A 72089-nucleotide genomic window follows, 5' to 3' on the forward strand; every position below is an offset into this window, starting at 1 on the left:
GACAAATTATAAGTCTGAATATCCCTGTCATTTTTGCAGCTACAACAACAGGTCCTGGAACGAATCCTAACACTGAGACATCAACAACAGACGCATTGTTGCCAACTACATCATCAATCTTCACAAACACTTCAGGAACCACAAGCACTGTTACACCACCACCTACTGACATCCCCACTCAACCATTGACAGGTGAATCCACAACATCTACCACAATGGCTGTCAATTCCACAGCATCAGAATCTGGTGAGTATTGGGCAGTTTTACCAACAGCATTTTTACCTGATAGTATGTAAATTACGCCAGAATTTAAAACAGATTCAAGAAGCTCATTATATATATCAGCACAATAAACTCTGCTAAAGTGACATCACTTGGCAGCATCAGTACTTACAGGTTTTACGTTAGGTAATCACATTGACTTTAATTACTCACGGTGATTGCAAAGTTTGCTCTTTCACCATGGATCCCATATATTCCAAGCTTCTGGTCCAGCCTACCTTATGGGAGATATCAAAGACTATGCTAAGGGCCATGTGGACCATGTCCACAGTTCTGCTTTCATTAATCCTCATGGTGATCTCTTCAATTACCACAATATTATCGATTCCCAGAAACAAAGCCAGGCTGACAATCCCAAATTGGTCCTTGCCTTTCCAAATAGAAAAAAAACAGGTCCTGGAACGACCACAACTCCAACACCTACGACAATGACTGTCAATTCCACAGCATCTGGTGAGTGTTCAACAGTTTTGCCAACAAGGTTTTTACCTGTTACCAGCCAAGTATGTAAATTATGCCAGAATTCAAGGAATATTCAAGAAGCCCATTATATATATAAGCAGAATAAACTGCTAAAGTGACATGTCTTGTCAGCATCAGTACTTACAGGTTTTACATCAGGTAATCACATTGACTTCAATTACTCACGGTGATTGCACTGCCTACACCAATACAATTAATGTTTTTACACCTACTTCAACAACATGCAGCACAGCAGAGACATCTTCTACAAGAAGCACCAATGAAACCTCCACAAGCGACTGTATAGCTGTATCGTCAATGACAACAATCACCACAATGTCTGCAGCAAACATTACACAAATCTGTGCATTGCAGATTCATAGTTGTACAGCACAGAAACAGGCCCTTTGCCACACCTTGTCCAAACTGAACATAATACCTACCTCTGCTAACCCCATTTGCCTGCCAAAGCCTCATATCCCTCTGAAACTTGCCAATCCATGTAACTGTCCAAATATGTTTTAATCATTGTACTGACATCTGCCTCTACCACTTCGTTTAGCAACCCATTCCATAAACCCATCACACTCTGTGTGAAAACCCAACCCTTCAGATCCTCTTTAAATCATTCCCTCTCACTTTAAACCATTACCTTCTAGTTGGAGACCCCAGTACACGAGGGTACTGATGCTTCACATGACGTGACACATCTCAATAAAGTCAAACCTCAGCATGATTGGACCAGGGAGAGAAGGGCCCAGCCTATCCAATAACTCATCACATAAACCCTACCGAGAAGGCAATATACCTTTGAATCTTTTCTGTATCCTCCCCAGCTTAATCACACCTTCCAATCGTTTGGTGACCAGAATTGCACAGAATACTCCAAGTGTAGCCGAACCAACAAGTTGTACCATTGTGTCATGGTGTCTCAATTACTACACTCAATGGCTTGCCTGATGAAGGCCAACACACCGCGTGTTTTCTTCACAACTCTTGCTACCTGCTTTGCCTCTCACAGGGAACTATAGATGTCCCCTAATGTCCTGATGTTTAATAATACTCCCCAGGCTCCTCCATTCACTGTGCACAACCTGTCGTGGTTTATCTTCCCTAAATTCTTCACGTTACTTGCCTCTGAGCTAAATTTTGTATCTAATTTGCTCTTTCACCCTGGATCCCATATATTCCAAGCTTCTGGTCCAGCCTACATATGGGAAATGTCAAAGACTATGCGAAGGTCCATGTGGACCATGTCCACCGTTCTGCCTTCATCGATCCTCTTGGTGATCTCTTCAGTAGCCACAATAATGTCAATTCCCATAAACAAAGACAAGCTGAAAATCACAAGTTGTTCATTGCCATTCCAAATACAAAGAAATCCTATTCCTCTGAATCCCTTCCAGTAACATTGAGACCACTTGTGTACGGTCCATGTATGCTTCATATTCCTGCTTGTCAATTGTTTTAAAGTGAATAAGTAGATTATTTGTCAGGACACATTCCAAGACTGAATATCCCTGTCATTTTTGCAGCTACAACAACAGGTCCTGGAACGAATCCTAACACTGAGACATCAACAACAGACGCATTATTGCCAACTACATCATCAATCTTCACAAACACTTCAGGAACCACAAGCACTGTTGCACCTCCAGCTACTGACATCCCAACTCAACCATTGACAGGTGAATCCACTACATCTACCACAATGGCTGTCAATTCCACAGCATCAGAATCTGGTGAGTATTGGGCAGTTTTACCAACAGCATTTTTACCTGTTACCATCCAAGTATGAAAATTACGCCAGAATTTAAAACATATTCAAGCACAATAAACTCTGCTAAAGTGACATCACTTGGCAACATCAGTACTTACAGGTTTAACGTTAGGTAATCACATTGACTTTAATTACTCACAGTGATTGCAAAGTTTGCTCTTTCATCATGGATCCCATATATTCCAAGCGTCTGGTCTAGCCTACCTTATGGGAGATGTCAAAGACTATGCTAAGGTCCATGTGGACCATGCCCACAGTTCTGCTTTCATCAATCCTCTTGGTGATATCTTCAATTACCACAATATTATTATTTCCCAGAAACAAAAGCAAAATGATAATCCGAAATTGCTCCTTGCCTTTCCAAATACAAAAAAACTTTTCCTCAAAATCCCTTCCAGTACCTTTCAGACCTCTTGTGTACGGTCTGTCTTTACATCCAATTCCTGCTTGGCTTTTGTTAAAATGAATAAGGAGATTATTTGTCAGGACATATTTTAAGACTGAATATTCCTGTCATTTTTGCAGCTTCAACAACAGGTCCTGGAACGACAACAACTACAACATCTACGACAATGACTGTCAATTCCACAGCATCTGGTGAGTGTTCAACAGTTTTGCCAACAAGGTTTGTTTACCTGTTACCAGCCAAGTATGTAAATTATGCCAGAATGAAAGTAATATTCAAGAAGCCCATTATATATATAAGCAGAATGAACTGCTAAAGTGACATGTCTTGTCAGCATCAGTACTTACAGTTTTTACATCAGGTAATCACACTGACCAATTACTCACGGTGATTGCACTGCCTACACCCATACAAGTAATGTTTTTACATCTACTTCATCAACATGCAGCACAGCAGAGACATCTTCTACAAGAAGCACCAATGAAACCTCCACAAGCGACTGTCTAGCTGTATCGTCAATGACAACAATCACCACAATGTCTGCAGCAAACATTACACAAATCTGTGCATTGCAGATTCATAGTTGTACAGCACAGAAACAGGCCGTTTGCCACACCTTGTCCACACTGAACATAATACCTACCTTGCGACACCATGCGGATCATCACTGGCTGCCTACGCCCCACTCCGACGGATCTCCTGCCGGTGCTTGCAGGTATCGCACCCGCCAAGCTTTGCAGAGAGTTCTTCACTCATAGGCTGGTGTGCAAGGCCCCATCAGACTCCAAACATCGTCTGCACCACCTCGCCCTGGACTCACAGCAACTGGGACCTCAATGCCTGCCATCTCATCACCCCTTCTCCCGTCATGCAGCGACCCTCTGTGGCTCCGGTTTCAACATACTAGGAGCATGGAGAATCAGCTGGGAACAGACATCGCCACCTCCTCAATTCACTGTCGCACCGAACACCACAGCCCCACCTGGCTCGGACACGCCCCGCAAAGAGTGGGTCGCCCTGAACGGGCTCCACACAGGGGTCGGCCAGTTAAACGCCAACATGCATCGTTGGGGGTTGCGTCCATCAGCAGCCTGCATGTGGAGCAGACCAGCAAACAGCGCAGCACGGCATTCTCGACTGCGCTGTCCTCCGTCCCCCTGGTGGACGGGTATACCTCATGGCCCTTGACAACAGCACTTGGAGGCCGTTACATAACGTCTGCTGCCTCAAACGCAAGAAGAAGATACCTACCTATGCTAACCCCATTTGCCTGCCAAAGCCTCATATCCCTCTGAAACTTGCCGATCAATGTAACTGTCCAAATATGTTTTAATCGTTGAACTGACATCCACCTCCACCACCTCCTTTAGCAACTCGTTCCATAAACCCATCACGCTCTGTGTGAAAACCCAACCCTTCAGATCCTCTTTAAATCATTTCCTCTCACCTTAAACCGTTGCCTTCTAATTGGAGACCCCAATACACGAGGGTACTGCTGCTACACATGACGTGACACATCTCAATAAAGTCAATCCTCAGCAAGATTGGACCAGGGAGAGAAGGGCCCAGCCTATCCAATAACTCATCACATAAACCCTACCGAGAAGGCAATATTCCTTTGAATCTTTTCTGCATCCTCCCCAGCGTAATCACACCTTCCAATAGTTTGGTGACCAGAATTGTACAGAATACTCCAAGTGTAGCCGAACCAACAAGTTGTACCATTGTGTCATGGTGTCTCAATTACTACACTCAATGGCTTGCCTGATGAAGGCAAGCACACCGCGTGCTTTCATCACAACTCTTGCTACCTGTGTTGCCTCTCACAGGGAACTATAGATGTCCCCTAATGTCCTGATGTTTAATAATACTCCCCAGGCTCCTCCATTCAATGTGTACAACCTGTCGTGGTTTATGTTCCCTAAATGCTTCATGTTACTTGGCTCTGAGCTAAATTTTGTATCTAATTTGCTCTTTCACCCTGGATCCCATATATTCAGAGCCTCTGGTCCAGCCTACCTTGTGGGAAATGTGAAGGTCCATGTGGACCATGTCCACAGTTCTGCCTTCATCGATCCTCTTGGTGATCTCTTCAGTAGCCACAATAATGTCAATTCCCATAAACAAAGACAAGCTGACAATCACAAGTTGCTCATTGCCATTCCAAATACAAAATAAATCCGATTCCTCAGAATCCCTTCCAGTAACATTGAGACCACTTATGTATGGTCTACCTATGCTTCATATTCCTGCGTGTCATTTGTTTTAAAGTGAATAAGTAGATTATTTGTCAGAACACATTTCAAGACTGAATATCCCTGTCATTATTGCAGCTACAACAACAGGTCCTGGAACGAATCCTAACACTGAGACATCAACAACAGACGCATTATTGCCAACTACATCATCAATCTTCACAAACACTTCAGGAACCACAAGCACTGTTACACCACCACCTACTGACATCCCCACTCAACCATTGACAGGTGAATCCACAACATCTACCAAAATGGCTGTCAATTCCACAGCATCAGAAACTGGTGAGTATTGGGCAGTTTTACCAACAGCATTTTTTCCTGATAAGTATGTAAATTACGCCAGAATTTAAAATATATTCAAGAAGCTCATTATATATATCAGCACAATAAACTCTGCGAAAGTGACATCACTTGGCAGCATCAGTACTTACAGGTTTTACGTTAGGTAATCACATTGACTTTAATTACTCACGGTGATTGCAAAGTTTGCTCTTTCACCCTGGATCCCATATATTCCAAGCGTCTGGTCCAGCCTACCTTATGGGAGATGTCAAAGACTATGCTAAGTTCCACAGTTCTGCTTTCATCAATCCTTTTGGTGATCTCTTCAATTACCACAATATTATTATTTCCCAGAAACAAAGGCAAGCTGACAATTGCAAATTGGTCCTTGCCTTTCCAAATACAAAAAAACTATTCCTCAAAATCCCTTCCAGGACCTTTCAAACCTCTTGTGTACGGTCTATCTTTACGTCCTATTCCTGTTTGGCTTTTGTTAAAATGAATAAGGAGATTGTTTGTCAGGACACATTTTAAGACTGAATATTCCCGTCATTTTTGCAGCTCCAACTACAGGTCCTGGAACGACCACAACTACAACATCTACGACAATGACTGTCAATTCCACAGCATCTGGTGAGTGTTCAACAGGTTTGCCAACAAGGCTTTTACCTGTTACCAGCCAAGTATGTAAATTATGCCAGAATTAAAGGAATATTCAAGAAGCCCATTATATATATAAGCAGATTAAACTGCTAAAGTGACATGTCTTGTCAGCATCAGTACTTACAGGTTTTACATCAGGTAATCACATTGACTTCAATTACTCACGGTGATTGCACTGCCTACACACATACAATTAATGTTTTTACATCTACTTCAACAACATGCAGCACAGCAGAGACAACTTCTACAAGAAGCACTAATGGTCCCTCCACAAGCGACTGTCTAGCTGTATCATCAATGACAACAATCACCACAATGTCTGCAGCAAACATTACACAAATCTGTGCATTGCAGATTCATGGTTGTGCAGCACAGAAACAGGCCGTTTGCCACACCTTGTCCACACTGAACATAATACCTACCTTGCGACACCATGCGGATCATCACTGGCTGCCTACGCCCCACTCCGACGGATATCCTGCCGGTGCTCGCAGGTATCGCACCCGCCAAGCTTGCAGAGAGTTCTTCACTCATAGGCTGGTGTGCAAGGCCCCATCAGACTCCAAACATCCTCTGCACCACCTCGCCCAGGATTCAGAGCAACTGGGACCTCAACGCCTGCCATCTCATCACCCTTTCTCCCGTCATGCAGCGACCCTCTGTGGCTCCGGTTTCAACATACTAGGAGCATGGAGAACCAGCTGGGAACAGACATCGCCACCTCCTCAATTCACGGTCGCACCGAACACCACAGCCCAACCCGGCTCGGACACGCCCCGCAAAGAGTGGGTCGCCCTGAACCGGCTCCACACAGGGGTCGGCCGGTTCAACGCCAACATGCATCGTTGGGGGTTGCGTCCATCAGCAGCCTGCGTGTGTGGAGCAGACCAGCAAACAGCGCAGCACGGCATATTCGACTGCGCTGTCCTCCGTCCCCCTGGTGGAGGGGTACACCTCACGGCCCTTGACAACAACACATTGCACTGGCTACAGCGCCTGGAGTGCGTTACATAACTTCTGCTGCCTCAAACGCAAGAAGAAGATACCTACCTATGCTAACCCCATTTACCTGCCAAAGCCTCATATCCCTCTGAAACTTGCCGATCCATGTAACTGTCCAAATATGTTTTAATCTTTGTACTGACATCCACCTCCACCACCTTCTTTAGCAACTCATGCCATAAACCCATCACGCTCTGTGTGAAAACCCAACCCTTCAGATCCTCTTTAAATCATTCCCTCTCACCATAAACCATTGCCTTCTAGTTATAGACCCCAGTACACGAGGGTACTGCTGCTTCACATGATGTAACACATCTCAATAAAGTCAATCCTCAGCAAGATTGGACCAAGGTGAGAAGGGCCCAGCATATTCAATAACTCATCACATAAACCCTACCGAGAAGGGAATATTCCTTTGAATCTTTTCTGCATCCTCCCCAGCTTAATCACACCTTCCAATAGTTTGGTGACCAGAATTGCACAGAATACTCCAAGTGTAGCCAAACCAACAAGTTGTACCATTGTGTCATGGTGTCTCAATTACTACACTAAATGGCTTGCCTGATGAAGGCCAACACACCGCGTGCTTTCTTCACAACTCTTGCTACCTGCGTTGCCTCTCACAGGGAACTATAGATGTCCCCTAATGTCCTGATGTTTAATAATACTCCCCAGGCTCCTCCATTCACTGTGTACAACCTGTCGTGGTTTATCTTCCCTAAATGCTTCACGTTACTTGGCTCTGAGCTAAATTTTGTATCTAATTTGCTCTTTCACCCTGGATCCCATATATTCCAAGCTACTGGTCCAGCCTACATATGGGAAATGTCAAAGACTATGCGAAGGTCCATGTGGACCATGTCCACAGTTCTGCCTTCATCGATCCTCTTGGTGATCTCTTCAGTAGCCACAATAATGTCAATTCCCATAAACAAAGACAAGCTGAAAATCACAAGTTGTTCATTGCCATTCCAAATACAAAGAAATCCTATTCCTCAGAATCCCTTCCAGTAACATTGAGACCACTTGTGTACGGTCCATGTATGCTTCATATTCCTGCTTGTCAATTGTTTTAAAGTGAATAAGTAGATTATTTGTCAGGACAAATTATAAGTCTGAATATCCCTGTCATTTTTGCAGCTACAACAACAGGTCCTGGAACGAATCCTAACACTGAGACATCAACAACAGACGCATTGTTGCCAACTACATCATCAATCTTCACAAACACTTCAGGAACCACAAGCACTGTTACACCACCACCTACTGACATCCCCACTCAACCATTGACAGGTGAATCCACAACATCTACCACAATGGCTGTCAATTCCACAGCATCAGAATCTGGTGAGTATTGGGCAGTTTTACCAACAGCATTTTTACCTGATAGTATGTAAATTACGCCAGAATTTAAAACAGATTCAAGAAGCTCATTATATATATCAGCACAATAAACTCTGCTAAAGTGACATCACTTGGCAGCATCAGTACTTACAGGTTTTACGTTAGGTAATCACATTGACTTTAATTACTCACGGTGATTGCAAAGTTTGCTCTTTCACCATGGATCCCATATATTCCAAGCTTCTGGTCCAGCCTACCTTATGGGAGATATCAAAGACTATGCTAAGGGCCATGTGGACCATGTCCACAGTTCTGCTTTCATTAATCCTCATGGTGATCTCTTCAATTACCACAATATTATCGATTCCCAGAAACAAAGCCAGGCTGACAATCCCAAATTGGTCCTTGCCTTTCCAAATAGAAAAAAAACAGGTCCTGGAACGACCACAACTCCAACACCTACGACAATGACTGTCAATTCCACAGCATCTGGTGAGTGTTCAACAGTTTTGCCAACAAGGTTTTTACCTGTTACCAGCCAAGTATGTAAATTATGCCAGAATTCAAGGAATATTCAAGAAGCCCATTATATATATAAGCAGAATAAACTGCTAAAGTGACATGTCTTGTCAGCATCAGTACTTACAGGTTTTACATCAGGTAATCACATTGACTTCAATTACTCACGGTGATTGCACTGCCTACACCAATACAATTAATGTTTTTACACCTACTTCAACAACATGCAGCACAGCAGAGACATCTTCTACAAGAAGCACCAATGAAACCTCCACAAGCGACTGTATAGCTGTATCGTCAATGACAACAATCACCACAATGTCTGCAGCAAACATTACACAAATCTGTGCATTGCAGATTCATAGTTGTACAGCACAGAAACAGGCCCTTTGCCACACCTTGTCCACACTGAACATAATACCTACCTCTGCTAACCCCATTTGCCTGCCAAAGCCTCATATCCCTCTGAAACTTGCCGATCCATGTAACTGCCCAAATATGTTTTAATCATTGTACTGACATCTGCCTCTACCACTTCCTTTAGCAACCCATTCCATAAACCCATCACACTCTGTGTGAAAACCCAACCCTTCAGATCCTCTTTAAATCATTCCCTCTCACTTTAAACCATTACCTTCTAGTTGGAGACCCCAGTACACGAGGGTACTGATGCTTCACATGACGTGACACATCTCAATAAAGTCAATCCTCAGCAAGATTGGACCAGGGAGAGAAGGGCCCAGCCTATCCAATAACTCATCACATAAACCCTACCGAGAAGGGAATATACCTTTGAATCTTTTCTGCATCCTCCCCAGCTTAATCACACCTTCCAATCATTTGGTGACCAGAATTGCACAGAATACTCCTAGTGTAGCCGAACCAACAAGTTGTACCATTGTGTCATGGTGTCTCAATTACTACACTAAATGGCTTGCCTGATGAATGCCAACACACCGCATGTTTTCTTCACAACTCTTGCTATCTGCTTTACCTCTCACAGGGAACTATAGATGTCCCCTAATGTCCTGATGTTTAATAATACTCCCCAGGCTCCTCCATTCACTGTGTACAACCTGTCGTGGTTTATCTTCCCTAAATTCTTCACGTTCCTTGGCTCTGAGCTAAATTTTGTATCTAATTTGCTCTTTCACCCTGGATCCCATATATTCCAAGCTTCTGGTCCAGCCTACATATGGGAAATGTCAAAGACTATGCGAAGGTCCATGTGGACCATGTCCACCGTTCTGCCTTCATCGATCCTCTTGGTGATCTCTTCAGTAGCCACAATAATGTCAATTCCCATAAACAAAGACAAGCTGAAAATCACAAGTTGTTCATTGCCATTCCAAATACAAAGAAATCCTATTCCTCTGAATCCCTTCCAGTCACATTGAGACCACTTATGTACGGTCCATGTATGCTTCATATTCCTGCTTGTCAATTGTTTTAAAGTGAATAAGTAGATTATTTGTCAGGACACATTCCAAGACTGAATATCCCTGTCATTTTTGCAGCTACAACAGGTCCTGGAACGAATCCTAACACTGAGACATCAACAACAGACGCATTATTGCCAACTACATCATCAATCTTCACAAACACTTCAGGAACCACAAGCACTGTTGCACCTCCAGCTACTGACATCCCAAATCAACCATTGACAGGTGAATCCACTACATCTACCACAATGGCTGTCAATTCCACAGCATCAGAATCTGGTGAGTATTGGGCAGTTTTACCTACAGCATTTTTACCTGTTACCATCCAATTATGAAAATTACGCCAGAATTTAAAACATATTCAAGCACAATAAACTCTGCTAAAGTGACATCACTTGGCAACATCAGTACTTACAGGTTTTACGTTAGGTAATCACATTGACTTTAATTACTCACGGTGATTGCAAAGTTTGCTCTTTCACCATGGATCCCATATATTCCAAGCGTCTGGTCCAGCCTACCTTATGGGAGATGTCAAAGACTATGCTAAGGTCCATGTGGACCATGCCCACAGTTCTGCTTTCATCAATCCTCTTGGTGATATCTTCAATTACCACAATATTATTATTTCCCAGAAACAAAAGCAAAATGATAATCCCAAATTGCTCCTTGCCTTTCCAAATACAAAAAAACTTTTCCTCAAAATCCCTTCCAGTACCTTTCAGACCTCTTGTGTACGGTCTGTCTTTACATCCAATTACTGCTTGGCTTTTGTTAAAATGAATAAGGAGATTATTTGTCAGGACATATTTTAAGACTGAATATTCCTGTCATTTTTGCAGCTTCAACAACAGGTCCTGGAACGACAACAACTACAACATCTACGACAATGACTGTCAATTCCACAGCATCTGGTGAGTGTTCAACAGTTTTGCCAACAAGGTTTTTTTACCTGTTACCAGCCAAGTATGTAAATTATGCCAGAATGAAAGTAATATTCAAGAAGCCCATTATATATATAAGCAGAATGAACTGCAAAAGTGACATGTCTTGTCAGCATCAGTACTTACAGTTTTTACATCAGGTAATTACACTGACCAATTACTCACGGTGATTGCACTGCCTACACCCATACAATTAATGTTTTTACATCTACTTCAACAACATGCAGCACAGAGACATCTTCTACAAGAAGCACCAATGAAACCTCCACAAGCAACTGTCTAGCTGTATCATCAATGACAACAATCACCACAATGTCTGCAGCAAACATTACACAAATCTGTGCATTGCAGATTCATAGTTGTACAGCACAGAAACAGGCCGTTTGCCACACCTTGTCCACACTGAACATAATACCTATCTTGCGACACCATGCGGATCATCACCGGCTGCCTACGCCCCACTCCGATGGATCTCCTGACGGTGCTCGCAGGTATCGCACCCGCCAAGTTTCGCAGAGAGTTCTTCACTCATAAGCTGGTGTGCAAGGCCCCATCAGACGCCAAACATCCTCTACACCATCTCGCCCAGGATTCACAGCAACTGGGACCTCAACGCCTGCCATCTCGTCACCCCTTCTCCCGTCATGCAGCGACCCTCTGTGGCTCCGGTTTCGACATACTAGGAGCATGGAGAATCAGCTGGGAACAGACATTGCCACCTCCTCAATTCACTGTCGCACCGAACACCACAGCCCCACCCGGATCGGACATGCCCCGCAAAGAGTGGGTGGCCCTGAACCGGCTCCGCACAGGGGTCGGCCGGCTCAACGCCAACATGCATCGTTGGGGTTTGCGTCCATCAGCAGCCTGCGTGTGTGGAGCAGACCAGCAAACAGCGCAGCACGGCATTTTTCACTGCACAGTCCTCCGTCTCCCTGGTGGAGGGGTAGAACTCACGGCCCTTGACAACAGCACATTGCACTGGCTACAGTGCCTGGAGGGCGTTACATAACTTCTGCTGCCTCAAACGCGAGAAAAAGTAGATACCTACCTATGCTAACCTGCTTCTCATTTGTTTTAAAGTGAATAAGTAGATTATTTGTCAGGACACATTCTAAGACTGAATATCCCTGTCATTTTTGCAGCTACAACAACAGGTCCTAGAACGGATCCTAACGCTGAGACATCAACAACAGACCCATTGTTGCCAACTACATCATCAATCTTCACAAACACTTCAGGAACCACAAGCACTGTTACACCACCACTTAATGATATCCCCACTCAACCATTGACAGGTGAATCCACAACATCTACCACAATGGCTGTCAATTCCACAGCATCAGAATCTGGTGAGTATTGGGCAGTTTTACCAGCAGCATTTTTACCTGATAAATATGTAAATTACGCCAGAATTTAAAACATATCAAGTAACTCTGCTAAAGTGACATCACTTGGCAGCATCAGTACTTACAGGTTTTACGTTAGGTGATCACATTGACTTTAATTACTCACGGTGATTGCAAAGTTTGCTCTTTCACCATGGATCCCATATATTCCAAGCGTCTGGTCCAGCCTACCTTATGGGAGATGTCAAAGTCTATGCTAAGGGCCATGTGGACCATGCCCACAGTTCTGCTTTCATCAACCCTCATGGTGATCTCTTCAATTACCACAATATTATCGATTCCCAGAAACAAAGACAAGTTGACAATCCCAAATTGGTCCTTGCCTTTCCAAATACAAAAAAAACTATTCCTCAAAATCCCTTCCAGGACCTTTCAGACCTCTTGTGTACGGTCTATCTTTACGTCCTATACTAGCTTGGCTTTTGTTAAAATGAATAAGGAGATTATTTGTCAGGACACATTTTAAGACTGAATATTCCCGTCATTTTTGCAGTTTCAACAATACGTCCTGGAACGACGACAACTACAACATTTACGACAATGACTGTCAATTCCACAGCATCTGGTGAGTGTTCAACAGTTTTGCCAACAAGGTTTTTACCTGTTACCAGCCAAGTATGTAAATTATGCCAGAATTAAAGGAATATTCAAGAAGCCCATTATATATATAAGCAGAATAAACTGCTAAAGTGACATGTCTTGTCAGCATCAGTACTTACAGTTTTTACATCAGGTAATTACTGACCAATTACTCACGGTGATTGCACTGCCGACACACATACAATTAATGTTTTTACATCTACTTCAACAACATGCAGCACAGCAGAGACAACTTCTACATGAAGCACCAATGAAACCTCCACAAGCGACTGTCTAGCTGTATCGTCAATGACAACAATCACCACAATGTCTGCAGCAAACATTACACAAATCTCTGCATTGCAGATTCATAGTTGTACAGCACAGAAACAGGCCATTTGCCACACCTTGTCCACACTGAACATAATACCTACCTCTGCTAACCCCATTTGCCTGCCAATGCCTCATATCCCTCTGAAACTTGCCGATACATGTAACTGTCCAAATATGTTTTAATCTTTGTACTGACATCCGCCTCCACCACCTCCTTTAGCAACTCATTCCATAAACCCATCACGCTCTGTGTGAAAACCCAACCCTTCAGATCCTCTTTAAATCATTCCCTCTCACTTTAAACCATTGCCTTCTAGTTGGAGACCCCAGTACACGAGGGTACTGATGCTTCACATGACGTGACACATCTCAATAAAGTCAATCCTCAGCAAGATTGGACCAGGGAGAGAAGGGCCCAGCCTATCCAATAACTCATCACATAAACCCTACCGAGAAGGCAATATTCCTTTGAATCTTTTCTGCATCCTCCCCAGCTTAAACACACCTTCCAATAGTTTGGTGACCAGAATTGCACAGAATAGTCCAAGTGTAGCCGAACCAACAAGTTGTACAATTGTGTCATGGTGTCTCAATTACTACACTAAATGGCTTGCCTGATGAAAGCCAACACACCGCGTGCTTTGTTCACAACTCTTGCTACCTGCGTTGCCTCTCACAGTGAACTATAGATGTCCCCTAATGTCCTGATGGTTAATAATCCCCAGGCTCCTGCATTCAATGTGTACAACCTGTCGTGGTTTATGTTCCCTAAATGCTTCACGTTACTTGGCTCTGAGCTAAATTTTGTATCTAATTTGCTCTTTCACCCTGGATCCCATATATACCGAGCCTCTGGTCCAGCCTACCTTATGGGAAATGTGAAGGTCCATGTGGACCATGTCCACAGTTCTGCCTTCATCGATCCTCTTGGTGATCTCTTCAGTAGCCACAATAATGTCAATTCCCATAAACAAAGACAAGCTGACAATCACAAATTGTTCATTGCCATTCCAAATACAAAGAAATCCTATTCCTCAGAATCCCTTCCAGTAACATTGAGACCACTCATGTACGGTCCATGTGTGCTTCATATTCCTGCCTGTCAATTGTTTTAAAGTGAATAAGTAGATTATTTGTCAGGACACATTATAAGGCTGAATATCCCTGTCATTTTTGCAGCTACAACAACAGGTCCTGGAACGAATCCTAACACTGAGACATCAACAACAGACGCATTATTGCCAAGTACATCATCAATCTTCACAAACACTTCAGGAACCACAAGTACTGTTACACCACCACCTACTGACATCCCCACTCAACCATTGACAGGTGAATCCACAACATCTACCACAATGGCTGTCAATTCCACAGCATCAGAATCTGGTGAGTATTGGGCAGTTTTACCAACAGCATTTTTACCTGATAAGTATGTAAATTACGCCAGAATTTAAAACATATTCAAGTAGCTCATTATATATATCAGCACAATAAACTCTGCTAAAGTGACATCACTTGGCAGCATCAGTACTTACAGGTTTTACGTTAGGTAATCACATTGACTTTAATTACTCACGGTGATTGCAAAGTTTGCTCTTTCACCATGGATCCCATATATTCCAAGCTTCTGGTCCAGCCTACCTTATGGGAGATGTCAAAGACTATGCTAAGGGCCATGTGGACCATGCCCACAGTTCTGCTTTCATCAATCCTCATGGTGATCTCTTCAATTACCACAATATTATCGATTCCCAGAAACAAAGCCAGGCTGACAATCCCAAATTGGTCCTTGCCTTTCCAAATACAAAAAAAACATGTCCTGGAACGACGACAACTACAACATTTACGACAATGACTGTCAATTCCACAGCATCTGGTGAGTGTTCAACAGTTTTGCCAACAAGGTTTTTACCTGTTACCAGCCAAGTATGTAAATTATGCCAGAATTAAAGGAATATTCAAGAAGCCCATTATATATATAAGCAGAATAAACTGCTAAAGTGACATGTCTTGTCAGCATCAGTACTTACAGTTTTTACATCAGGTAATTACTGACCAATTACTCACAGTGATTGCACTGCCGACACACATACAATTAATGTTTTTACATCTACTTCAACAACATGCAGCACAGCAGAGACAACTTCTACATGAAGCACCAATGAAACCTCCACAAGCGACTGTCTAGCTGTATCGTCAATGACAACAATCACCACAATGTCTGCAGCAAACATTACACAAATCTCTGCATTGCAGATTCATAGTTGTCCAGCACAGAAACAGGCCATTTGCCACACCTTGTCCACACTGAACATAATACCTACCTCTGCTAACCCCATTTGCCTGCCAATGCCTCATATCCCTCTGAAACTTGCCGATCCATGTAACTGTCCAAATATGTTTTAATCTTTGCACTGACATCCGCCTCCACCACCTCCTTTAGCAACTCATTCCATAAACCCATCACGCTCTGTGTGAAAACCCAACCCTTCAGATCCTCTTTAAATCATTCCCTCTCACTTTAAACCATTGCCTTCTAGTTGGAGACCCCAGTACACGAGGGTACTGATGCTTCACATGACGTGACACATCTCAATAAAGTCAATCCTCAGCAAGATTGGACCAGGGAGAGAAGGGCCCAGCCTATCCAATAACTCATCACATAAACCCTACCGAGAAGGCAATATTCCTTTGAATCTTTTCTGCATCCTCCCCAGCTTAAACACACCTTCCAATAGTTTGGTGACCAGAATTGCACAGAATAGTCCAAGTGTAGCCGAACCAACAAGTTGTACAATTGTGTCATGGTGTCTCAATTACTACACTAAATGGCTTGCCTGATGAAGGCCAACACACCGCGTGCTTTCTTCACAACTCTTGCTACCTGCGTTGCCTCTCACAGTGAACTATAGATGTCCCCTAATGTCCTGATGGTTAATAATCCCCAGGCTCCTGCATTCAATGTGTAAAACCTGTCGTGGTTTATGTTCCCTAAATGCTTCACGTTACTTGGCTCTGAGCTAAATTTTGTATCTAATTTGCTCTTTCACCCTGGATCCCATATATACCGAGCCTCTGGTCCAGCCTACCTTATGGGAAATGTGAAGGTCCATGTGGACCATGTCCACAGTTCTGCCTTCATCGATCCTCTTGGTGATCTCTTCAGTAGCCACAATAATGTCAATTCCCATAAACAAAGACAAGCTGACAATCACATATTGTTCATTGCCATTCCAAATACAAAGAAATCCTATTCCTCAGAATCCCTTCCAGTAACATTGAGACCACTCATGTACGGTCCATGTGTGCTTCATATTCCTGCCTGTCAATTGTTTTAAAGTGAATAAGTAGATTATTTGTCAGGACACATTATAAGGCTGAATATCCCTGTCATTTTTGCAGCTACAACAACAGGTCCTGGAACGAATCCTAACACTGAGACATCAACAACAGACGCATTATTGCCAAGTATATCATCAATCTTCACAAACACTTCAGGAACCACAAGTACTGTTACACCACCACCTACTGACATCCCCACTCAACCATTGACAGGTGAATCCACAACATCTACCACAATGGCTGTCAATTCCACAGCATCAGAATCTGGTGAGTATTGGGCAGTTTTACCATCAGCATTTTTACCTGATAAGTATGTAAATTACGCCAGAATTTAAAACATATTCAAGTAGCTCATTATATATATCAGCACAATAAACTCTGCTAAAGTGACATCACTTGGCAGCATCAGTACTTACAGGTTTTACGTTAGGTAATCACATTGACTTTAATTACTCACGGTGATTGCAAAGTTTGCTCTTTCACCATGGATCCCACATATTCCAAGCTTCTGGTCCAGCCTACCTTATGGGAGATGTCAAAGACTATGCTAAGGGCCATGTGGACCATGCCCACAGTTCTGCTTTCATCAATCCTCATGGTGATCTCTTCAATTACCACAATATTATCGATTCCCAGAAACAAAGCCAGGCTGACAATCTCAAATTGGTCCTTGCCTTTCCAAATACAAAAAAAACATGTCCTGGAACGACGACAACTACAACATTTACGACAATGACTGTCAATTCCACAGCATCTGGTGAGTGTTCAACAGTTTTGCCAACAAGGTTTTTACCTGTTACCAGCCAAGTATGTAAATTATGCCAGAATTAAAGGAATATTCAAGAAGCCCATTATATATATAAGCAGAATAAACTGCTAAAGTGACATGTCTTGTCAGCATCAGTACTTACAGTTTTTACATCAGGTAATTACTGACCAATTACTCACGGTGATTGCACTGCCGACACACATACAATTAATGTTTTTACATCTACTTCAACAACATGCAGCACAGCAGAGACAACTTCTACATGAAGCACCAATGAAACCTCCACAAGCGACTGTCTAGCTGTATCGTCAATGACAACAATCACCACAATGTCTGCAGCAAACATTACACAAATCTCTGCATTGCAGATTCATAGTTGTACAGCACAGAAACAGGCCATTTGCCACACCTTGTCCACACTGAACATAATACCTACCTCTGCTAACCCCATTTGCCTGCCAATGCCTCATATCCCTCTGAAACTTGCCGATCCATGTAACTGTCCAAATATGTTTTAATCTTTGTACTGACATCCGCCTCCACCACCTCCTTTAGCAACTCATTCCATAAACCCATCACGCTCTGTGTGAAAACCCAACCCTTCAGATCCTCTTTAAATCATTCCCTCTCACTTTAAACCATTGCCTTCTAGTTGGAGACCCCAGTACACGAGGGTACTGATGCTTCACATGACGTGACACATCTCAATAAAGTCAATCCTCAGCAAGATTGGACCAGGGGGAGAAGGGCCCAGCCTATCCAATAACTCATCACATAAACCCTACCGAGAAGGCAATATTCCTTTGAATCTTTTCTGCATCCTCCCCAGCTTAAACACACCTTCCAATAGTTTGGTGACCAGAATTGCACAGAATAGTCCAAGTGTAGCCGAACCAACAAGTTGTACAATTGTGTCATGGTGTCTCAATTACTGCACTAAATGGCTTGCCTGATGAAGGCCAACACACCGCATGCTTTCTTCACAACTCTTGCTACCTGCGTTGCCTCTCACAGTGAACTATAGATGTCCCCTAATGTCCTGATGGTTAATAATCCCCAGGCTCCTGCATTCAATGTGTACAACCTGTCGTGGTTTATGTTCCCTAAATGCTTCACGTTACTTGGCTCTGAGCTAAATTTTGTATCTAATTTGCTCTTTCACCCTGGATCCCATATATACCGAGCCTCTGGTCCAGCCTACCTTATGGGAAATGTGAAGGTCCATGTGGACCATGTCCACAGTTCTGCCTTCATCGATCCTCTTGGTGATCTCTTCAGTAGCCACAATAATGTCAATTCCCATAAACAAAGACAAGCTGACAATCACATATTGTTCATTGCCATTCCAAATACAAAGAAATCCTATTCCTCAGAATCCCTTCCAGTAACATTGAGACCACTCATGTACGGTCCATGTGTGCTTCATATTCCTGCCTGTCAATTGTTTTAAAGTGAATAAGTAGATTATTTGTCAGGACACATTATAAGGCTGAATATCCCTGTCATTTTTGCAGCTACAACAACAGGTCCTGGAACGAATCCTAACACTGAGACATCAACAACAGACGCATTATTGCCAAGTATATCATCAATCTTCACAAACACTTCAGGAACCACAAGTACTGTTACACCACCACCTACTGACATCCCCACTCAACCATTGACAGGTGAATCCACAACATCTACCACAATGGCTGTCAATTCCACAGCATCAGAATCTGGTGAGTATTGGGCAGTTTTACCATCAGCATTTTTACCTGATAAGTATGTAAATTACGCCAGAATTTAAAACATATTCAAGTAGCTCATTATATATATCAGCACAATAAACTCTGCTAAAGTGACATCACTTGGCAGCATCAGTACTTACAGGTTTTACGTTAGGTAATCACATTGACTTTAATTACTCACGGTGATTGCAAAGTTTGCTCTTTCACCATGGATCCCACATATTCCAAGCTTCTGGTCCAGCCTACCTTATGGGAGATGTCAAAGACTATGCTAAGGGCCATGTGGACCATGCCCACAGTTCTGCTTTCATCAATCCTCATGGTGATCTCTTCAATTACCACAATATTATCGATTCCCAGAAACAAAGCCAGGCTGACAATCTCAAATTGGTCCTTGCCTTTCCAAATACAAAAAAAACATGTCCTGGAACGACGACAACTACAACATTTACGACAATGACTGTCAATTCCACAGCATCTGGTGAGTGTTCAACAGTTTTGCCAACAAGGTTTTTACCTGTTACCAGCCAAGTATGTAAATTATGCCAGAATTAAAGGAATATTCAAGAAGCCCATTATATATATAAGCAGAATAAACTGCTAAAGTGACATGTCTTGTCAGCATCAGTACTTACAGTTTTCACATCAGGTAATTACTGACCAATTACTCACGGTGATTGCACTGCCGACACACATACAATTAATGTTTTTACATCTACTTCAACAACATGCAGCACAGCAGAGACAACTTCTACATGAAGCACCAATGAAACCTCCACAAGCGACTGTCTAGCTGTATCGTCAATGACAACAATCACCACAATGTCTGCAGCAAACATTACACAAATCTCTGCATTGCAGATTCATAGTTGTACAGCACAGAAACAGGCCATTTGCCACACCTTGTCCACACTGAACATAATACCTACCTCTGCTAACCCCATTTGCCTGCCAATGCCTCATATCCCTCTGAAACTTGCCGATCCATGTAACTGTCCAAATATGTTTTAATCTTTGTACTGACATCCGCCTCCACCACCTCCTTTAGCAACTCATTCCATAAACCCATCACGCTCTGTGTGAAAACCCAACCCTTCAGATCCTCTTTAAATCATTCCCTCTCACTTTAAACCATTGCCTTCTAGTTGGAGACCCCAGTACACGAGGGTACTGATGCTTCACATGACGTGACACATCTCAATAAAGTCAATCCTCAGCAAGATTGGACCAGGGGGAGAAGGGCCCAGCCTATCCAATAACTCATCACATAAACCCTACCGAGAAGGCAATATTCCTTTGAATCTTTTCTGCCTCCTCCCCAGCTTAAACACACCTTCCAATAGTTTGGTGACCAGAATTGCACAGAATAGTCCAAGTGTAGCCGAACCAACAAGTTGTACAATTGTGTCATGGTGTCTCAATTACTGCACTAAATGGCTTGCCTGATGAAGGCCAACACACCGCATGCTTTCTTCACAACTCTTGCTACCTGCGTTGCCTCTCACAGTGAACTATAGATGTCCCCTAATGTCCTGATGGTTAATAATCCCCAGGCTCCTGCATTCAATGTGTACAACCTGTCGTGGTTTATGTTCCCTAAATGCTTCACGTTACTTGGCTCTGAGCTAAATTTTGTATCTAATTTGCTCTTTCACCCTGGATCCCATATATACCGAGCCTCTGGTCCAGCCTACCTTATGGGAAATGTGAAGGTCCATGTGGACCATGTCCACAGTTCTGCCTTCATCAATCCTCTTGGTGATCTCTTCAGTAGCCACAATAATGTCAATTCCCATAAACAAAGACAAGCTGACAATCACAAATTGTTCATTGCCATTCCAAATACAAAGAAATCCTATTCCTCAGAATCCCTTCCAGTAACATTGAGACCACTCATGTACGGTCCATGTGTGCTTCATATTCCTGCCTGTCAATTGTTTTAAAGTGAATAAGTAGATTATTTGTCAGGACACATTATAAGGCTGAATATCCCTGTCATTTTTGCAGCTACAACAACAGGTCCTGGAACGAATCCTAACACTGAGACATCAACAACAGACACATTATTGCCAAGTACATCATCAATCTTCACAAACACTTCAGGAACCACAAGTACTGTTACACCACCACCTACTGACATCCCCACTCAACCATTGACAGGTGAATCCACAACATCTACCACAATGGCTGTCAATTCCACAGCATCAGAATCTGGTGAGTATTGGGCAGTTTTACCAACAGCATTTTTACCTGATAAGTATGTAAATTACGCCAGAATTTAAAACACATTCAAGTAGCTCATTATATATATCAGCACAATAAACTCTGCTAAAGTGACATCACTTGGCAGCATCAGTACTTACAGGTTTTACGTTAGGTAATCACATTGACTTTAATTACTCACGGTGATTGCAAAGTTTGCTCTTTCACCATGGATCCCATATATTCCAAGCTTCTGGTCCAGCCTACCTTATGGGAGATGTCAAAGACTATGCTAAGGGCCATGTGGACCATGCCCACAGTTCTGCTTTCATCAATCCTCATGGTGATCTCTTCAATTACCACAATATTATCGATTCCCAGAAACAAAGCCAGGCTGACAATCCCAAATTGGTCCTTGCCTTTCCAAATACAAAAAAAACATGTCCTGGAACGACGACAACTACAACATTTACGACAATGACTGTCAATTCCACAGCATCTGGTGAGTGTTCAACAGTTTTGCCAACAAGGTTTTTACCTGTTACCAGCCAAGTATGTAAATTATGCCAGAATTAAAGGAATATTCAAGAAGCCCATTATATATATAAGCAGAATAAACTGCTAAAGTGACATGTCTTGTCAGCATCAGTACTTACAGTTTTTACATCAGGTAATTACTGACCAATTACTCACGGTGATTGCACTGCCGACACACATACAATTAATGTTTTTACATCTACTTCAACAACATGCAGCACAGCAGAGACAACTTCTACATGAAGCACCAATGAAACCTCCACAAGCGACTGTCTAGCTGTATCGTCAATGACAACAATCACCACAATGTCTGCAGCAAACATTACACAAATCTCTGCATTGCAGATTCATAGTTGTACAGCACAGAAACAGGCCATTTGCCACACCTTGTCCACACTGAACATAATACCTACCTCTGCTAACCCCATTTGCCTGCCAATGCCTCATATCCCTCTGAAACCTGCCGATCCATGTAACTGTCCAAATATGTTTTAATCTTTGCACTGACATCCGCCTCCACCACCTCCTTTAGCAACTCATTCCATAAACCCATCACGCTCTGTGTGAAAACCCAACCCTTCAGATCCTCTTTAAATCATTCCCTCTCACTTTAAACCATTGCCTTCTAGTTGGAGACCCCAGTACACGAGGGTACTGATGCTTCACATGACGTGACACATCTCAATAAAGTCAATCCTCAGCAAGATTGGACCAGGGAGAGAAGGGCCCAGCCTATCCAATAACTCATCACATAAACCCTACCGAGAAGGCAATATTCCTTTGAATCTTTTCTGCATCCTCCCCAGCTTAAACACACCTTCCAATAGTTTGGTGACCAGAATTGCACAGAATAGTCCAAGTGTAGCCGAACCAACAAGTTGTACAATTGTGTCATGGTGTCTCAATTACTACACTAAATGGCTTGCCTGATGAAGGCCAACACACCGCGTGCTTTCTTCACAACTCTTGCTATACTGCGTTGCCTCTCACAGTGAACTATAGATGTCCCCTAATGTCCTGATGGTTAATAATCCCCAGGCTCCTGCATTCAATGTGTACAACCTGTCGTGGTTTATGTTCCCTAAATGCTTCACGTTACTTGGCTCTGAGCTAAATTTTGTATCTAATTTGCTCTTTCACCCTGGATCCCATATATTCCAAGCTACTGGTCCAGCCTACATATGGGAAATGTCAAAGACTATGCGAAGGTCCATGTGGACCATGTCCACCGTTCTGCCTTCATCGATCCTCTTGGTGATCTCTTCAGTAGCCACAATAATGTCAATTCTCATAAACAAAGACAAGCTGAAAATCACAAGTTGTTCATTGCCATTCCAAATACAAAGAAATCATATTCCTCAGTGCAGAAACAGGCCCTTCGGCCCACCGGGTCCGCGCCGCCCAGCGATCCCCGCATACTAACACTATTCTACACCCACTAGGGACAATTTTTTAAAACATTTACCCAGCCAATTAACCTACAAACCTGTACGTCTTTGGAGTGTGAGAGGAAACCGAAGATCTCGGAGAAAACCCACGCAGGTCACGGGGAGAACGTACAAACTCCGTACAGACGGCGCCCGTAGTCAGGATCGAACCTGAGTCTCCGGCGCTGCATTCGCTGTAAGGCAGCAACTCTACCGCTGCGCCACCGTACGGGCAAGGTTAAGGTGAGGGAGAAAGATTGAATAGGAATCTGAGGGGTAACTTCTTTACACAATGGTTGGTCGGTATATGGAAGAAAGGACTATCATAACATTTAAAAGACATTTGGACAGGTACCTGGATAGAATAGGTTTAGAAGGTCATGGGCCAAGCATGAGCAGGTGGGACTCGTGTAGATGGGGCATATTGGTCAGCATGGCCGAGTTGGGCTGAAAGGCTTGTTTCGACACTTTATGACTCTATGACTCTATTAAGATGTATAGGATCCCATGGTAACAGCATTTTGGATCCAGAACTAACTTGCCCATTGAAGACAGAGGGTTGTGGTGGAAGGGTGTTATTCTGGCTGGAGGACTGTGACCAGTGTTGTCCTGCAAGCATCTGTGCTAGGCTATGTTTCGATAAGATCCCCTCTCATCCTTCTAAATTCCAGTGTATACAAGTCTAGTTGCTCCAGTCTTTCAACATATGACAGTCCTGCCATTCCGGGAATTAACCTAGTAAACCTACGCTGCACGCCCTCAATAGCAAGAATATCCTTCCTCAAATTTTGAGACCAAAACTGCACACAGTACTCCAGGTGTGGTCTCACTAGGGCCCTGTACAACTGCATAAGGGCCTCTTTGCTCCTCTTGTTATGAAGGCCAGCATTCCATTGGCTTTCTTCACTGCTTGCTGTACCTGCATGCTTCCTTTCAGTGACTGATGCACTAGGACACCCAGATCTCGTTGTACGTCCCCTTTTCCTAACTTGACACCATTCAGATAATAATCTGCCTTCCTATTCTTACCACCAAAGTGGATTGTGGTGGAATAAATCAGGCAGGTGCTGATTGCCCCCTGGTGGCCAACCTTTGAGCAAGTGTGTCGGAAGGAACTGCAGATGCTGGTTCAAACCGAAGATCAACACAAAATGCTGGAGTAACTCAGTGGGTCAGGCAGCATCTCTGGAGAGAAGGAATGGGTGACATTTCGGGTTGAGACTCTTCTTCAGACTGATAGTCAGGGGAGAGGGAGATACAGAGATAAGGAAGTGTAAGGTGTGAAAATGAGACAAAGGGAATAAAGATAAAAGGAGAATGTAGAGTAGATCATTGTTAGCTGGGAGAAGGTAACAACAAAGGAAACAAAGATAAAATGTAATGGAGGACAGTCAGACTGGTTGGAGAACTGGGAAGTGGGAAGGTATGGAGATGGAGGGAATGGAAGGGTTATTTGTCTAGTCTTGTTCATACTGCACCAACCACTGCTGTCGGGCTATAAACGTGCAGTCCCTCGTGCATGCAGTTGCAGATTTAAAATGTAGTGTTTGCAAGCAACAGTTTAAAAGGTTTACTATCAGCAGCAGAATGTATATGCGGTGGCAAAGGATTCCAAACAGGGATGGTTCTGGGGGTACAGCGAGTAGCGGGAACAGTCTTTGTTGGTCTGGATGGTTATATAATTCAAGGATTGGTTTAGTCGAGTTCCTGGTCAGTTGTTCTGATTGTATGAAAGATGGGCAATGTTGGATGGAGCTAATGAGTGGGTTTCTTTGTAGACTGCAGTAAGCCTGGTTATTATACGGCAGCTTTGGAGGGTGTCCCATTTGAGTTCAGGAAGCATTTCTGTGACACTACTGGTCTTTCTATAGTCGCCGGTTACAAACCTGGCAGCTCTTCTCTGGACCTTCTCAAGGTTGTTAATGTGGGTCGCTTGGTAGGGATCCCAAATGACACTACAGTATTCCAGTCTTAGATGTACTAACATTTTGTAAGCAATGACCTTTGTGGATTTTGTAGAGTTCCAGAAATGTCGTCGCAGGGGACAAAGGATTTTGTTCGAGCTTGAGATAGCTTGGTTAATATGTTTTGCCCAGCTGAGGTTGTCTGACAGTTTGATACCCAAATAGGGGTGATGCTTTAACTCCTGGAGTGCAGAGTTTCCCCATGAAGTACTGATAATGATGAAAATCCTTCTTGTGGGTCATTCTCATGACATAGCACTTGGATTTGTTGAATTTCATCTGCCAAGAAGATTCCCAGTTGCGGAGTGAATTGATGTCTTGTTGGAGGGTATCGCAGTCATTCAGAGAGTGTATGGGTCTGTGGAGAATCAGATCATCTGCGAATAATCTGACCTCAGATATTACACGTTGAAAGGTCATTTAAGTAGGTGAGGAAGAGCAGGGGCCCAGGACAGTACCCTTGAAGTTAGAGAAGTCAATGTTCATACAGCTGGGGTGTAAGCTGCACCTCTGCTCAGTTTGCCTGAACCTGCCTGATCTCCCATTTGCTAAACACTTTAACTCCCTCTCCCATTCCCACACTGACCTTTCTGTCCTGGGCCTCCTCCATTGTCAGAGTGAGGCCCAGCACAAATTGGAGGAACACCACATATTTTGCTTGGGCGGCTTACATTCCTTCTCTCCAGGGATGCTGCCTGTCCCGATGAGTTACTCCAGCATTTTGTGTCTATCTTCCTACACATCCATACTGTCATTGCTTACAGGCCACTCGGTAGCACAGAACATGTTCAGGGCTACTGCTGGAATCATACAGCCGTTCATATGACTCTGTTGGGCAGATCACATCAACTTGTTTCTTTCAGGTATCTCACCTTTAATTTGTTCTCAGATATTGGTGAGACAAATTTTGCAGTTAAGCATGTTGGCCGAGTCTTTATTGACTCCAATTCTTGGGCCTCAGATGTGGGCACAGCAAAGTCTACTTTGTTTTATTGTGTTTTTGGTCCCAGTTTGATAAATCTGTTTGACTTCAACACCATTTAAGGCAGTTTAAAGCCAACCACATTTTTGGACTTTGGAGACAGTGGTTGGCCATGATGTGTAAGGACCCCTCTCTAATGGAAAGCTGTGAAATGGTCGTGTTTTATTAAAATCTGATACTTTGTGGTCGATATTATCGAAATAACTTTTTCATTCCAAATGTATTTGAATTTAAATTTTGTTTCACAGATTGCCACGTTGGAGTTTAAACTAGAAAATGTTCGCACAGGTTCTCACACCTCAGAATGGTGCAAGGTTTGAGAGTAAACTTTGGACATGGGACTATGGAGAGTCACAGCACATATTAACATTACATAGAAACTTAGAAACATAGAAAATAGGTGCAGGAGAAACATATAAAATTCTTAAGTGGTTGGAGAGGCTAGATGCGGGAAGATTGTTCCCGATGTTGGGGGAGTCCAGAACCAGGGGTCACAGCTTAAGGATAAGGGGGAAGTCTTTTAGGACCAAGATGAGAAAACATTTCTTCACACAGAGAGTGGTGAGCCTGTGGAATTCTCTGCCACAGAAGGTAGTTGAGGCCAGTTCATTGGCTATATTTAAGAGGGAGTTAGATGTGGCCCTTTTTGCTAAAGGGATCAGGGGGTATGGAGAGAAGGCAGGTACAGGCTACTGAGCTGGATGATCAGCCATGATCATATTGAATGGCGGTGCAGGCTCGAAGGGCCGAATGGCCTACTCCTGCACCTATTTTCTATGTTTCTATGTTTCTATGACTGATCATCCAAAATCAGTACCTCATTCCTGCTTTCTCCCCACATCCCTTAATTCCGTTAGCCCTAAGAGCTCTATCTAACACTCTCTTGCATACATCCAGTCAATTGGCCTCCACTGCCTTCTGTGGCAGAGAATTCCACAGATTCTCCGGGTGAAAAGGTTTTTCTTTATCTCAATCGTAAATGGCCGACCTCTTTTTCTTAAACTATGATCCCTGGTTCTGGACTCCCCCAACATCAGGAACATTGTTTCTGCATCTAACCTGTCCAATCCCTTACGAGTGTTATATGTTATCAAAAATTATCCAATAATTGTTCACATTATTGTTGTACACTTCTTACACTCTGTAAAAATTAACACCATCCATTGCAACCTCCCCAACCATCTCAGTGCTTTCTCCAATTACATGTGATAACTGAAAAAGCTATCAAAATGGGCTGTTGAAATTATCGCTGAATTTTTATGGAGAAATTTAGGGCTGAACAAATTAAACGGGACGTAACTGGATAGACTAGGCTTATACTTGCTGGAATTTAGAAGACTGAGGGGGGATCTTATAGAAACATATTCTTAAGGGGTTGGAGAGGCTAGATGCGGTAAGATTGTTCCCGATGTTGGGAAAGTCCAGAACTAGGGGTCACAGCTTAAGGATAAGGGGGAAGTCTTTGTAACAGTCCACCAAGAAACCAGAATGCTCAGAAATGCTCACATTGATCTTTGCCACTCAACCACCAGATTGGGAAAGACATTTGTCCATGGGATCTACTAGCTCATGCCAGTGGCACTCAGGCAGGTCAGAATGCACACGACATTTGATCTCTCCACTACCAAACTGAAGTAAAGGTAGTGAAGCTAATGCCAGTTGTTCATATTGTATGGGAAAAACAGAATCACAATTCTTCATTCCACTGCAGTCTTCATTATAACTATTACAGGTAAAGTTTTCCTTTTTGATAGGAGGATGTTTTTATTGCACTATGCAATCATCTTGCCTATGTCTGTGTAATGTTCCATATTCAGAATCCAGGAGTATTTAAAAAATAGTTTATCTACTACTTACTTCAACCATTAATCACTTCTTTGCATTGCATGCAGCACAACTTAAAATTATCCTACGATTTACTGTCGCAAGCGAGCAGCTGAATCTGGCTGATCAAGAAATACGGAACAAGGTTTTCCAAACTCTCCAACATGATGCTCGCCTGTTCGCTGCTTCTATTGACAGGTACGCTGTGGGAAATAATCACCAACTGTACATTCTGTGCTGTAAACGTAGCCATCCACAATTGAATAGCTAAATGGTATATTTTGTAAATCAATACTGGGAGCCATTGGAAGCAACAACAATCTTAAAGCTGTCACCATCTACTTCAATAAAAGCCCTTTCCCTTCAGATCTAATCCCATTGTAGTAACATTGAACAAGCAATTCCCAAGAGAAGAATTCCCAACCCCACGGATCTGGCACTATCAGTTAGAATTATTTAAATTTTATTTACCACATGAAGTCTCTCTGGAGATTGTTAAAAATAAAGTTGGGATATATACTACTAGCTCATGCCAGCGGCACTCAGGCAGGTCAGAATGCACAAGACATTTGATCTCTCCACTACCAAACTGAAGTAAAGGTAGTGAAGCTAATGCCAGTTGTTCATATTGTATGGGAAAAACAGAATCACAATTCTTCATTCCACTGCAGTCTTCATTATAACTATTACAGATGAAGTTACTGAATTAAGTTGTTAAATGTACATTTAAGGTAGTATTTTCATTGATGAAAATACCTGAAAGTACTAGGTGTCAAAGTACCTGAATGGGTGTTGGACTATAGAGGGATGAACCGGAGGGAGTATCAGTGACTGTAAACCTGATCAGGACCTTTACTGTGTTTAGCTTAGTTTAGTTTAGTTTAGTTTAGGGATACAGCACGGAAACAGGCCCTTCGGCCCACCAAGTCCGCACCAACCAGCGATCCCCGCACATTAACACTATCCTACACTAGGGACATTTTTTTACATTTATACCAAGTCAATTAACCTACAAGACTGTAGGTCTTTAGAGTGTGGGAGGAAACCAAAGTTCTCTGAGAAAACCCACGCAGGTCATGGGAAGAACGTACAAACTCCGAACAGACAAGCATCCGTAGCAAGGATCGAACCCAGATCTCTGGTGCTGTAAGACTGGGAAGGCAGCAAGTCCACCACTGCACCACCATGCTGTGTTGTGTGGGTGTAATGCTGGTCAGCCTTCAGGAATACAGGAAGGAGTTGTGGGACAGGGGGATGGTGTGAACCTGGCTTGAGATAAAGGGATTGAAGAGGAGGAAGATTAACAGTTAGGTAAGAGGCCAAGGATAGGTGTTGGGATGCATGGAAATCTGCGCTGATCAGAGGATGTAGGGTGGATTTTGGTCTCCAGGGAATTGGAAAGGATGGGAGCGATCAAGGTCATGGGACAGATATAAGGTGGGGATTTCCAATTGAAAGCTGCTGAATGAGGAGATTGTACTCTTGGGACTGCCCAACAGTATTCACTTCTGTGACAGCCTGATGGTTTTTCTCCAAGTGCTCGGAATAACCAACCTCTTCTCAGGGATCACTGTAACTAAATGCACATCCGATGCAGAAATTACTTTACTTGTACAAGTGTGACACATGCAGGAAGGTGAAAACCACAATACAGCAGATGGTGGGATTCTAAAACAGAAACTGATGGAAATACTTAGCAACCTGCAACATCTATCAAGAAAGAAGCAAACAGATAAATAACTCTTCATGTTGATGAAATTTCAATAGAAATGAGAAACCCTAGAAGCCTGTGTAGGAAAGAACTGCAGATGCTGGTTTAAATTGAAGGTAGACACAAAATGCTGGAGTAACTCAACGGGACAGGCAGCCGGAGAGAAGGAATGGGTGACGTTTTGGGTCGAAGAAGGGTCTGAAGAAGGGTCTCGACCTGAAATGTCACCCATTCCTTCTCTCCAGAGATGTTGCCCGTCTCGCTGAGTTACTCCAGCATTTTGTGTCTACCTTAAACTTAGAAGCCTCATAAGTTTTAAGTTGTAGAAAGGGGGAAGGGGTGGAGAGAAGAGTCTGAGAGCACAGAGACAAAGAAATGTGAAACGAGGAAGCAAGTTTTGGTCAAATATTTAACAAGCTGATTAAAGTTGTCATACATCTGGGCAGGCACAGCGCTAGAGACCTGATGCAATCCTGACTACGGGTGCTGTCTGTGAGTTTGTACGTTCTCCCTGTGACCACGTGGGTTTTCTCCGGGTGCTCCGGTTTCCTCTCACAATCCAAAGACGTGCAGGTTTGCAGGTTAATAGGCTTCTGTAAAAATTGTCCCGATTGTCACGGATAGAACTAGTGTACAGGTGAACCATGATCAGCGTGGACTCAGTGTACCACAGAGCCTAATCTCTGTATCTCTAAAGTAAAACAAAGCGTCACTAAAACTCGTTGGGAGTCTGAAGAAGGGTCTCGACCTGAAACGTCACCCATTCCTTTATCCCGAGATGCTGCTTGTTCTGCTGAGTTATTTTGTGTCTATCTAAACTAACCATGGCATGGTCAAGAGATGTAGATTGTAGAGTTCCTAGCAATAATGAGTAGGCATGGATTTGATATATTTATAGACCTGACACACTTCAGATTTGATATATTAATAGACCTGACACATTTCAGATTTGATATATTAATAGACCTGACACATTTCAGATTTGATATATTTGATATCTAACATTTATATAATATCTTCCTCAGCATTAATATGAACAAGTGTTCAACTGAACTGAGGGCAAGAGGAAATTGTCGAGAGCAAATAGGAATTCAGACGGAATCTTAAAGAGCAAAACATGTCAAATGACATTCTTTACATTCTAATATTGTATTGACTATAACTGATAATAAAATTGTGGAGGAGAAAATAACGTTTGGTTATTAGCACAAAACAACTTGGGCCTTATATTTTCCTTCACTCACTGATGTCAATAAAACTGAATATGTATGAACACAACAGCTGACTGCATTTACTTGGGAATACTGAAGGATAATTTCTCCTCTGCATGTTAATAATGCATGGTTATGCACAGTGTGATATCCTCTACTTCACCTTCCTTTATGATTATTGCTATTGTATTATATAAATGAAGTTATTTATATATTTAGCAATGAAATATTCCTTGATTTCAGTGAAATTATTGGACTCAGTGGTTCATTTCTGCCAGAAGTGAATGTGAGCCTCTTCCACTGATTCATGCGCTCATGACCCATGCAACCTATACCAATGTGTTAAATTGACAATGTTTGCAATGAGACTATACTGGGAAACAAAACGGCGACACCAGCGACTGCAGATGTTAGAAGCTTGAGCAAAAATCTGATTGCTGGATGAATTCGATGGGTCAGACAGCATCTATTGCAGTCGGAAGAAGGGTCTCGACCTGAAAGGTCACCTATTCCTTTTCTCCAGAGATGCTGTCTGACCCGCTGAGTTACTCCAGCTTTTTGTATCTCTCTTCGGTATCTATTGCGAGAAATGAACAGACAATGTTTTGTGCTGCCTGGCCCTGTGCTGAGATCCCCGAGAAGTTTGTTATTTAGGAAAAAAAAGAAATTAATTTAATGCGTGGCTGTGGGTTTACGTGAGAGATAGATATAAAATCTGACATTGTAGATGTCACTGAGGGTAGGAGTCTCTCTCGTTGCAGCCAGAGTAAAGGAATGTCCTGGTTGCCAAACACTTTAATTTCCCCTTCCCATCCCCCTACCCCGACCTCTCTGTCCAAGGCCTCCTCCACTGTCAGAGTGAGGCTAATCACAAATTGGAGGAGCAACACCTCAGATTTTGCTTGGGCAGCCAATGGTATGAATATTGATTTCTCTAACTTCAAGTAACCCCGGCATTCCCTCTCTCTCTCTCCGCGTCCCTCCCCCACCCAAGTCGCACCAGCTTTTCGTTCTCACCTCGCAAACAGCTAACAATGGCCAGCTTCCTTTTTCATCGTTACTTTTATGCATATCTTTCATTCATTTGTTCTATATCTCTCTACATCACCGTCTATATCTCTTGTTTCCCTTTCCAGTTCTGAAGAAGGGTCTCGACCCGAAACGTCACCCATTCCTTCTCTCCAGAGATGCTGCCTGTCCCGCTGAGTTACTCCAGCATTTTGTGTCTATCTTCGGGAAAGAAACTAGGCTTGTTCAGGAAGATCATCAAGTTTCAGGCAGACCAACATGTGTCCTTCACCGAGTTGATGATCTTCCAGCAGAAGTCAACATTTATATCAGTGCATGTTGCTGGGATCATCCCATGTTACACAATCCTTGGATGATCGATGACAAAATGCATCGTATCCCCTTCAATAAGGGCTGGGCAAACACCCACAGTCCACAGTCTTAGCTACCATGTGACTACGTAGAGGACTAGTTAATTAAATGTGTATTTTCGGGCCTGACACATCTGGGAAATAGGGCCAGGCATTACATCTTTAGGGAAAGACACCAAATGCTGGAGTAACTCAGTGTATCTGGCAGACACATGGATAGGTGATGTTTCAGGTCCGGGCCCTTCTTCAGACTGATTCCAGGGGTGGGGTGAAAGAAAGCTGGAAGAGAGGAAGGGCAGGACAAAGCATGGCAGGTGATAGGTGAACACTGGTGAGGAGAGGAGGATGGATAGACGGATGGTTAGTCAAAGGCCAGAGATGAACATATACACAAGGCATAGAACAACAGGATTAGAGCGTTGCAAATTGTGAAGCTAAAGCAGCGGTCTCCAAACTATGGCCCGCGGGCCACACCAGCCCGCCACGAGATTTTATCCGGCCCGCAGCAAGCTCTTGGACAGCGGGGACTGGAGGCAGAGCTGCCGGCGAAGGTTCATCGGAGAGCGGATCGCCACCGACCCTGAGCCGGGACAAGGTGAGAGATCGCAGCGCCCCCTCGCAAACAACAAACCCAAGGGAACTTCCCTCCTTGCCACCGCCACCACTCAACCTGGGGGGAGAGAGAGTCGGGGTAGAGGGAGCAGCGGGTGAGAGCGGGAGTGCGGGGAGGGGGAGGGTGTCAGGGCAGCCCCCTCCCCCTGCCCGCGCTCCCGCTCTTTGGAGAAGGAATGTAAGTGGAGGGGGAGAGGAGGGGAGAGACAGGTGCAAAGTCAGCTGGGGCTCAGTGCTGGGGGCTCAGTGCCGGGGCTCAGTGCCGGGGGCTCAGTGCCGGGGTTCAGTGCCGGGGCTCAGTGCTGGGGGCTCAGTGCTGGGGGCTCAGTGCCGGGGCTCAGTGCCGGGGCTCAGTGCCAGGGCTCAGTGCCAGGGCTCAGTGCCAGGGCTCAGTGCCAGGGCTCAGTGCCGGGCCCAGGGCTCAGTGCCAGGGCTCAGTGCCAGGGCTCAGTGCCAGGGCTCAGTGCCAGGGCTCAGTGCCAGGGCTCAGTGCCAGGGCTCAGTGCCGGGCCCAGGGCTCAGTGCCGGGGGCTCAGTGCCGGGGGCTCAGTGCTGGGGGCTCAGTGCTGGGGGCTCAGTGCCGGGGCTCAGTGCCGGGGCTCAGTGCCGGGCCCAGGGCTCAGTGCCGGGGGCTCAGTGCTGGGGGCTCAGTGCCGGGGGCTCTGTGCTGGGGGCTCAGTGTCGGGGGCTCAGTGCCAGGGCTCAGTGCCAGGGCTCAGTGCCGGGCCCAGGGCTCAGTGCCGGGCCCAGGGCTCAGTGCCGGGCCCAGGGCTCAGTGCCAGGACCCAGGGCTCAGTGCCAGGACCCAGTGCTGGGGCTCAGTGCCAGGGCCCAGGGGCTCAGTGCCGGGGGCTCAGTGCCGGGGGCTCAGTGCCGGGGGCTCAGTGCCGGGGGCTCAGTGCCGGGGGCTCAGTGCCGGGGGCTCAGTGCCGGGGGCTCAGTGCCGGGGGCTCAGTGCCGGGGGCTCAGTGCCGGGCCCAGGGCTCAGTGCCGGGGCTCAGTGCTGGGCCCGGAAAGATTTAATAGGAATCCAAGGTGTAACTTTTTAAACTGAGGCCTGGTTGTTGCTCGCGATCCACTCTGCTTCACGGGACACTTCTCATCTGCAGATGATCAACCCAGGCACCTCCGTGTCCAGATCAGAGTAGTCGGACATCCGTCTTCACTATCTGCAAAACCACCCACTTTTGCATTATCAGCAAACTTGCTAATCATGCCGTGTACTTTCTCATCCAAACCATTGATACAGTGTCATTAGGAATGCTCTATACTGGCTTTACCAGCCTTGTGCAATCCTTCCTAAAATGAATTTTAAAAAGAGGCAATAAAGAAACCATTAAATGTAAGAATGGAACATATACCGGCTGAACTTGTCGACTTACATTAGAACCCGGCAGAAATTTCAATCAGAGATCAGTGGAACGGAAATATGTCAATTATTTTGCTTTCTCAGTAACTATTCAACTGTTTGAATATATATTGCTTATTGTGAATAATTATTATGAATGTATTATAATTGCTGATTTATTGTTGTGGTTTTATACTAGAGTCTACCGTGGGAACAAAGGGATCTTGGGGTCCACAAACCTGAAGGATTCGTTACTGTTCTATATTTATGTGCTATGATCTAAATATTTATTGTAAAACCTGACCAGCAAGAAATATGTATCACACTTCCCTTTACTTGTGTTAATTGGGTAATTGCATTTCTTGTGAAAATGTGTTTTAAAGTTAGTGCATTTTGTATCCTTGTATGCAGAGATACTGATTGGTCAATAGCCAATGCAGATAAAGCACAACAAAATCCATCTTGTGTAGGATGGAACTGCAGATGCTGGTTGACACCGAAGATAGACACAAAATGCTGGAGTAACTCAAGTCAAGTCAAGTCAAATTTATTTGTCACATACACATACACGATGTGCAGTGAAATGAAAGTGGCAATGCCTGCGGGTTGTGCACAAAAAGAATTACAGTTACAGCATATAAATAAAGTTAATAAGTTACTATTAGTGTCGACAAAAATTTAGTCTCTGGGGTTATAAAAGTTGACAGTCCTGATGGCCTGTGGGAAGAAGCTCCGTCTCATCCTCTCCGTTTTCACAGCGTGACAGCGGAGGCGTTTGCCTGATCGTAGCATCTGGAACAGTCCGTTACTGGGGTGGCAGGGGTCCCTCATGATCTTGCTTGCTCTGGATCTGCACCTCCTGATGTATAGGTCCTGCAGGGGGACGAGTGTAGTTCCCATGGTGCGTTCTGCCGAACGCACTACTCTCTGCAGGGCCATCCTGACCTGGGCAGAGCTGTTCCCAAACCAGACTGTAATGTTGCCGGACAGGATGCTCTCTACAGCCCCAGAGTAGAAGCAATGAAGGATCCTCAGAGACACTCTGAATTTCCTCAGTTGTCTAAGGTGGTAAAGGCGCTTAGCGAGACAGCCAGCATCTCTGGAGAGAAGGAATGGGTGACGTTTCAGATCGAGACCCTTCTTCAAACCTGAGGATGAAAGGTATGAGGGTCTCGACCCAAAATGTCACCCACAAAATCCATCCTCATCTTCTCTGTTCACCCTCCATTATCAGTAAGATAAGGATGTTGCAATTTTGTTGGTGGTCTTAGAAACATAGAAACATAGAAAATAGGTGCAGGAGTAGGCCATTCGGCCCTTCGAGCCTGCACCGCCATTCAATATGATCATGGCTGATCATTCAGCTCAGTAGCCTGTACCTGCCTTCTCTCCATACCCCCTGATCCCTTTAGCAAAAAGGGCCACATCTAACTCCCTCTTAAATATAGCCAATGAACTGGCCTCAACTACCTTCTGTGGCAGAGAATTCCACAGACTCACCACTCTCTGTGTGAAGAAATGTTTTCTCATCTCGGTCCTAAAAGACTTCCCCCTTATCCTTAAGCTGTGACCCCTGGTTCTGGACTCCCCCAACATCGGGAACAATTTTCCCGCATCTAGCCTCTCCAACCCCTTAAGAATTTTATATGTTTCTATAAGATCCCCCCTCAGTCTTCTAAATTCCAGCGAGTACAAGCCCAGTCTATCTAGTCTTTCCTCATATGTAAGTCCCGCCATCCCAGGGATCAATCTGGTGAACCTTCTCTGTACTCCCTCTAAGGCAAGAACGTCTTTCCTCAGGTTAGGAGACCAAAACTGCACACAATACTCCAGGTGCGGTCTCACCAAGGCCCTGTACAACTGCAGCAGAACCTCCCTGCTCCTAAACTCAAATCCTCTTGCTATGAATGCCAACATACCATTCGCTTTCTTCACTGCCTGCTGCACCTGCATGCTTGCTTTCAATGGCTGGTGCACCATGACACCCAGGTCACGTTGCATCTCCCCTTCTCCCAATCGGTCACCATTCAGGTAATGCTCTGCTTTCCTGTTCTTGCCGCCATGCATCTGCCATGCATTTGCCCACTCGCCTAATCTATCCAAGTCACTCTGCAGCCTCCTAGCATCCTCCTCGCAGCTAACACTGCCACCCAGCTTCGTGTCATCCGCAAACTTAGAGATGTTGCATTCAATTCCCTCGTCCAAATCATTAATATACACTGTAAATAACTGGGGTCCCAGCACTGAGCCTTGCGGTACCCCACTAGTCACTGCCTGCCATTCCGAAAAGGACCCGTTTATTCCTACTCTTTGCTTCCTGTCCGCCAACCAACTTTCTATCCACCTCAACACTGAACCCTCAATACCGTGTGCTTTAAGTTTGTACACCAATCTCCTATGTGGGACCTTGTCGAAGGCCTTCTGAAAGTCCAGATATAACACATCGACTGGTTCTCCCTTATCCACTCTTCTAGTTACATCCTTGAAAAATTCTATAAGATTCGTCAGACATGATTTGTCTTGTTCTGGATGTGACCGACAGTTATACCTTAGGAAAGTATGTCACAAAATGGCATAAGATGCGGACTCTTATACGTTGTCAGATCAATCGAAACATTCAACCACAATTCTAGCCAGCGATGTTTCCTTATTTGCTACTGGTTTCTAAATACTTGCAGTGATTCATTCAGCCACTAGATGGGGTGAATAGTCAGCTGGGACCTTTGTTGAGACACTGTCCATTGAAAGGTTAGTCATGGTGTGGGATCCACAAACACATTGATTTAGAAACATTACCATCCAACACATTGATTCGAGCTACAGGAACAACTGCATGAAAGAACTGCATACATTTATAAGTAATGTTTTTAACGAATTGTATTTGCCTTATTGGTTACATTTGATTGCTTTAAATGGTTTGTAAATATATATAAATTTATATATTTTTTGACACTTTAAGTTGTTTGATGTTTAGTAGCTTTTGACTCATCAGAATATCCTTCACACACAGAGGATATTTTTCACAAGGGATATCCTTCACACATACCTATTCCTTCTCTCCAGAGATGCTGCCTGTCCTGCTGAGTTACTCCAGCATTTTTGTGTCTATCTTCGGTTTAAATCAGCATCTGCAGTTCCTTCCCACATATCCTTCACACACAGATGTATTCCAAAACTCAGCAAGTAGTTCAGGGTTTTATTATGTTCTGAGCAGGGGTCATTGATTTACATCAGTATCTCCATCTTTCTCTCTCACCTTGAGCAGGTGAGAACTCACTAATTACACACCAGTCGTACTTGTACAATGTGCCAGGTTTCATCTTTCCGGAAAGATGAAACCTTTCCGGAAGTGACGTGAGAGGACGCTGGCGTTGTTTGTTCGCCGCTTCTCACCACTTCTCTGTTTGTATTAATTTTGCTGTTTTTGAAAAGATTTTCTCTGTTTGCATAAATCCTTCTGCTTGGACTAATCCTTCTGCTTGACCCTCCTGGTATCATCTGCCCAGCTCTTCCACCGCTGCCTCCGCACCCTTGGACTTCTCACTCCTGTCTGTGCTCCTGTCTCTGCTGGCTTGGACTGCTCCCCTGTGGGTTACCTGGACAGCTAACTAGCTAGCTCCCTGCTAGCCACCGCTGCAGTCATCGAGCTGCAGGTTACTCGCTAGTTGCTAACGCTAACAGCTGCCCGGCTACCTCCTCTGCCTGCACGTCCTCAGCTCCCTATTAACCCTCAGGCTGCTCAGCTTCCTCGGTCCTCCTCATAGGCCTTGCTCTGGATCAGCCTGTTGTGCCTGTTGTGACGTTTTGGTCTGCTAGCCCGCGGTTGCCGGCTAACTTCTCCGGGCTCTATGCTCCTTCGCTCCTGCCTGGCGTGGCACTGAAGAACTTCGCTGCGAGGCTGCTCCAGCTCAACAACCACTCCACTCCGCCATGCATCTCTGCCATCATCAACCACGGACTTCTACGACGACCCAGATACATCCACAGAGGCTCCGGTCACAAGTTTGTTTACTCCCAGACCGGTCACTCCATCCCTGCACTCTGGTCAGCTGAGCGGACTTCCACTCGTCCATTACGTCATCACAATAACGCACACGAACGCGCCCCCTGTCTACAAGCCCTGGTTAAATCACCCGTGTCCATCCACACCACACAAAGCAACATGAAGCTCACTCTGTTCAATATCCGGTCCCTCAACAATAAAAGCCACATTCTGAATGACTTCATCCTGGAAAATAAACTGGACTTCCTCTGTCTGACAGAAACCTGGCAACAACCTCTGGATTACCTCCCACTCAACCTCACTACACCCAACGGATACTCCTACATCAATAAACCACGCTCGGAAGGCCGAGGTGGTGGGATTGCCGTAATTCACCGACAGGACTTCAAGATCAACCTCATCTCCATCTCATCTGCTCCTTCATTTGAACACCTGGCTTTCAAACTCTCTGGCCACACAAAATTAGTCATGGCAGTTATCTACCGCCCTCCCAAACCACACCCATCATTCATTTCTGACTTCTCTGACTTTCTGACCCAGTTCTGTTCTCTCTCCCCCTCAATCCTCCTCCTCGGTGATTTCAACATCCATATGGACTCCACTGACTCCACAATAACCGCTGACTTCACTGAAATACTCAACTGCTTTAACCTCACTCAACACGTCAATTTTCCCACCCATAACCGTGGACACATTCTGGACCTTGTCTGCTCCACTGGACTAAATCTACATCACCTCTCTGGCTCCGACCCCACCCTCTCTGATCACTTAGCCATCACCATGTCTGTCAACATTCCCACCCCAGCTCCAAAGCAAAAACGCAAAATCAACTTCCGTAAGCTGAACTCTGTTTCACCTACCTCGCTCTCATCCACCCTCTCTGAAAAAATCTCCGCCTCTCCCTTCGTTGACCTCCACAGCCCCTCTGACCTCACTGACTACTACAACCACACTCTCTCCTCCTGCCTCGACCAGCTTGCACCTATAAAAACCAAAACAGTTTCCTTCACCCACTCTGCTCCCTGGTTTACCCCCGAACTCCGCATGATGAAAACTCATGCCCGCCAACTTGAAAGACTCCGCAACAAAACAGGTCTCACAATTCACTCCCAAGGCTACAAAGACCACCTGCAGCACTACAAAGATGCCCTCTCCCTTGCCCACTCCACCTACTACTCTCAAATAATTCACTCTGGCTCCGGAAACCCCAAAACACTCTTCTCTACAATAAACAAACTCCTCAGCCCCCTGGACACCATCTCCCAATCATTCACAGTTGACAAATGCACCACTTTCCTTTCATTCTTCCAAAGCAAAATAGACAGCATCTACAGCACCTTAACCACCAACGCACCTGCTCCCCCTCAAACCACCTGCCCCCCCCTTATCCTGTCAACCCCTGCCTCAGTTCTCCCCAGTCTCCACTACTGACCTCTCTGACCTCTTCACAGGAATAAAAACTGCCACCTGCTCTCTGGACCCCATCCCCTCCAGCTTTGTCAAGGCCTGCCTTCCTGCTCTCTCTCCACTTATCAGTGCAACAATAAACTCCTCCCTGTCCACTGGCATCGTCCCGCCATCCCTCAAAATCGCTGCTGTCACCCCCATTCTGAAAAAAACTGGTCTCAACCCTGACACTCCAAACAACTTCAGACCAATCTCCAACCTACCCTTTCTGTCCAAAGTTTTGGAACGTGCTGTAGCTTCCCAACTCAAATACCACCTCTCTACCAATAACCTGTATGAAACTTTCAAATCCGGATTCCGCTCCAACCACTGTACTGAAACTGCGCTCCTCAAAATCACAAACGACCTTTTCCTCTCCTCCGACGCTGGCAACCTCAACATCCTCATCCTACTTGACCTCAGCGCCGCCTTTGACACCATAAATCACTCCATTCTCCTCACCCGACTTGAAACCTCCTTTAACATCACCGGCACAGCCCTATCCTGGTTCAAATCTTACCTCTCTGACAGGCACCAGTTCATCTCCATTAACAACTGTAAATCCCCCACCGCTCCCCTCCCCCAAGGTGTCCCCCAAGGCTCAGTCCTTGGCCCCCTCCTCTTCATCCTCTACCTGTTCCCCCTTGGTCAATTAATCCGCCGTCATGGTCTCAACTTCCACTGCTTCGCCGATGATATCCAGCTCCTCATCTCCACCAAGTCAATCTCCACCACCACACACTCTACACTGACAAACTGCATCACTGAAATAAAATCTTGGCTTCAATCAAATTTCCTCAAACTCAACTGCAACAAATCTGAAATCATCATCATTGGTCCAAAAACGCTCACCAAATCCACCCAAAACTTCATCCTCAATATTGATGGTCTCCCAGTATCCACCACCCCTCACATCCGGAATCTTGGAATCATCTTTGATCAAACCCTCTCCTTCGACAAACACATCAAACACATCACAAAGACAGCCTTCTTCCACCTCAAAAACATTGCCCGTCTCCGTCCATCCCTCTCCTCCACAGCTGCAGAAACCCTCATCCACGCCTTCATCACCTCCCGTCTGGACTACTGCAACAGCCTCCTCTATGGCGCACCCTCAAAAATCATCTGTAAACTTCAATACATTCAAAACTCCGCTGCCCGTCTACTCACCCACACCCCGATCCGTGACCATATCACCCCCGTCCTTTACAAACTCCACTGGCTCCCCATCCCCCAGAGAATCCAGTACAAAATCCTCCTCATGACCTACAAAGCCCTCCATAACCTGGCCCCATCCTACCTGACCGACCTCCTCCACAGGCACACTCCCACCTGCACCCTCCGCTCTGCTGCTGCCAATCTCCTATCCCCCCACATCCGGACCAAACTCAGATCCTGGGGGGACAGGGCTTTCTCCATCGCTGCTCCCACCCTATGGAACTCACTACCCCAAACCGTCAGAGACTCCTCCACACTCACCACATTCAAAACATCACTGAAGTCTCACCTGTTCAGTACTGCCTTCAACCACTGAAGGTCACCTCACCTTCTGTCTCTTTTCTCTGTTCGTTTACTTATTTATCTATTTATTCACTTCCCTATGTTCTCTAAATCCCTGTAAAGCGTCTTTGAGTATATGAAAAACGCTATATAAATGTAATGCATTATTATTATTATTATTATTATTAAATGGAAGGGACTCTGTATCCTTACAGGGAGGTTTGCCAGTGCTAGTTGGGAGGGTTTTAACGAGTGTGGAAACAAGCAAGTAGTGATTGAGGAGAATGTCATGGCTGCACCAGTTTAAATTAGTTTAGAGATACAGCCTGGAAACAGGCCATTCGGCCCAGCAAGTACATGCTGACCATCAATCCGCTGCTCACACGAGCTCTATGTTATCCCACTTTCCATCTACTCCCTACACATTAGCACCAATTTGCAGAGGCCAATTAACCTGCAAACCCACACATATTTGGGACAGTTCAAACACTAAGAGAACACATTTAGAAGGGCTGATTCACATACAATTTAAAACACTCAAATATAATTAATATAGCAAATACAATTAAATAAAAAATCTTAGCCAAATTCTTACAGCTTGATTGCTGAGTATTTCAGGCCTTTTTTTATTTTTTATTTATGATTTTCATTATCTACAGCATTTGTCTTTTGGCTCACTAGTTTGGATCTGAAATTAACTTTTAGCATCAATCATTCTAAATGTGGGATATTGTTGCAGCATCTACAGGGGAGGGTCCCTGGCCTCACAGTCCCCACTTGCTTCATTAATGACTTCTATCTTAAGGCTAGAAGTAAAAACGTTTGCTATTGTTTCACCATTGTTAAGCTGGACAAAACTCGTTGGCAAATGAAGTTATTCACACCGGCATGTCCAGTTTAGTTTTTGTTGCGTGCTATCCAGTCAGCGGGAAAACAATACATGATTGCAAGCGTGCCATTTACAGGGTACAGTTACATGATAAGGGAATAACGTTTGGTGCAAAGTAAAGCCAGTAAAATCTGATCAAGTTTAGTCTGAGGGTCACCAATGAGGTAGATGGTAGTGCTCTCTGGCTGTGGTAGGACGATTCAATTGCCTGATAACAGCTGGGAAGAAACTGTCCCTGAATCTTCTGGTGTGCATTTTCACACTTCGCAAGGCTCAGACGACATTCAGGCTTAATTTTCAAAGTAAAAATTGTAGACGCTGGGAATCTAAAACAATGATAGAAAATGCTGGAAATACTCAGCAGGCCAGGTCTGTGTGAAGAGAAAAAATTATCAATGTTTAGCTCAAAGACCCTTCCTCAAGGTTCTTACATGGTAGGCTATTCTGAAAAGTTAGATTACATGGAATTCAAGGTGAGCTATTCCATGGGATTCAGAATTATTCTGGAGTTGAAGGGTAGTTGTGGAAGGTTGCAGAATTATCCTGGAGTTGAAGGACAGCAGGTAGAATCAGTGCTGCGTTATAAGGTGCCACTATTGTTTATTATCTATATTAGTGATTTGGATGTCAATGTTGCTAACATTATTAGTAACTTTGCAGATGATACCAAAATTGGGTATTTAGTGGACAGTGAAAAAGGATATCTAAGGTCAAAACAAGATTTAGATCAGTTGGAACAGGGGACCAGTGGGAAATGGGGTTTAATTCTGATAATGCTGGAGTAACTCAGCGGGACAGGCAACATCTCTGGAGAGAAGGAATGGGTGACGTTTCGGATTGAGACCCTTAGGGATCCTGGTTAGGGATAAGGGAAACGAGAAATATATACGATGATGTGGAGAGATAAAGAACAATGTATAAAAGATATGCAAAAAAGCAATGATAATAAAGGAAACAGGCCATTGTTAGCTGTTTGTAGGGAAAATGAGAAACTAGTGCGACTTGGGTGGGGGAGGGATGGAGAGAGAGGGAATGCCGGGGCTACCTGAAGTGAGAGAAATCAATATTCGAACCACTGGGCTGCAAGCTGCCCAAGCAAAATATGAGATGCTGTTGCTCCAATTTGCGTTTAGCCTCACTCTGACAATGGAAGAGACATAGGACAGAACGGTCAGTGTGGGATTGGGAAGGAGAATTAAAGTGTCCAGCAACCGGGAGATCAGGTTGGTTCAGGTGGACTGAGTGAAGGTGTTCCGCTAAACAATTGCCCAGTCTGCGTTTGGTCTCGCCGATGTATAAGAGTTCACATCTTGAACAACGGATACAGTAGATGAGGTTTCAGGACGTTCAGGTGAACCTCTGCCTAACCTGAAAGGACTTTCGAGATCTGTAAGAAGGAACTGCAGATGCTGGTTTAAACCAAAGATAGACACAAAAAGCTTGAATAACTCAGCGGGACAGGCAGCATCTCTGGAGAGAAGGAATGGGTGACATTTTGGGTCGAGACCCTTTTCAGACAGGTTAGGGATAAGGGAAATGAGAGATATAGACGGTGATGTGGAGAGATAAAGAACAATGGATGAAAGATATGCAAAAAGTAACGATGAGAAAGGAAACAGGCCATTGTAAGCTGTTTGTAGGGTGAAAAAGAGCTCGTGTGACTTGGGTGGGGGAGGGATGGAGAGAGAGGGAATGCCAGGGCTACCTGAAGTGAGAGAAATCAATATTCATACCACTGGGCTGCAAGCTGCCCAAGTGAAATATGAGATGCTGTTCCTCCAATTTGCGTTTAGCCTCACTCTGACAATGGAGGAGACCTAGGACAGAAAGGTCTGTGTGGGAATGGGAAGGAGAATTAAAGTGTCCAGCAACCGGGAGATCAGGTTGGATCAGGGGGACTGAGCGAAAGTGTTCTGCGAAACCATCGGCCAGTCTGCGTTTGGTCTTGCCGATGTATAAGAGTCCACATCTTGAACAACGGATACAGTAGATGAGGTTGGAGGAGGTGCAAGTGAACCTCTGCCTCATCTAAAAGGACTGTAGGGGTCTGTGGACAGAGTTGGGGGTGAGGACCTGCTCCGCTAGATAGAGTAGAGTGTTAGTCGAGGGAAATTGGCTGGTTCTGCGGTCGAGGAAGAAACGAGGGCTTTAAGGCCTTCCTGGTGGGGGATGGAGGTGTAGAGTGACTGAACATCCATAGTAAAGATGAGGGAGTGGGGGCTCGGAGAGTGGAAGTCATTAAAGAGATGAAGGGCATGTGAGGTATCGTGGACATAGGTTGGGAGAGATTGGATCGGGGGGGATAGGATGGAGTCGAGGTACATGGACATCATTTCAGTGGGACAGGAGCAGGCAGAAAACAATGGGTCTGCCAGGGCAGTTGTGGATTTTGGGGAGAAGGCAACGCTGGGCCTTGCAGGGCTGGAGAACGATAAGGTTGGAGGCTGTGGAGGGCAGACAGCCAGAAGTGATGAAATCAGTAATGGTGTTTGATATTAAGGCCTGGTGCTCATCTGTGGGATCATGGTCCAAGGATAAGTAGGAGGAGGTGTCTGAGAGTTGTCGCCAGGTCAGCGCGCCAGACTACCACAGCACCTCCCTTTTCGGCGGGTTTGATGATAATGTCGGGGTTGCTGCAGAGTGAGCAGAGGGCTGTACGTTCAGAGGGGGTGAGGTTAGAGTAGGCAAGGGGAGTGGAAAAGTTGAGACGGTTGATGTCACGCCGGCAGTTAGAAATAAAGAGGTCTAGAGAGGGTAGAGGGCCATTCTGGGGGATCCAATAGGAGGGGGACCGATGGAGACGGGAGAAGGGATCATCACTGGGTGGTGAGGACTCCTTCACATCGAAAAAGGCCCGGAGGTGGAGGCGATGGGAGAAAAGCTGTACGTCCTGGCGGACCCGGAACTTGTTGAGGTGGGGGAGGAGGGGAACAAAGGTGAGGCCTCTGCTGAGGACAGACCATTCGGTATCAGAAAGGGGGAACAGTCCAGGTTTTGTCAATGTGGAGCAGATGGCATATAGCAGATAATGACGTGGTAAACCTTGCTTTCAGAGTTCACTGCTCCCTGGACAGCTGAAGTAGGAGGTGCCTCTGGACAAGAACCTTTCTTCCCCTCCTTGGTGATCTGAGGCAGAGGGTTGTGGTGGAACAATGCTTTCCTGGTGGGAATCTTGGTGCCTGCTGGCGGTTTGAGATGAGAGGAAGGAGTTTTAAAGAGGATTTGAGGGGAACGATTTTTTTTACAGAGTGATTTATACTTGGAACTTGCTGCTCCAAGAGGCGTTCGAGTCAGATGTAATCATCACGTTTAGGAGACATTTAGACAGGACCTAAGTAGACAGATAGGAGGATATGAATCAAATGCAGGCAGATAGGGCTGGGGCAGATTCAAGAGTGAAAAGCCAAGACTGTATATTTGTTATATGCACTGGAAATAAACTGGAACAATAAAATACTTGCTTGCTGTAGCTTCACAGGTCAGCGTAGGCAAGTTGTCAAAGAGTATGCTTGTGTACAACTTCTTCAGAGCTCTCTCATACAATGGGATCAATGACTAAAACAACATTGCAAAGAAAAATGTTACTCTACACTTGCCCTCGGTGCAGAAACTAGTGGATTCTTGCGGCGTTGGCATCATCTGAGATCATCTGCACCTGACTGTCAACAAAGGTTGAAATGGTGACTGCTTTAAAAAGCTTTCTACCAGCCACACTATATATGAACCAGCAACGCAGGAGAGAATTTCAGTAGTGACAACAAATATTCTGCAGTTTGCACAAAATGGTCTTTTTGCTGCCTTCGAGCTGTACTCACACAAATATAGAGACTCTTATTTTTATTATAATATTTATAAAGCAAGTGCCACACATCTGAAACTCTAAGCTGTAGAAATTCAATTTTAAAGCTTTCTAGCCAAATTTGAATCCAGAAAAGTCAAACTTTAATATCTTGTCGATCATTCTCTCCTCACTTGACAGCAGGAGGAGCTTGGAGGACCTGGAATATTGGACTGCGGAGGGCCGTCCCTACTACCTGCCCAGGGGCTTTACCTCAGCTATCCTGACAGCAGTCGACATCTCTCCCCAAGCGAACGCCAAGCTTGCTCTGAATGAACCGCACTCCACTATCAATAGCCTTAAGACAAAACACCCTGCAGCCCCAGTTATTGTAGCTGGGGACCACCATCAACACAACCTCAGGGGCCTGCTACCCAAGCACGATAGCATGTCTTTTGCCCCACAAGGGGCCAGATCGCCCGTGAGCCCTACTACACATCCGTAAAAGATGCCGACCGCTCAATTCCTCAGCCATAGTTCAGGAAATCTGACCTAGCTGTGTTTCTACTTCAGGCCTACAGAGGAAAACTGATGCAGGAAGATCCGGTACAGAGAGCTGCTCAATGCTGGTCGGTGGACATGGATGACATCCCACACGACTGCTTTGAGTCAGTGGACTGGTCCATATTCAGGGATTCTGCAGCCAAGCTGAATGAGTTCACCACTGCCGTGACTGACTTCATCAGCAAGTGTGTAGAGGAGTGCGGATTGAAGAAGACAATCTGAGTGTTCCCCAACCGGAAACCATGCATGAATGGTGAGGTACATCCCCAGGTGAAGGCCAGGTCGGCTGCATACAAGACAAGTGGTCCTGAGCGGTACAAGAATGCTTGCCATGATCTTCACAACGCCATCAAGGATGCCAAGAGACACACTTGAGTCCCAGTATAAACATTTGGACACCCGCAGACTGTGGCAAGGTCTGAATATTATAACTGGCTGCAAAGTAAAGTCGGGCAACATCGCTGGTGATAGAGTGGCCCTACCTACGCACACTTTGAGCAGAAGGCCAAAGGGATTAAGACATCTATCCCATCAGACTCAAGTGTGCTCTTCCCAGGGTCATTGTTGTAGAAGTTAGATTGGCCTCACTGAGGGTGAACCCATGGAAAGCAACTGGCCCGGAAGGAGTCCCTGGCCCCACATCCGTAGGAACTGTGTGGACTAACTAACGGGAGTGGTCACGGACATCCTTAATCTCTCCCTACTCTGTTCCGAGCTACCCACCTGCTTCAAAAAGTCCACTATCATCCCGGTGCCAAAGAAAAGCAAGACCTCTGCTTAACGATTACTATCCAGTGGCCTTGACTTCCACCATCATGACGTGCTTTGAGAGGCTAATTATGGAACGCATTAAACCCGGTCTACCAAGCTGCCTTGACCCACTGCAGTTCACCTACTGCCACAACTTGTAGTCGGCACTCATCTCTACAACTGGATCCTCTATTTCCAGACCAACAGACTACAATCAGAGGGTAGGTGACAAATTATCCTCTACAATAATCCTCAACACTGGTGCTCCACAAGGATGTGTTCTCAGCCCCCCATTCTTAACTCCTTGCACACCCACGACTGTGCAGCCAAATACCAAACCAACTCTTTTTATTTTTAATTTGCAGACAACACCACCGTAGTGGGCCATATAATTAAATAATGATAACATGGAGTACTGGAAAGAGATTGAGAAACACTTAACCCAGTGTCAAGACAACAACCTTTCCCTCAAGTGTCAGCAAGACAAAGGAGATAGGGATCTGTGATGTTTGGTGGTCCGTGTGGGGTGGGAGGACCCATTGCTCCTCCCATGCGGCAGGTGGTGCTGCACAGGACAATGGGAAATGTTTTGTACACAGTTATCTTGGCTGTACACAGTGCGGAGTGTGCAGTCAGATCGTGTGGTTGCGACCATTTTAGTTGTCTTGCTGCCAGCATTGAGTTAATGTAATAAAGACTTCTGTTGTACCTTGAAAACTCTGAAGTTTTATGCAGACATAGAACAAGAACACGAAAGTGGTGTTACGAGTGGGACACTTCGGATTGTGTCCAAAGACCCAGATAAGAGCCTATTTTTTTCAATTTAAAAAAAAAACATGTCTCGGCAATTTGATCGTTTCAATCCCGAGCGAGAAAGGTAGTCGTCGTATTTAATGCGCATTGAGTTTTGTTTTGAAAGTATGGGAATTATGACTGACCTGAGGAAGAAGGCTGTCTTGTGTTCATCAATGTCTCCAGAAACATTTGCACTACTTCAAAATTTACTTACAGAAGAAGTAACTGAAGTTTCATATGCTGAAATCACAACGGCTTTGCAGCTGCATTACGAAGAAAGTCAAAATTTCCCCGTAGCTCGCCTCGATTTCTACCAGACAGTGCAACAGGAAAGGCAATCTATCACCAAATTTCTTGCCGAACTTCGCACCAAGGCAAAGGCATGTGATTTTAAAGCTCAATGATGAGAAAAGTGCCAAGACAATGCGTTGTGGGATAGACTGGTCATGGGCTGCAGGCACGCATTCATCCAGCAGGCCATTCTCAAGGAATCGGACGCCTCATTAAAGAGTGTGCTCAGATGGCCGAGCTGCTAAGTAAAGAACTGCACAAAATGGCCGGCGATACAGCGTCGAAGCTCCCTCAAGAGGTGCATACAGTTCGTCAGACTCGTCCGCAACACATGCATACAGTTTGTCAGACTCGTCTGCAATGCCAGAAACCATTTGATCGACCCAGAGCAAATCCGGAGAAGAAGGGGCAGTTTTAGAAGAGCCGCTCCCCTGTAGGGGGAGGATTGAAACCCTGACTCGACTGCTCATCATCACCATGAGTGCCCGTATATCGAGTCCGTTTGTTATGCCTGTTACTGAAAAGGTCATCTCCAAGCAGTGTGTCAATCCGTAGGAAAGCTGAGAAAGGGCAAGAAAGTGCAAAACACAGTCGACCAAATTGCGGAGACCATTTCTATTGAAGTGCTCGGTGTGTCCACGATCACCGACAAGCCGAGGATTTCGCTGCGGGTCTGGAACGTTGATCTACAGTTCCAGGTGGACACTGGTGCGGCTGTCTCGCTAGTGGGTAAGGACACCTGGGAGAGGATCGGATCGCCAAAACTGAAACCGGCCAACATCCGCCTTTTCGGATACGGACGACGGGCCATTCCCATGAAAGTCAAATGCACTGTCGCCGTTTCCTGTAATGGTCTGACACAGATGTTTGCCGCTGATCGTCGTTGGCAAAGAAGGTACATCCCTGTGCGCCATCGACTGGATCCGTGCTTTCAAGCTTGACATGAACACCTTGATCTACGATGGATCAACTATGTCATTGTCATCTACCACGGACTGCAACGTGGTCAGCAAGTGGGAGACCAACCTGCAGAAGGTTCTTGATCAGTTTCCGGCCGTTTTCGCACCTGGACTCGGGCACTGCACAAAGATGAAGGCACGGCTCATACTCAAAGACGATGCCGGCCCTAAGTTCTTCAAACCAAGACCAGTCCCGTTCAGTCGGATGGACTCCGTCGACAAGGAACTCTGCCGTCAGTCTGCAAAGGAGCACTCAGGTAATAGGGCCGCCGAAACAACAGCAGCAACACCAGCAAGCAAGCAGCGACCGCCTCTGGAAGTGGATATGGCTTCAGGAGATCTATATGAGGTGGAGAAGACTGTCGACAAAAGGAAAACTAAAAAGGGGAAGTGGGAGTACCTTATAGATGGAAAGGCTATGGAGGTAATGAAGACACTTGGGAACCAGAGCATCACCTTCTTCACTGTGAAGCATTTATTGATGAGTTCAATGGACTCAACGCTTCCAAAGAACGCACCATGGGAACTACACTCGTCCCCCTGCAGGACCTATACATCAGGAGGTGCAGATCCAGAGCAAGCAAGATCATGAGGGACCCCTGCCACCCCAGTAACGGACTGTTCCAGATGCTATGGTCAGGCAAACGCCTCCGCTGTCACGCTGTGAAAACGGAGAGGATGAGACGGAGCTTCTTCCCACAGGCCATCAGGACTGTCAACTTTGATAACCCCAGAGACTAAATTTTTGTCGACACTTTTGGTGCTATGTTTAGTAACTTATTAACTTTATTTATTGTAACTGTAATTATTTTTGTGCACAACCCGCAGGCATTGCCACTTTCATTTCACTGCACATCGAGTATGTGTATGTGACAAATAAATTTGACTTGACTTGACTTGACTTGAAACTAATAATACTCTTCAGAAGCAAAAGCGGTATTCAATGGCAAGAGATGGAAAGCATGCTCTGGGGGACAACAAGAACATCGTAGCTACAAAAACAATGCATTACAGAACCACTGCAAGCGGAGTACAGATTATGTCTTACAGAAAGACTGATAACTCATTTCAGAATGGCGATGCAAGACACAGCAAAAATGCATTACGGTTTGACAATACCCCAAGGCGACTCATTCAGGAATATAGATGTTCAAACTGGAAGGGGGGAGTGTGATGTTTGGTGGACCATGTGGGGTGGGAGGACCCGTTGCTCCTCCCGTGCAGCAGGTGGCGCTGCACAGGATAAAGGAAGATGTTTTATACATAGTTATCTTGGCTGTACACAGTGTGTGAGTGTGTAGTCAGATTGTGTGGTTGCAGCCATTTCAGTTGTCTTGCTGCCAGCATTGAGTTAATGTAATAAAGACTTCTGTTGTACCTTGAAGTCTCTCAAGTTTTATACAGACATAGAACAAGAACACGAAAGGATCAATTTGAGGAAGTAAGTGGAACACATACCCAGGTATACATTGATGGCTTTGAAGGTTTCTTAGAGTAAATAGCAACTCATGCTGTACTTTCCATATCGATACAATGGCCAAGAAAGCACACCAATGCCTCAACTTCCTTAGAAGGCTTCAGAAGCTTGGCATGCCCCCCAAAACTATCAACAAGTTCTGCAGTTGCACTGTAGAAAGCCGTTTATCGAAATGCATAACGAGCATGGTTTGGGAACAGCTCCATCCAATACCGCAAGAAATTGCAGAGAATTATGGACGCAGCCCAGACCACCATGCAAACCAACCTCCCTTTCATTGACTCCATCTACACTTCACGTTGCCTCAGCAGGGCCAGCAGCATAATCAAGGACCAGTCTTATTCCGGCCACTCCCTCTTCTCTCCTCTCCCATCGGGCAAAAGGTGTGAAAACGCATACCTCCAGATTCATACCACTAGCCCCCAGACTCTCTCTTAACTCTATTTAACTATTTAAATCTCTATTTAACTCTCTCTTAAATTCATCCAGTGATTTGGCCTCCACTGCCCTCTGTGGCAGAGAATTACACAAATTCACAACTCTCTGGGTGAAAAAGTTCCTACTCACCTCAGTTTTAAATGGCCTCCCCTTTATTTTAAGACTATGGCCCCTGGTTCAGGACTCCCCCAACATTGGGAACATTTTTCCTGCATCTAGCTTGTCCAGTCCTTTTATAATTTTATATGTCTCTATAAGATCCCCTCTCATCCTTCTAAACTCCAGTGAATCCAAACCCTAGTCTTTTCAATCTTTCCTCATATGGCAGTCCCGCCATCCCAGGGATCAATCTCGTGAACCTACGCTGCACTGCCAACGGGACAGGCAGCATCTCTGGAGAGAAGGAATGGGTGACTTTTCGGGTCGAGACCCTTCTTCAGACACAGGTCTCGACCCGAAACGTCACCCATTCCTTCTCTCCAGAGATGCTGCCTGTCCTGCTGAGTTACTCCATTTTTTTGTGTCTCTTTTCATTTTAAACTGGCATCTGCAGTTCCTTCCTACAGATGTGGGGTATGGTTGGCAGGTGCATTGGGGTGACACTCCACATTTCCCAGCAAAATCTGGATCAATAATCGTGAAAATTGTTGGGTCCAGTTAGGCCTTCTGGTACCTGGTGTTTCCGTAAGAACTGACATGGTCTGGTGTTCAGATGCTGGACATTACATCTGGCTTCTCTGCTCCATGTCTGACTGTCTTCAATGACTCTCCCATACATTTGAATGGGTTACTGACTTGTGAATAAAAGCCCTCACGGGCAGGTGAGTTATTTTACTATATATCTTTTTGCATTTCACGGTATTTTTAGTTAAAGTCACTTCAAAGGGTGTCAGGGATTATGGAAGCAAAGCCTCAGGCCCATTTGCGTCGAGTTCATTGATTTAGTTCATTCATCTCCTTGGAAACGTGGCCTGCAATCAAGAACCACTTATATCCGTCATTCCCTCTTGTCGGGTAGAAGAAAAATCACCTGCCAGCAGATTCATGAACAAGTTCTTCCCCACTGTTATATGAACCTACCTCATATAAGTCCCAATCTCCCAACCTACCTCATTGCGGCTCTTGCACATTTTTTATCTGCAGTTTCTCTGCAGCTGTAACAATGTATTCTGCACTTTGGTTATTTTTCTTTTTGCACTACCTGATGTTCTTGCATACATTAGTCTGAAGAAGGGTCTCGACTCAAAACGTCACCCATTCCTTCTCTCCAGAGATGTTGCCTGTCCCGCTGAGTTACTCCAGTATTTTGTGTCTATCTTCGGTTTAAACCAGCATCTGCACCATCTTACACATGTACTTGTGTGCGGCCTGATTGTACTCATCATGTACGGTATGATTTGCTAGGATTGCCTGAGTATTCAGTTTATCATTACCAAAATTCCATTTGCCCCCACCACCCTCTCCCCATTTCTCTGAAACCTAAAACTTATTTTATTTTAACTTTTCTCAGTTTTGATTAAAAAAAACTTTGACCTGAAATGTAACTAATTTTCACTTTTCAAATTGCCAGAATGGCAGAATATTTCCAACACTCTCTGATGTTATTTCATTCATGTAAACTCAAAGGATGTCTCACTTCTGGGATGGGCATGGCGGAAAATCAAAATTGGTGGGAAACGTTGCACAATTCCATTTATTAACATGTTAATTCCCAAGTAAAAATGGCACTAACACCTGATTATACCTTAACATGCTCTGGTTTCAAAAGGTTATTTTGCATTTAGTGATATGACATTGTTCAAAGCAAGTTAATTAATCATCGTTTCACTCCCTAGTCATTTGTGTAGCTGTTCTTCATTTTGCCATTATCCATTGGTGTGTTCATTTATATTTGCATTCTCCATGTAGAACAGTCAACTTGTGAGGATTGTGTCAAATTTTTGCCATATTTCTAAAAATATCATAAAGTACATTTAAAGTCCAAACAATATTGTATCTGTTTTTCACCAAGTAGGAACAGCTAAAGTGACTAGCTTTGTCCTGTACAATGTGGCACAATGGTGTAGCAGTAAAGCTGCTGCCTTACAGTGCCAGAGATGGATGCAATCCTGACTATGGGTGCCTGTCTGCACGGAGTTTGTACGTTCTCCTCTTGACCTGTGTGAGTTTTCTCCGAGATCTTCGGTTTCCTCCCACACTCCAAAGGTGTACAGGTTTGTAGGTTAATTGGCTTGGTATAAATATAAATTGTCCCCAGTGTGTGTCAGATGGTGTTAGTGTACGGGGATCACTGGTCGGTGCAGACTCAGTGGGCCGAAGGGCCTGTTTCCACGCTATATCTTAACTAAAATAAACTATATCTTGAGGCACAGCTTATCAATTGACAAAACCTTTTGCTACTTTCAGTGAATAGTCTTTTAATGTTTTCTACTTTTTCAAACCCATTCCTGAACAGACTGACTTCCACTGGTGTAGAATATTATCAGCATTGGCTGCAGTCCAATATGTTACCAAGTGCGTGTGTGTGCATTCTTACACTTTGTACCTTTCATTCGTAGGTAACTTGTTAGTGATTAGAATAGAAAGGACCAATGATTGTAATAATTGAATTAATTGATTGAATAAATGTCATTAGCCAAGTATGGAATTCAAAGAATTTGCCTTGGTGCTTCGCTCGCAAGTAACAACACGACATACAGTAAACAATTAAGCATGAAACATTATAATTTAAACGTGAAGAATGAAATAAAATACCAGAGCAAAAGGAGACTACAGACTTCTGGCTGTTGAGTAGAGCTGCTGCTCGTGGAAAAAAAGCTGTTTGCTTCAAAGAGTTTGTGGCCAGGGTGAGAGGGGTCAGAGTTGATCCTACCCACACTTTTCCTGGCCCTTGCAGTGTACATTTCGTTGATGGGGGGAAGGTTGCAGCCAACAACCTTCTCAGCTGATTGAACGATCCATTGCAGCCTCCGGATGTCGTGCTTGGTGGCTGAGCCAAACCAGACCACGATGGAGAAGGTGAGGACGGACTCAATGATGGCAGTGTAGAACTGGACCATACAGTTTTAATCATAATCATACTTTATTAGCCAAGCCATACGAGGAATTTGATTTGTCCTACAGTCATACCAATAAAAAGCAACAAAACACACAAAATACATTTTAACATAAACATCCACCACAGTGACTCTACATTCCTCACTGTGATGAAAGGAAAAAAAAATTCAATCTCTTCCCTTCTTTGGCGGGGGCCTCGAACCTTCGTTGTCCGGGCGATCTTGGTCCCGTAGCCAGCAGTCGGGCCCTCCGCATCGGGGCGATCAAGCCCCTGCATCTGGGGGATCTCAGCTCCCCCGCACCGGGCGATTGGACGCCTGGTTGGGACTGGTCGAACCTCCTGCAACTTTGGAGCTTCCCGACATCAGTCTCTACTCGAGACTGCGAGCTCCTCGATGTTGAAATCCGCAGGCTGTGGTTGGAGCGTCGATCCCAGGCAGGGGATCACAGGCTCTGATGATAAGTCCATGGCCCTGCGGTGGGGTTCAAAGCCAGTCTCGAGCAAGGCCGCCAGCTCCATGATATTAGGCCGCAGAGTGACCGGAGATACGATCCAGAAAACAATCACATCTCTGGCAAGGTAAGAGATTGAAAAAAAAGTTTCCCCCGACCCCCCCCCCCAGCTGAAACAAACCAGAGAACATCAACACATACTTTTCAAAACACACTGAAAATAACAAAAAAGACGAAAAGGCAGACAGACCTTTGGCGCGGCTGCCATTGCCATCCTTTCCCTATCTCATGGCAGATGATCCGGCAATGAAGTGGCATCAATGCGATCCTCCAGCTGCGTTGTCAGGCTAAGACCATGAATCAAACTTATCCATTTCTGGTCTGTTGGTACGGCACCCTTTTCAAACTTTAAAATGTCTTGGGCCACTGTTTTACATGGTTAACTTTTTAATTAAGCTCAAAATTGATCATGTTAAAATAGCAACTATCAGCCTGGCTACCCCCATCTCCTCTCACTCAGACCACACGCACACAATTAAAACAGTCCTCATCGTTATTCCAGAGAACACAAACTGGACCAGGTTAGAATTCAAGAAGTTGGCAAAGACCAGCAATACACTGACTTATTTCATCAGGTCATAAGTGACAGGCGCAGAATTAGGACATTCGGCCCATCAAATCTATTGCGCCTTTCAATCATGGCTAATCTCTCTCTCCCTTTCAACCCCATTCTCCTGTCTTCTCCCCATAACCCCTGACACCCGTACTAATCAATAATCTATCTATCTCTGCCTAAAAAATATGCATCGACTTGGCCTCCACAGCCTTATATGACAATGAATTCCACAGATTCACCAACCTCTAACTAAAGAAATTCTTCCTCAACTCTTTTCCTAAAAGGAACATCCTTTAATTCTGAGGCTGTGACCACTGGACCTAGACTCTCCCACTAGTGGGAGAAAAAGCCGGAAACCGGGTACTGATTTTGAATGATCAGCCATGATCATATTGAATGGCGGTGCTGGCTCGAAGGGCCGAAGGGTCAACTCCTGCACCTATTTTCTGTGTTTCTATGTTTCTAGTGGAAACATCCTCTGCACATCCACCATATCGAGGCCTTTTACTAATCAATAAGGTTCAATGTGCTTCCCCCCTCGTCCTTCTAAACTCCAGCGAGTGCAGGCCCAGTGCCATCAAATGTTCATCATATGTTAATCCAATTATTCCTGGGATCATTCTCGTAGACCTCCTCTGGATCCTCTCCAGCACATCCTTCCTCAGATATGAGGCCCAAAATTGCTCAGAGTCCTCCAAATGCGGTCTGACCAGCGTCTTGTAGAGCCACAGCATTACATCCCTTTTACATATTTGTGCATGGGATATGAATGTCAAGAGTAATGATGGCACTTGTTGTCCTCTAGTTATTGCATGTGACTGAAGGAGGCAGTAACATTGAAGAGTCCAGAATCACACATAAACATGAATGTATAAGGGCAGCAAATTTATTTCCATGAAATAAAGATTTTTCTTACAACAATCCAGGATTTAACGATTACTGAGATTAATTTCATTGAACACCAGATTTATTCAATTACTTGAATTTAAATTTCCTGAGATACCAAGATGGGATTTGAACTCAGTCTGAAGAAGGGTCTCGACCCGAAACGTCACCCATTCCTTCTCTCCCGAGATGCTGCCTGACCATCTGAGTTACTCCAGCATTTTGTGAATAAATGGGATTTGAACTTGTGTCTCTGTCAATGATTCAGGTCTCTGAATGATCGTCCCGCAATAAGCATCTGCTACTGGAGCCAAAATGTAATAGTCAGTGATCAGAGACGTTACTGGTGAACATGTTACTGTAAAACATACTGAATTGGCATGATATCGATTAGAAGATGTGCAAAATATGTGAACTTCAACCATCAACCATCATTTATCAGCATTTAAAGCTGAACACGCAGTCATAGATTACTTCATGGCAAAGAATATAGGTGGAAAAGAGTGCAGTTTATAATATACAGCAATTTAAAAATAAATAAAAGTTAAGTCTAAAGAATAAAACTATTTTAAAGTTTATCATTTTTTAATTTCTATGACAGCTGGTATTTCTAAAAGTCAAGCGATATATTTGTAGATTGCAGATTTCCAATGTCAAGTGGGAAACCCCTTATTCGAATTACTCAAACTGTGGTGGAGATGGTGAGCAGTATTAGCAGTGGGACACACCTTTGGATGAATCATTCAGTGGAAAACTCACCTGCTCAGGTTGACAGGGAGAAGATTCCTTGGCAACACTTTGGAGCAAAGCAGTGGTGTGGGGCCGATATTTACTCTTAGATTGTCATGATCACAAATAGATCATCTCGTCATTATCATGCTCCTGTTAGTGAGAGCGAATGCATGTATTAGTTGCCAGACTTCTGACATTACTGCAGTGATTTTATTTCAAAAAATCTTTGACTGTCTGGAAAGTACTCTGAGAGGCCCAGACGATATAAAAGATGGACAAGTCTTTTTTAAATTAAAATGGAGACACAAAGGACTGCAGATGTTGGAATTGTGAGTAAAACACAGAGCGTGTGTGGAGGAACAACGATTAGACAACATCTGTGGACGGAATGGACAAGCGACATTTCAGGTCAGGACATTCTTCAGAATGACAGTGGTAGGAAGAAAAAAGCTGGAAGAGAGGCGGGCGGGCAGGACAAAGCCCGGCAAATGATAGGTGGAGACAGGTGGGGGGTATTTTGTTTGGCAGATCAAAGTCAAGTCAAAGTCAATTTTATTGTCAATCCTTAGCCAGTTTACACAGACAGAAAATCGAAATACCGTTTCCCACAATCCCGAGGAACAAAGTGCATAAAACTAAGTTAAAATTAAAAAGGCACAGCAAACAACAATCAACATAAAATATAAAATATAAAATATAGTCACTTCAAATGCGTTAAAAAATTTTTTTTTTAAAGTGTCTGGTGCTGGATGTGCGTGTGTGTGGGGTGTTAAAGTCCAGGTCCAATAGGGGCAGGGGAGAGAGGAGGAAGGGAGGGGAGAGAGTTCAGCATCCTGACAGCCTGGTGGAAAAAACTGTTCTTTAGTCGGGTGGTGCTTGACCTCAGGCTGCGAAACCTTCTCCCTGAAGGCAGGAGGGTGAAGAGGCTGTTGGAGGGGTGGAAGGGGTCACCCACAATGCTCAATGCTTTGCGGGTGAGGCGGGTGGTGTAAAGGACCAGGAGTGTTGGGAGTGAGGCGCCAGTGATCCTCTCAGCAGTGTTCAGTATGCGCTGCAGGGTCTTGCGGCTGGAGGCTGTGCAGCTTCCGAACCACACAGTGATGCAGCTGCTGAGGATGCTCTCGATGGCGCCTCGGTAAAAAGTGTACATGATGGGTGTGGGGGCTCCCGCTCTCTTCAGTTTGCGGAGGAAGTAGAGGCGCTGCTGGGCTTTCTTGGCGATGGACGTGATGTTGTTGCTCCAGGAGAGATCCTCGGTGATGTTCACCCCCAGGAATTTGGTGCTGCTCACCTGCTCCACAGCAGCACCATTGATGGTCAGTGGGTGGGGGTGTTGGGTGTGCGTTCTCCTGAAGTCGACAACAATCTCCTTTGTTTTCTCCACATTCAGGAAGAGATTGTTGTCTGTGCACCACGCGGCCAGCTGGTCCACCTCCTTCCTGTAGTGGGTCTCGTCGTTGTTGCTGATGAGACCCACCACTGTTGTGTCATCCGCAAACTTGACGAAGTGGTTGGAGCTGTAGGTGGGTGTGCAGTCGTGGGTCAGCAAGGTGAAGAGCAGGGGGCTTAGCACACATCCTTGTGGGGCACCCGTACTCAGCGTGATGGTGTCCGATGTGTTGCTGCCGACCCGTACGGACTGGGGTCTGGCAGTGAGGAAGTCCAGCAGCCAGTTGCAGAGAAGGGGGCTGAAGCCCAGATTTGTTAGTTTACAAACCAGCTGCTGGGGGATGATGGTGTTAAATGCTGAGCTAAAGTCTATGAACAGCATCCTAACATATGAGTTTTTAGTGTCCAAGTGGGTGAGGGCTGGGTGTAGAGCAGAGGAGATGGCATCCTCAGTGGACCGCTTAGCTCGATATGCAAACTGAAACGGGTCCAGGGAGGGGGGGAGGTTGGATCTGATCTGCTTCATGACCAGCCTCTCGAAGCACTTCATGATGGTTGAAGTCAGCGCTACAGGGCGGTAGTCGTTGAAGCAGGATGGAGAAGACTTCTTGGGCACAGGTATGATGGTGGTTTCTTTGAAGCACAAGGGAACAACAGCCTGGCTCAGGGAGATGTTGAAGATGTCTGTGAGGACATCTGTGAGCTCAGCTGCGCAGTCTTTTAGCACACGACCAGGAATGTTGTCAGGTCCAGAAGCTTTCCGGGTGTTAATCCTTAACAGTGTGCTCCTCACACTGCCTGGAGACAGACAAATAGCCTGGTCGTTGGGGGGGGGGAGTTGTTTTCTGTGCAGGTGTGTTGCTCTGTGCTTCAAAGCGTGCGAAGAAGCCGTTGAGGTCGTTCAAGAGAGAGGTGTCACTGTCACAGGTCTGTGGTAGGGGTTTGTAGTCCATGATAGTCCTAATACCCTTCCACAGGCTCCGTGTCTCTGCTGTCACTGAAGTGGGCTGTGATGCGCCGGGTGTAGTGTTGTTTGGCTTTCCTGATGCCACTGGAAAGGTTGGCCCTGGCTGCTCTGAGACCGGCTGGATTGCCCTCTCTGAAGGCAGCGTTGCGGACCCTCAGCAGCCCATGGACCTCCCCTGTCAGCCATGGCTTCTGGTTAGCCCGGATGGTGATGGCTCTGGTGTGGGTCACATCGTCAATGCATTTGGTGATGTAGCCTGTAACTGTCTCTGTGTATTCCTGAATGTTGGTTGTGTTGTTGTATGTTGCTGCCTGCTTGAACATGTCCCAGTCTGTAGTCTCAAAGCAGTTTTGGAGTGCAGCTGTGCTGTCCTCTGACCACACACGTACCTCTTTTGAAACCGGTTTGGTGACTTTCACCCGGGGTCTGTATGCCGGTTTCAGCAGAACGGTGAGGTGATCAGAGAGGCCGATGTGGGGGAGGGGGGAAGCCTTGTATGCTCCTTTGATGGTCGTGTAGACAAGGTCCAAGGTGTTGTTTTCTCGTGTTGGGAAATCAACATGCTGGTATACTTTGGGCATGACAGTTTTTAGGTTAGCATGGTTGAAGTCCCCAGCTACGATGAGAAAGCCATCTGGGTGTGCTGTCTGCTGCTCAGAGATGGCCCGGTACAGTTCGCAGAGTGCCTCCTCTCTGTCCTTGTTGTTGGAACTGGGAGGGATGTAAACAGCGACTAACAGGATAGCTGTTAGCTCCCTCGGGAGGTAGAAAGGTCGGCACTTCACAACCATAAACTCCGCCAGCGGTGAACAGTGTTTGTAGACCAACACAGCGTCCCGACACCAAGCATCACTGATGTAAACAATCACACCGCCGCCGCGAGTCTTCCCCCCGCTAACCGTAGCTCTGTCCGATCGGTAGCATGTTAGCCGGTCGAGCTGAACAGCGGAGTCCGGGATGTTGTCATTAAGCCATGTTTCCGTAAAAACGTAAACACAGCATTCCCTCACCTCACGCTGGGTCGACCGGAGAAGTCTTATAGTGTCCATTTTATTGTCCAGTGAGCGTACATTAGCCATTAGCATGCTCGGAATAGCCGGTCTGTGTGGGCTAGCCGCTAGCCTAGCCCGGATGCCTCCGCACTTACCCCTCTTCTGCTTCCTCTCACACCGCCTGCGGCGTCTCCTTTCCAGCCGGGGGGCAGCACTCGAGGCCGAGGTCGAGGTCAGGCAGAGTATTCTGAGGCCGCTAAGTTCCTCTGCAAGCGTAGCGTCCAGTGTTGATGATGTTGTTTTCTTGTCCAGCAAGAACTCACGACTATACTGTCTACTGCTGACTGTCCAGAGTTGTTGAAGTGACAACCATGACGAACTTGAAAAAACATTAAAAACACTCGAAAAATCGGGAGAGTGTGGGGCCGCTGCGTCTGCACGCGCTGCCATTCAACAGATGAGTGAAGTGACGAAGGCTAGAGGTGAAAAGGAGACAAGAGTGAAATGCAAAGTCAGAGGGAGTGATATAAGTGGAAGGGGAGAGTGGGGGGGGGGGAGGAGGAGAAAGAGGGATGATAAAAGGGAACTGAGGGGGCTTGCTATAGAGACCTGAGGCTGCGGAATCTCTCTCCTGTGAAATGTGAGGTTCACTGCTTCCGGAAAAAAAACGTTAGAAAAATAAGACTGGCAAACATTCAAGGGGGAGGAGTTCTTGCAGGTACATTGTCTGAAACGTGACAGCAGTTGGAAGTTTTAGTTTAAGAAAATCATTGCAGGCAACATAGTGAACAAGAGCACGAGAGAGAAAAATCATCATGAAGCCAAGATGGATGTGGACGCAATACTTTATCTTGCTGGTTACTATTCACACGGCTCACCAAGAGAGCACACCTGGTAAATAAATGATACCTTTATTGTTGAATGAACTGTAGATTTCAGAGCAGTACAGAAAATGAGGAATTCCCCATGTAATGATATAATCTAAGAAATTTCCCCCTTGGATCCTATGAGTCGCTAGGTTAGAAAAGCAAACTTTGTATTTCAGTTAATTTTCCTTGTAAGCAGTGTGAATGTATTTGTCTAAGCCTCTGTGCATGTTTAACGAGTTTTAAGGTTTGCCTGCTGTTAACCTTCACTTAACATTCCTCAACCTAGATGTGCAATGTGCCTCAATGGGCATGAGTAAGCATTATAAATATTGGGTGGATGAAAATTCTGTGTTTTTCATAATAGCTTGAGGAAACATTAACTAACCAAACTAGAAAATACCTTTACTGTACATGCTGTATAAAGATAGTGCACCCTTTATTTATTCGATTGCAACTGATAGTTTGGAGATCCCATCTGACCAATACACCTGCTTCGCCACTGCTTCCAACAGTGATGCTGTCTGTGTGGAGTTTGCACATTCTCCCTGGGTTTTCTCCAGGTGCTCTGGTTTCCTCCCACGTCCCACAAAGACACGCAGGTTTGTAGGTTAATTGGTTTCTGCAAATTGTCCCTCGTGTATAGATCGCGAAACTGGTATGACATAGAACTAGTTATGGGTGATCGATGGTCAGTGTGGTCTCGGTGGGCCAAAGGCCATGTTTCCACGCTGTATTGCAAAACTAAAGCTAAACTAAACTGCCCTCAAATTCACCTGGATTATCTCCGACACCTCCCCCCTTTCTTTACTCTCTGTCTCCATGACAGGAGACAGACTATCGACTGACATCTACGATCAGAGGAAAGATACTAGCATGGATAGCGGGTGGGCTGGATGACAGAAAGCAAAGAGTGGCAATAAAGATGGCTCTTTCTGTTTGACCACCAGTGACTAGCAGTGTTCCGCAGGGGTCGGTGCTGGGGCTGTTACTCTTCACGTTGTATACCAAGGGAATTGATTGCTTTGTGGCAATGTTTGCAGATGACACGGTTAGATGGAGGGGCAGGCAGTGTAGAAAAAGCAGGGAGTCTGCAGAAGGACTTGGACAGGTTGGGAATGTGGGCAAGGAAGTGGCAGATGGAATACAGCGTAGCAACGTGTGGAGTCATGCATTTTGGTATGAGCAATAAAGGCGGAAGTTATTTTCTAAATGGGGAGAGAATTCAGAAATCGGAGGTGGCAAAGGATTTGGGAGTGCGAGTGCAGGATTCCCAAAATGTTAATTTGCAAGTTTAATCGGTAATAAGGAAGGCAAATGTAATGTTGGCATTTATTTCGAGAAGACTAGAATGTAAAAACAGGGATGTAATGCTGAGGCTTTAGGAGACCCTGGTCAGACCACATTTGGAGTATTGTGAGCAGTGTCGGGCTCCATATCTGAGGAAGGATATGCTGGCTCCGGAGAGGGTCCAGAGGAGGTTTACCAGAATGATCTCGGGGATGATTGGGTTAACATGTGATGAGCTTTTGAAAGCGCTGGGCCTGTACTCACTGGAGTTTAGAAGGATGAGAGGGGGACCTCATTGAAACTTACCGAATAGTGAAAGGATTGGATAGAGTGGATGTGGAGAGGATGTTTCCACAGGGACTCGAGGCCGTAGCTTCAGAACATCACAATTTGAATTCCTTTGCTCATGATGAGGTATGTGTCCTGGCTCTCGAGTGAATGTCTTTGGAAGTTTCATTATACTCAAACCCAAATATAATATTGAGCTTAAACTGGTGCGCTGAATGAAGTGGTACATGGGTATGTAGTCATTGTGGAGACAAGGGCTCGGTCTGCCTGTTGCTCTCTGGTAAAGGGAAATGAAGGGTGTAATTTTTCTTTGAGTCAAGAATGATTCTCCGTTTGCAACAGTGGATAGCAAATGAGATGTTCCAACTATCTCCAGCTGTGGAATCACTGAATTAGAGGGCGATTCAACATGGAAGCAAGCTCCTCAGGCCACCATCCACCATCTATGTTTACACTAAGATAGAAACATAGAAAATAGGTGCAGGAGTAGGCCATTCGGCCCTTCGAGCCTGCACTGCCATTCAATATGATCATGGCTGATCATCCAACTCAGTATCCTGTACCTGCCTTCTCTCCATACCCCCTGATCCCTTTAGCCACAAGGGCCACATCTAACTCCCTCTTAAATATAGACAATGAACTGGCCTCAACAAAAATTCTGTGGCAGAGAATTCCACAGATTCACCACTCTCTGTGTGAAAAAATACTTTCTCATCTCGGTCCTAAAAAACTTCCCCCTTATCCTTAGACTATGACCCCTTGTTCTGGACTTCCCCAACATCGGGAACAATCTTCCTGCATCTAGCCTGTCCAACCCCTTAAGAATTTTGTAAGTTTCCATAAGATCCCCCCTCAATCTTCTAAATTCCAGTGAGTACAAGCCGAGTCTATCCAGTCTTTCTTCATATGAAAGTCCTGCCATCCCAGGAATCAATCTGGTGAACCTTCTCTGTACTCCCTCTATGGCAAGAATGTCTTTCCTCAGATTAGGAGACCAAAACTGTACGCAATACTCCAGGTGTGGTCTCACCAATGCCCTGTACAACTGCAGCAGAACCTCCCTGCTCCTATACTCAAATCCCCTCGCTATGAATGCCAACATTCCATTCGCTTTCTTCACTGCCTGCTGCACCTACATGCCTACTTTCAATGACTGGTGTACCACGACACCCAGGTCTCGTTGCATCTCCCCTTTTCCTAATCGGCCACCATTCTGATAATAGTCTGCTTTCCTGTTCTTGCCACCAAAGTGGATAACCTCGCATTTATCCACATTATACTGCATCTGCCATGCATTTACCCACTCACCTAACCTATCCAAGTCACCTTGCAGCCTCCTAGCATCCTCCTCACAGTTAACACTGCCCCCCAGCTTCGTGTCATCCGCAAACTTGGAGATGTTGCATTCAATTCCCTCGTCCAAATCATTAATATATATTGTAAATAGCTGGGGTCCCAGCACTGAGCCTTGCGGTGCCCCACTAGTCACTGCCTGCCATTCTGAAAAGGACCCGTTTATTCCTACTCTTTGCTTCCTGTCTGCCAGCCAGTTCTCTATCCACATCAATACTGAACCCACAATACCGTGTGCTTTAAGTTTGCATACTAATCTCTTATGTGGGACCTTGTCGAAAGCTTTCTGGAAGTCCAGATATAACACATCCACTGGTTCTCCCTTATTCACTCTACTAGTTACATCCTCGAAAAATTATATACGATTCGTCAGACATGATTTACCTTTCATAAATCCATGCTCACTTTGTTCAATGATTTCACCACTTTCCAAATGTGCTGCTATCCCATCTTTAATAACTGTCGCTAGCATTTTCCCCACTACCGATGTTAGACTAACTGGTCTATAATTCCCCGTTTTCTCTCTCTCTCCCTTTTTGAAAAGTGGGGTTACATTAGCTACCCTCCAATCCTCAGGAACTACTCCAGAATCCAAAGAGTTTTGAAAAATTATCACAAATGCATCCACTATTTCTGGGGCTACCTCCTTAAGCATTCTGGGATGCAGCCTATCTGGCCCTGGGGATTTATCGGCCTTTAATGCATTCAATTTACCTAACATCACTTCCCGACTAACCTGGATTTCACTCAGTTCCTCCATCTCATTTGAGCCCCGGTCCCCTGCTATTTCTGGCAGATTATTTATGTCTTCCTTAGTGAAGACAGAACCATAGTAGTTATTCAATTGGTCTGCCATGTCCTTATTCCCCATGATCATTTCACCTGTTTCTGGCTGCAAGGGACCTACATTTGTTTTAACTAATCTTTTTCTCTTCACATATCTATAAAAGCTTTTGCAGTCAGTTTTTATGTTCCCTGCCAGTTTTCTTTCATAATTTATTTTCCATTTCCTAATTAAGCCCGTTGTCCTCCTCTGCTGGACTCTGAATTTCTCCCAGTCCTCTGGTAGGCTGCTTTTTCTTGCTAATTTGTATGCTTCGTCTTTTGTTTTGATACTATCCCTAATTTCCCTTGTTAGCCACGGATGCACTACCTTCCCTGATTTATTCTTTTGCCAAACTGGGATGAACAATTGTTGTAGTTCATCCATGTGGTCTTTAAATGCCTTCCATTGCATGTCCACCGTCAACCCTTTAAGAATCAATTGCCAGTCTATCTTGGCCAATTCACGTCTCATACCCTCAAAGTTACCTTTCTTCAAGTTCAGAACCGTTGTTTCTGAATTAACTATGTCACTCTCCATCCTAATGAAGAACTCAACCATATTATGGTCACTCTTGCCCAAGGGGCCACGCACATCAAGACTGTTAACTAACCCTTCCTCATTACTCAATACCCAGTCTAGAATAGCCTGCTCTCTCGTTGGTTCCTCTACATGTTGGTTTAGAAAACTATCCCGCATACTTTCCAAGAAATCCTCTTCCTCAGCACCTCTGCCAATTTGATTCACCCAATCTATATGTAAATTGAAGTCACCCATTATAACTGTTTTACCTTTGTTGCACGCATTTCTAATTTCCTGTTTGATGCCAACCCCAACTCTACTACTACTGTTAGGTGGCCTGTACACAACTCCCACTAGCGTTTTCTGCCCCTTAGTGTTTCGCAGCTCTACCCATATCGATTCCACATCCTCCATGCTAATGTCCTTCCTTTCTATTGCGTTAATCTCCTCTCTAACCAGCAACGCTACCCCACCTCCTTTTCCTTTCTGTCTATCCCTCCTGAATATTGAATATCCCTGGATGTTCAGCTCCCAGCCTTGGTCACCCTGGAGCCATGTCTCCGTAATCCCAACTATATCATATTCATTAATAACTATCTGCACATTTAACTCATCCACCTTATTACGAATGCTCCTTGCATTGAGACACAAAGCCTTCAGGCTTGCTTTTACAACTCTCTTACCCCTTATACAATTATGTTGAAAAGTGGCTCTTTTTGATTTTTGCCCTGGATTTGTCTGCCTACCACTTTTACGTTTCACCTTGCTACCTATTGCTTCTACCCTCATTTTACACCCCTCTGTCTCTCTGCTCATGCTCCCATCCCCCTGCCACATTAGTTTAAATCCTCCCCGACAGCACTAGAAAACACTCCCCCAAGGACATTGGTTCCATTCCAGTCCAGGTGCAGACCGTCCTGTTTGTACTGGTCCCACCTCACCCAGAACAAGGTTCCAATGTCCTAGAAATTTGAATCCCTCCCCCTTGCACCATTTTTCAAGCCACGTATTCATCTGAAATATCCTCCTATTTCTACTCTGACTAGCACATGGCACTGGTAGTAATCCAGAGATTATTACCTTTGAGGTCCTACTTTTAAGTTTATCTCCTAGCTCCCTAAATTCACCTTGTAGGACCTCATCCCATTTTTTACCTATATCGTTGGTGCCAATGTGCACCATGACAACTGGCTGTTCACCCTCACCCTCCAGAATGTTCTGCAGCCGCTCAGAGATATCCCTGACCCTAGCACCAGGGAGGCAACATACCATCCTGGAGTCTCGTTTGCAGCCGCAGAAACGCCTATCTATTCCCCTATCACTATAGCCCTTCCACTCTTTTTCCTCCCCTCCTTTGCCGCAGAGCCACCCACGGTGCCATGAACTTGGCTGCTGCTGCCTTCCCCTGATGAGCCACCTCCCCGAACAGTATCCAGAATGGCATATCTGTTTAGGAGGGAGATGACCACAGGGGACTCCTGCACTCCCTGCCTACTGTTACGCTGGCTAGTGGCCACCCGTTTCCTGTCTGTCCGCTTATCTTTTACCTGTGGTGTGGCCAACTCACTATACATGCTATCCACGACCTTCTCAGCATCGTGGATGCTCCAGTATGAATCCAACCGCAGCTCCAACCGTTCAATGCGGTCTGCCAGGAGCTGCAGCTGGACACACTTCCTGCACACGTAGTCATCAGGGACACCGACAATATCCCTGATCTTCCACATGTTACAGGATGAGCATTCCACGGGGCCGATCTCAACTGACATGTCTTACCCCCAAATTAAATCAACTCACTCCCACTTTAAAAATCTTAATCCTTTAAACTGTACCTTTACTAAAAAGCACTGTAGCCTTAACTCACTGAACCCTTAACTCACTGAACCCTTAACTCACTGAACCCTCTGAAGATAGACACATCACACTAGTCCTCGTCTAACATATTGCTGATGTGGTAGATGTAATCTGCATGGTCTTCAGTAAGGCCTTTGACACGATTCCACATGGGATATTGGTTGAAATGGTAGAGCGGAAGTGGCGGCGCCTAACGGCAGCGGCTCGCTAGCAGTCTGTTCGTCTTTTTTCCTTTTTTTTTTGTTGTGTGTCGGTGTTGGGATGGTTTTGTATTTTTTTTTGGTTGTGTATGTGTGGGGGGTGGTGGTGTGGGTGGGGGGTGGCGGGGGGGGGTGGGGGAAACTTTTCTCTTCCTCACGGCGCGGGGTGCGGCTCGGCTGCGGGGCCTAACATCGCCCAGTGCGGCTCGGCCGCTGGACTTTACATCGCTGGTGCGGCTTGGCCGCTGGACTTAACAGTGCCCGGTGCAGCTCGGCCGCGGGACTTAACATCACCCGGTGCGGCTCGGCTGCGGGACTTTACATCGCTGGTGCGGCTCGACCACGGGACTTTTCATCGCTGGTGCGGCTCAGCTGCGGGACTTAACATCGCCCGGTGCGGCTCGGCTGCGGGACTTTTCATCGCCCGGTGCGGCTCGGCTGCGGGACTTAACATCGCCCGGTGCGGCTCGGCTGCGGGACTTAACATCGCCCGGTGCGGCTCGACCACGGGACTTTACATCGCCCGGTGCGGCTCGGCTGCGGGACTTTTCATCGCTGGTGCGGCTCGGCTGCGGGACTTTACATCGCTGGTGCGGCTCAACCACGGGACTTAGCTGCGCAAGGCTTGGTCGCGGGGCCTTTCATCGCCCGGCTCGGCCGCGGGACGTTTCAGCGCCCGGTGCGATTCGGCCGGGGGGACTTCCATCCCCTTGCGGGGACTGTGCGGGTCGGTCGGGGTCGAGCTGTCTGTCCGTGGGCGTGGCGAAGAGAGTGGAAGTTTTGTTGCCTCCATCACAGTGAGGGGGTGTTTGGAGTCACTGTGATGGACGTTTGTGTTGGGGTTATGTGTCTTGTGTTCTTTTTTTTTTTCTATGACTGCTATGTAGTTTCGTTCGGTACTTCGGTACCGAACGACAAATAAAGCTCTGTTATACTGTTATACTGTTATATCCAAAGTAAGTTGCCAAATTGGATGCAACATTGACTTTGTGTTAAGAGGTCATGAGTGAATGTGGAGGATTGTTTTTTTGTGATTGGAAGGAAGCCAAACTAAACTTTTAAAACCTGCACACATTCTGTCTCCCACACGCAAGGACTCCCTCATCTCTGCTGTTCCTCATTCGTTTCATCAACAGACAGTGAATCGCTCAGGAATCCACAGACTCCACACACACTCAGCAGGTTGGGCAGCATCTGTGGGGAGAGAAGCAGTGTTTATGTTTCAGTTTCCAGACCTTTGACTGAACTGGGAGAGAGAACATGTCACTTAGCAGTAGAGAAGATGGAGGTGGCATTTAAAAAGAAAAATTAGACATTCGGCATGGAAAGATTTATACGTTTCTTATAGAAATGTATAAAATTATAAAAGGACTGGATGCAGGAAAAATGTTCCCAATGTTGGGGGAGTCCAGAACCAGGGGTCACAGTCTAAGAATAAAGGGGAGGCCATTTTGAAACTGAGGTGAGAAAAAACTTTTTCACCCAGAGAGTTGTGAGTTTGTGAAATTCTCTGCCACAGAAGGCGGTGGAGGCCAATTCACTGGATGAATTTAAAAGATAGTTGAGATAGAGCTCGAGGGGCTAGTGGAATCAAAGAGTATGGGGAGAAGGCAGGCACGGGTTACTGATTGTGGATGATCAGCCATGATCGCAATGAATGGTGGTGCTGGCTCGAAGGGCCAAATGACCTCCTCCTGCACCTATTTTCTATGTTTTCTATGCCTTTCCTGCAAGGTTTTACAGTATTTCTTACATTGGCTAGTCCTTTGCTTGTCAACTCTAGCACTGATCAAAGAGTTGTCATTTCCTGAAGATGATTCCAATCAACTTGATTACAAAATGTAATTTGTAATTACTTTTACAAGTGTAAATGTGTAAAAGTGTGAAAATTACAGGTGTAATTGTGTACACCTCTATAAGATCACCCCTCATCCTCCTTCATTCCAAGGAATAGAGTCCCACCCTGCTGAGTCTCGCCCTATAGCTCAAGCCCTCGGGTTTTGGCAATGCCTTCGTAAATCTTCTCCACACCCTTTCCAGCTTGACAACATCTTTCCTATAACATGGTGCCCAAAACTGAACACAATACTTTAAAAGCAGCCTCACTTACCTCTTAGACAGTGGAGCACAAAGTCACCAGTTGCCCCAAATACCGGCCACCGAATGGTGAACGATTGACCTGGACGATGACACGTTAGCCTGGCTCGCCTCAACAGATCTAAAAGATGTACGACAGAAGAAGCAGACCTACCTCTTAAATAACTGCAATGTGATCTTCACAACTTCTATACTCACGTGCGAGGTGCCAGAAGATTGTCGGGTGTCCAATGTATCTCTATTTAAGAAAGGTTGCAAAATTACCTGAGATCAGCATGCTAAATATTTGTGGTAGGAAAGTTATTGAGTTTAGTTAACTGTCATGTGCACTGAGGTACAGTGAAAAGCTTTCTTGTGTGCTAACCCATCAGTGGAAAGACAATACATGATTACAATCAAGTGTACAAATACATGAGTGTACAGTGTACAGATACATGATAAAGGGAATAACGTTTACTGCAAGATAAAGTCCAGTAAAGTCCGATCAAAGCTGTCCAAAGGTCTCCAATGAGGTAGATAGTAGTTCAGGACTGGTGGAGGGGATTCTAAGGGATAATATATTTTTGCATTTGGTAAGACAGGGATTGATTTGGCATAGTCAACATACATTTGTGCATGGCATATGGTGTGTCACAAGTTTCTTTGGGTTTTTTGAGGTAAGATTTAATGCAAATCTTAGGGGCAACATTTTCCCCACACAAAGGGTGGCGGATATATGGAACAAGCTTGCTAGAGGAAGTAGTTGACATAGGTACAAAAGACATTTGGAAGGGTACATATGTAGGAAAAGTTTAGAGGGATATGACCAAACATGGTCAAATGGGACTTGTTTAGATGGGCATCTTGGTTGGTTGGCACGGACAAGTTGGACTGAAGGGCTGTTTCCATCTGAATGACTCTATGGCACGATGGTCTCCTCCCTCACCACCATCCATGGCTATCAACCCTTCCAAGTGAGGCAAAGATTCACCGACATCTCTTCAAACCTGGTCTATCGGGAAGCATCAGGTTTCATCCAATGTTAACTCTCCTTCCCAATTCCATATTGACGTGTATGGCCTTGGCCTTCTTCATTTTTATGGCAAAGTTAAGTGCAATTTGGAGGAAAGACTTCTTGTAATACATATGCACTTTCCAAAGCCTTCACATCCTTCCTTAACAGGGTGTCCAGAACTGTACACAGTACTCCAAATGCAGCCTAACCAAAGTCCTGTAAAGGTGCATCATGATTTTTGACACACAAAGTATCTCAGAACAGGTTTATTGAATTTATTGAGCCATTTGTAAGTTGAAAATTAGAAAAATAATAGTACGTCAAGCAATGCACTCCTCTTAAAAATACTGAAAATGAATCATTAAATTCCATGTACTTTCCATGCTGAGCATCTGTGTTTTATTACAGCTACAACACAACCTACCACTACATCTACATCTCCTGGTACAACAATAACATCAGTTCCATCATCAACAACAACACCATTCACTTCAGAGACAACGAGCACAACAGAAACGACAACCACCCAGAGCTCCACCCCAGCTCCAACGACAGAATTTGGTAAGTACCTTGTACATAAAGCTTTGTCTGTTAGTAATGTGCACGCTCTCTCTCAGTAACACAGCAACACAGATCAACTCGATGGAATTTCCTGTCCTAGTTGAAGCTTGAATATTTATCAATCAAGTTTGGACTAATGTTGGAAATCAGGAAATAAAGCAGAAACTACTGGAAACATCCAGATGACAGTCAGCACAGAGAACAATGAGCAGAGCACAGTACAGCACAGGAATAGGCCCTTCTGCCCACAATATCAATGCTGAACATAATACCAAGATAATCTCTTGTCTCCATGCACATAATAAATATCCCTCCATTCCCGGCATGTCCACTTGGTTTTCCACAGGTTGTTAAATGCCACCATCATATCTGCCTCAATCACTACCCCTGACAGTGCATCACAGGCAGCCACGTCACTGTGTGCAATAAAATGTCCCGCACGTCACCTTTAAACTTGGCCCCTCTCACCTCTAAGCTGAGCCCTCTCGTGTCAGACATTTCCATCGCAGTATAAAGG

At 45.1% G+C, this 72089-nt stretch overlaps 1 protein-coding gene across 1 annotated transcript; it reads left to right on the plus strand.

Moving 5' to 3' along the window:
• The first annotated feature begins 17156 nt into the window (after positions 1-17156).
• Positions 17157-31369, plus strand: LOC144599122 (uncharacterized). The gene is made up of 5 exons (XM_078409841.1): positions 17157-17314; positions 19331-19537; positions 21554-21760; positions 28551-28680; positions 31219-31369. Exons 1-5 carry the CDS (start codon positions 17284-17286, stop codon positions 31298-31300), a joined length of 657 nt encoding a protein of 218 aa, XP_078265967.1. The 5' UTR covers positions 17157-17283; the 3' UTR covers positions 31301-31369.
• The last annotated feature ends 40720 nt before the right edge of the window (positions 31370-72089 follow it).

The sequence above is a fragment of the Rhinoraja longicauda genome, chromosome 13 (assembly GCF_053455715.1).
Source record: "Rhinoraja longicauda isolate Sanriku21f chromosome 13, sRhiLon1.1, whole genome shotgun sequence".
In the NCBI taxonomy this organism is placed as follows: Eukaryota; Metazoa; Chordata; class Chondrichthyes; order Rajiformes; family Arhynchobatidae; genus Rhinoraja; species Rhinoraja longicauda.

Bases quoted from the DNA above. Each gene is read 5' to 3' on its own strand.
- LOC144599122 (XM_078409841.1), top strand. From the start codon at position 17,284: ATGGCTGTCAATTCCACAGCATCAGAATCTG. The intron at 17,315-19,330 runs GTGAGTATTGGG...TCATTTTTGCAG, and splicing joins TTCCACAGCATCAGAATCTG to CTACAACAACAGGTCCTGGA. The intron at 28,681-31,218 runs GTACGCTGTGGG...TATCTTCCTCAG, and splicing joins TTCGCTGCTTCTATTGACAG to CATTAATATGAACAAGTGTT.